General features: G+C 33.7%; 1 protein-coding gene across 1 annotated transcript; it reads right to left on the reverse strand.

Annotated features, from left to right (window-relative positions):
* Positions 1–11640: 11640 nt before the first annotated feature.
* LOC129221412 (peptidyl-prolyl cis-trans isomerase-like) lies at positions 11641–40082 on the reverse strand. The gene is made up of 5 exons (XM_054855895.1): positions 39869–40082; positions 37944–37974; positions 22999–23184; positions 17929–18004; positions 11641–12100 (listed from the first exon to the last, which is right to left on the reverse strand). The coding sequence occupies exons 1-5, from the start codon at positions 39935–39937 to the stop codon at positions 11968–11970; spliced, it is 495 nt and encodes a 164-aa protein (XP_054711870.1). The 5' UTR covers positions 39938–40082; the 3' UTR covers positions 11641–11967.
* Between the last annotated feature and the right edge of the window lie 32007 nt (positions 40083–72089).

Below are 72089 nucleotides of genomic sequence, written 5' to 3' on the forward strand. Positions count from 1 at the left end.
TTTTTCATCTAAAATTATCTTAGTAACGTAATCTGTAAATAGTTTCTTGTAATATACATACAACCCCCCGACATTCGACTGAAGTATACAGGCCCCCAGTGGCGCCAACTCCATAGGACCTGAGGGGGCCCGAGCCCCCTCAAAAATTTTTTTTAGGGGGTGGAGCCCCCCCAATAGTTTAGGAAAATTATTAAGTATTTAATGCTTTCTATTCTCACAAATTTGTCTTAATATATTTTATTTTTCTTGTTTGAAGATAGTTACCTTGTAAAATACATTCAGTAATGAGTTAAAACAAATAATTATTATGTTAAAAAACAGGTTAACTGAAAATGAGTGGTGTGAATAATGTTACGGTGCTGCTAGCACTTAGAATTTGTCCCAGGGTACGAACCTGCGAATAAAGTCTGTCTGATCAACAATGGGGCAGAAGCGAGTGAACAACTTGGCTGTTCTTCATAACCACCGAGATATTTTGGATGAATTGGATATTCGATTAGTCATTAACGACTTCAAATTCAATAATCTAATCAGGCAGTCGACATTTGCACCTTCCTAAAGACAGCCCTAATAATGGTATTTAAAGCAATTTTAAAAATATCTGTAAAATAGAGAATTAACTACATACAGAACGTTAGATTTAAAATTTCAAAATATTACGTAGTACTATTTTATTACCGTATTACTATCGTACTGTATTAGTTATTTTCAAATACTTTTATGTTTTTTAGGGTATAAGACCCTATAAAACCCAGCTATTTACATACTATGTTAACTTTATTAACTACTAGTGGTACCCACACGGCTTTGCCCGTTGTCGTAAATTAAAAGGTCGTTTCGTTCGCCTGTATATTTGCAAATAATGAATAATGAACTTCTCGCCATTTTGCTATGTCCATTTGCTCGCCTATGTTACGGTTCTTTGTTATGATAATTTCGTAATTTTCTATTGCAAGTTATGATAATTTATACAAATACAAATACAAATGTGACGACCAGCAACAGGCTCTGGGCCCAGCTAGGCTGGTCCTAGTCAATTAATTAGTCCCCAATGAAGATCAATGGCCCTCTTAAAGCTATCCACTCCCTTGCTCATTACCGCCTCTTCCGGTAAGCTATTCCAAGTGCCCACGACCCTGCTAAAGTAGTAGTTTTTCCTGATTTCCAAGTTAGCCTGAGATTTAAATAGCTTAAAACAATGACCCCTTGTCCTGCTTTCCCCGCAAAAATTTAATCCATTTACATCTTTCATTTTGATAAATTTAAATAACTGAATCATGTCCCCTCTGACTCTCCTTTGCTCTAGGCTATACATGTTAAGCCTATTAAGTCTGGTATCATAATCTAAATCTGAGAGTCCCCTTACTAATTTAGTTACCCTTCTTTGAACCCTTTCCAATACAAAAACATCTTTCTTCAGATAAGGCGACCAGAATTGCACAGCATACTCCAAATGAGGTCTTACTAAACTCCTATATAAAGGCAGAAGAACTTTCTTAGATTTGTTTGAAATAGATCTATTGATGAACCCAAGCATTTTGTTGGCTTTGTTACTAGCAATACTGCACTGTTGACTAAACTTGAAGTCCTGATTTATAAAGACACCCAGATCCATGACATTTTCTGCCTGATTTATGACTGAACCCTGTAAACGATATCTCATACGCTTATTTCCATGACCTAAGTGTAGCACTTGACATTTCCCTACATTAACTGCCATACCCCATTTATCTGCCCACTTAGTAATATGATCTAAATCCTCTTGCAGCTGTTTTACTTGTTCTTCATTTTCGACAATCCCCATAACTTTTACATCGTCAGCAAAACAATTCATGCTTCCAGAAATATTTTCATTGATGTCATTCATAAATATAATAAACAAAAGAGGCCCTAAAACTGATCCCTGAGGAACCCCACTTAAAACATCACTCCAATTAGAATGATTTCCTCTCACAACTACTCTTTGCTTCCTACCAGTAAGCCAATTTCTCACCCAAAGTAAAGTTTTTCCTCCTATTCCAATGTCAGCTAACTTGCTGAGAAGAGCAACATGCGGTACCTTGTCAAAAGCTTTTTGAAAATCAATATAAACAACATCCACACATTTTTTGTTATCTAAAGCTGAGGTAACCTTGTCGTAGAAATGCAATAAATTAGTAGTACAGGATTTACCTTTCCTGAAACCATACTGCAAACTAGTCAACAGACTATTAGTCTCTAAGAACATCATGATCTTAATTTTGATCAAAGTTTCAAAAATCTTACAAATCACCGAAGTCAAACTTACAGGTCTATAATTCCCAGCAATACCTTTAGACCCCTTCTTGAAGAGTGGCGTTATGTTAGCCAGCTTCCAGTCCTCTGGCACCGTCCCCGAGTTATAAGAAGCATTGAAAATATTCAAAATAACATCCACTAATTCCTCTGCACATTCTACTAAAATTTTTGGATAAATATTATCTGGTCCCGGAGCTTTAGTTGCTTTAATCTTTTTCAAATGAAATAAAACCTCCTCCCTGGAAAATACAAAATCCTCAAGCTGTATAATAGCTTGTGTCTTGTTAGTGTCAACTGTTGAGATACAGTTATCGTTAAACACACTGGAAAAAAAGTTATTTAGAACATTTGCAATATCCCTATCGTTTTGGATTAAATTTCCATACTCATCAACCAAAGGCCCAATTTGACTGTTTCGAGCTTTCCCAGAATTAGCGTAAGCAAAAAACCTCTTAGGATTCCCATCAATGTCATCTGCCAGCCTTTGCTCCAATTCCCTTTTCTGAATCCGTACCAAATACTTAAAATTACGCCTTGCCTTACTATACTGGAGTCTCTCTGCACTCTGACCAGTTTCTTTAAACTTACGAAAAGTGGCTTGCTTATAATTAAGAGCTTCTTTAGTCTCCCTGGAGAACCACATGGGCCAAATTTTGGTACTAACACCTTTTCTCCTAAATGGAACATAGTCCCCAACGGTTTTAGCAAGTTTATCCTTAAATTCCGTCCATTGCTGATCTACGTCGCTATTTTCCAACCCTGACGAAAAAACCTCTTTCAAGCTCTGCCTAAGTGCAACAAAATCAGTGTTTGCTGGATAAAATGTTCTTAAAATTGGAATAGAAAAAAAGCAACAGCGAATTTTCGAAAAATCGCTTCGAAGTGCACACACCCATGCTACAAACAAATTTTGTGTCAAATTTCATGAAAATCGGCCCAACGGTTTAGGCGCTGTGCCCGTCACAGAGATCCCAATATCCAGACAGAGAGACTTAGAGCTTTATTATTAGTAAAGACTAGGGAACCCGACAGACGTAGTTCTGTTCAAACTTTGTAAATTGATACGTTAAAAAAATTTCAATAAACTAGTAAGTGTTTGAACCTTTTTTTTTTTTTTGAAAAAAAATAAGTGAAAAGAAAATGATTTAAGCTGCTTATTGTCAGAATGCGTACATTTATTACAACAACTTGATTTATCTAATGCCCACTGATCAGTTGTTTTATTAACTATTTTTTCCTGCGTACTTGATGGTTTGTTTCTTCAGCCATACTCAAACGATAAAAAGCGTTATAAAATATTAAGTGTAAAAAACTAACTACCTATCTAGAACAAACGGGAAATCCCGCTGCAACATCCCCCACATGAAAAAGAATAAAACAATCGAAAGGATATCTTTAAAAAAAAATTATAAAGGTAAAAACAGTTCTCTGAATAAGCGAAAATCACTCATCCCTCCTGTTGTAAAATAAACATTTTCTTCAACTAAAATGACTAAAAACATTTTAAAAACGAAAAGCAGTTCTTTGCAATTTGAAATATTTCGCCAAATAAACCAAAAATACAGTAATGTACATTAACAGTAGCTTTAAAATGTAAACAAATGATCATGCAACTCTATTGTTTATAGCCAAAATTGCCAAGCCACCACGTTACTGTAATCCAGCCGATCAGTGATCGAAGCCAACTCCGATCGATTAGCAATCCGATCTTTTGAACGAAAACTTTTAAAATTTCATATATTGCCTAATTTGTTCTTTCCACCAGAGATAAAGATCTTCCGGGGATATTTCAATAATTAGGAATCTGGCGATCTTTTTTCACTGGCGTCAATTTTTGGCTCCAGCTCCTGGGCGAGAGGTATTTTTCGTTGCAAAGCTAAAGAAAGAGAACGGAAACATCTTATTACTGTCTGACCACGGATTGTATGGAAAGACAAACATCCGTTTTAAAGCCGAAACGAACTAATCTATTATTTTTTAGCGATGCCAGCTTTTGCAGAAGCAGAGTCTCATTCAAATGAGCGGAATACCGGTATCAAATTTTTACTTTTCCTCCTCATTCAGATGGATTTGTCTTATCTAGGTGTTTGAAAATTCCATACAATCTGTGGTTGAAACTCGACGTTAAATCCCGGTTATCACAAATTTGCCATTTCAACTGCGCTTGCGCGCGGACTTCAAATTTGGAGCGGAGCTGATTTCAAAACTCTTGTTAAATTAGTTACAAACATTTTAAATTTGGTAATAAATATGAGATGGCAAAAGATAAAAATTAGAAATCACAAAGTTTTTTCTGATTTAGTTTTTAGGCCTCGATAAAGATTGAATTTTGCGTCTTAATTATTAATGGATTCGGTGTCTGAATCGTCTGTCCTTTTTCAGGACCAAATTTTTAACCTCAGAAGAGCGTACTAGAATTTCAGCATCACTTCTAATACAAAGCTGAACCCTCAACCTAAATAAAAATATGTAATACTAAGTTGTTTACGCCTAACGTAAAATATCCGCAAAAGACGGATTTCTGTACTAATATTCCAATTATTTTTGAAGTACACAATGTGTTTTACATTTATGTTAAATAAATATTTCCAAACTAATAAATATTGAAGTGTCATTTTTCTCTTAAGATTATCAGTTATTCATATCCGTAGTTTCATATAATATATCTTGAAGTCGCTGTGAAAATATTCTAATTGCATTCATTAATTTGGTGGGACTCTCGCTCAGCTTAAATATAAACAAGCAACACGAAATCTTAAAACAGAAAGCCCAAAAAGCTAAGTCCGCGCGCAAGCGCAGTTGAAATGGCAAATTTGTGATAACCGGGATTTAACGTCAAGTGTGGTTGAACAGTACATAGGGCTACTATAAATCAGCAGGGTTGCCAAAATAAAGTTATTAACGCAAAAAATGAGACGAACGCGACAGATTCCCAATTATCGAAATATCCCCGATCTTCCACTGCACTGATCTTTTGTGTACAGAACTACCCTGTTATGATTTATCTGGACAAAAATAAAATTTGTTTCGTCTTCAAATTCCACCATCTTTTCCTTTAATAATGTACTGATTAGTTTGATAATCCTTTAAGTATTCTTGCCATCGGTGTCAAAACTCAGATGGATTTTGAGCCGAGAAACCTAAAATCGTTGCTTTTGAGAAATGTAGGCTTCACTCTCTCTTTTTACATTTTATCTATTATCAATTGACATAGCACAGTAGGAAATTTTTGCATTACAAAAAGCAGAGCTGGCTTTCCTACTGTCCTTTGGCACCGGGTTAAATATTTATTTCAATTCTCGCTCAACAATAGGTTAAAATAAATATTAATCATTTGGGAGATATAACCATCCAATGTTTAAATTAATTAATTAATTAACAAACATGTTTTCGATTCGATCCATCGCGACATCGAAACCATACTTGCCACAACTTAATTACACACAAAAAATTTAATCAAAATCGGTCCAGCCGTTTAAAAGCCTTATGGTGACAAACATCCGCACAGAAGATTTTTATATATTAAGATAAAGAAATTAAACAAATTAACTTTGGGATATTATTTTTATTTAATGAACTCTGAGCGTTATTCAAAGCAAGTTTAAATTAGCTATTTCACTTATTAATCAAAGTGCAACAGCAATACTTTATGCTTTATTTTTTTAATGATAGTTTAAGATTTGTTTAAATATAATTTCAATCTTTTTACAGATTCACTGTTCTCTAACAGTGTAAAAACAAAATTATTATACTATAGAATAAATTAACTTTTTACGAAAATACCGTACATGTTTTTTTCTTTTATTTTTTTTCGTTTTTCAAAGCCAAAACGTGTCGAGTTAGCAAGAGTAGAGTTTTTGGGGTTCTAATGTTGATAATATATTAATCTAAAATGCTTTGAAAACTATAAAACTTACTTTTCCCGTCTCCAATTTAAAAATTTTCCCGGGGTTAGACCCCTGGCATCAGGGGCGTAGCTAAGGGGGGGGGGGTTTGGGGACAACCCCCCCCCGAAAAGTTAGTCTCAAAAAAAAAGAGAAAAAGAAGAGAGAAGAAAAAGAAAGAAAAAAAAGAAGAAAAGGAAAAAATTCCAAGCGATTATATATATATATATATATATATACATACATACATACATACATACATATATATCTATATATATATATATAAAAGAAGTAACCCCCCCCCCCCCCGAAAGTCGGGTCTAGCTACGCCACTGCCTGGCATGCCCCCCCCCTCTCCCAATATTGTTTGTAGGTCGTAGCCACTGAGAGTGCCCTTTCATGCAAGTCAAGTGCCCTACCTTATATCAATGCCTAGCCACGGCTCTGCACGACTTTCCCCAAAATTGAACTGTAAAAATGTCTCTCACTGAAAGCAATTGACATGATCTAATTAAACCAGAAAATTTGTATACTAATTCTTAGATTGACTTTGAAAATGCCATACCACATAATGTTTGTTTGTATAAATCATAGGGGGCGGGGCAGGGGGGGGGGTTCCATGGGATTACATACCTCCTGGACCACCGGTGTCGTCCAGCCCCCCCCTCCCCCCAATAATTTTTGCAAGTCGGCACCCCTGCAGGCCCCCTATTTTTCATTGATAAGGTTCAAGAATGAATAAAAAGAAGATGTGAGAAATGTGTAGAACTTCGTAGGATTTTCTAGAGATTTCTTTGCTCGGTATAAAGTGCTTCTTAAAACCTTCCATTCAAATAAGGTTAACAGTTCTTAAATGAAATCAACATTCTCTTGAATCCCGGTCTCCAACAGATAGTGCCCGGTACTACGCCGGCTATGTAAATTGTTGCAGAACTTTTTGCCAGTGAAAGGAACGGAGATCACGCGACACATGGACTTTCTGAATAAATAAGGAGAAATGCGCCTAAAATTTGCAAAGGCAACAGTCCCAAAATGGAGCAAGCAGTCACTACAAATACTAATTTGAATATAAAGCCTAAAATGTCCCTTTAGAGCAAGAACATCAAATCTTTAAAATAACCATCAAAAGTAAGTCAACAGTTTCTAATAAAATAACATCAACGGTCCATTCAAAACGTCTAAAAGATCGGAGTTAAGATCCCGTTAAAATCGGAAAAAACACAGCAGTTTTTGAAAATTCCCATTTACATAAGGACAATAGTACATAAAACTTTACATGTGGAAAAGAAAAACATTCTCTAAAATCCCCATTAGAATAATGACATCAGCTTTTTCAAACAACAATGATCTCCCTTGAAAATTTCCATCAGGAACAGTTCCGGAAATCTTCACCAGAAAAGTTCGAATAGAATTTAAAAAAAAAATCACCCTTTAAAATATAAAGAGTTCCCCAGTGTTGCCATTAAAATAAAGACATTAGTCCCACAAAACTCTAATTAGCATCATTAATCCTCAAAACAGATGACCATTAAACGTTTCATAAAAATTGAAAGTAATTCAACAATTCGGCATCCGCCAAGTAATGTATATTCAAATTGAATTTTTTCATGTTATTTGAACATTTTGTTTTATTTATTTGGTGGATTATCTTAAACTTTAATATTGAATTTAATAATATTTTCACCTCAATTTATTTGGCGTTTTTTTTTTTACCATTTTAATGCAATTAAAAAGGCTTGGTCGCCCAGATTTTCGATTTTTTCGTCATGACCTTGTTATATCACCTTGTTACGTACTAAATTAATAAAAGCTATTTTTGGTCCATTTTCCATTTTTTCAATTAGATATCCTTTAAAGCTGTGCTAAAAAGCAAAATAGTCCTCCAAACCTACTGTTGTTTTCCAAAAGGACAACATTACCACACAGTCACCGGAAACTTGACAAGTTTATGATACTGTGTAAAATATTTGCATACTATGGTATAATTTTTTAAACAAATTGGATGTTCTGCTTCCACTTGGGTTCTTGGCGAGAAATAAAACTTTTCTTGACATAGCAGGGGGCGGGGTGGGGTACATTTAATGGCTTGCTTTACTTATTAACCAGTTTTTTTTTTTTTAACATTATATCGAAAATGTTAAGCTTGTCCTTTTTGGAACACATCAAAAGTTTTGAAAAATCTTTGCCATTTTCCAAGGTCTGTTTTTTGCAAGTCTGCGATTGTGTACTTTGGTTGATTGAGACTTTAGCTGGCAAATTTCGGAAAATGATCATTTTTTCACACATTAACAAACCCATGAAACAATTCTTTGGCGACAATTGGAAAAATTGTCCAAAGAACTTGTTTTTGAAATCTCCCCCTCAAGTTTCACAAAGTTCAGGGTTAGCCAAGTAATATGTAAAGGCCAAGAATCAAAAGATGTTGATATACCACTTTTTTTTAAAAAAAGTTTAATATAAGTTGAAGACCTTCCCTTCGTTAGAACGTTGAAACGGCAAGCCCGTTCCGGCCAATTAAAGAAATTCCAGTCAGTCATTATTGATCTGGAACAAAACAAACTTATGTATTTTTTTTTTTTTTTGGTGATTTATAGTTTTCAAAATGGTTGCGATTCAATACTAAATTGTATTACATCTAATGCACACAAGGTAACGAATTAGAGCCAAAATATAGCTTGTACCAGACTCTTGAATTTAATTCTAAAAGAAAGTAATTCATTTATTTAATTTAAGCAAAACATTTCATTTTGGCTTCAAAATGACTACCTGTCTTGGCCAAAATACGTTGCAATACAAAGAACTCAAAGTAAGCGTGGTTTTATACTTGAAATATGAAAATACTTCTTCCCGTCTTGGCGAAAACACTTCACACTATAAGTCCAAAAATAAAGATGAGCCTCGTTTAGGATTATGAAATCAACTTAAAATGACGAATTAGGGGATGTCCCAATTATCTCTCGAACTTTGGGTAAAGATCACCGCATACAGTTTATCAAAGGCTTTAAAATGATGCAAAAATCGAACAAATAGGACTTTTTTTTTATCACATATTTGCAAATTTATGATTTTCTTTAAGGAAGCTTTTCAAAGTGAAGTGGTTGCTTGGTGAGCAAAAACCTTCCCGCCAAACAAGATAAACAATTTAAAGGATCTATCCATATTTCCGAAGAGTTGAAGGTGGGAGGAGGTTCTAATGAAAGTAGGTGTGATGAAAGAGGAGAAGAGGAAGGATGATAGTTTGGCAGATACTTGGTGGGCAAACTAGATATCATAACTTTTTAAGGCTGAGGGTTTTTGGTTTTAGGATGAAGGCTTTTTTTTTTGTGTCGAAAAGTTAAAGGTTTTCTTTGCGAGGAAAGTTTTACAAAAGGGTTGTTTTTGATGAGATATCACATCCTTTTGCATTGATATTATTTACTTTGTCTGTATTTTTAGAATTGAGAACTTCAAGTCAGAAAACTTTCAACTGAAACAACGCTGCTTTGTGTTTTTAAGGAACAGTAATGGCAAGACTAATTTTACGTCAAGTTATTTTCTGACCATTAAGACTCTATGTTTGTTTTGCGAGAATTGGGCAGTTAAAATTTTATTGCAATCCTTGAATCCTCTTTGTTGCGAAGAAAATTTCTTGGATAATAAAATACTATATTTTAAAGTATATTGTTTTCGAGTATTTTACAACTTTGAAATAAATTTTATTAATTTCTTTATTTGACGGATTATTTAAAATTTTCATGAAGGTTTCTTTAAATGTTTTACAGGTTGCGGACTATTTTAATCTAGCTTTTCATTTTTTATTTAATGACTTTTTTTCTTAAATCGTGGATTATTTAAGTTTTATGGGATAATTTTAATTGTTTGGTGATTTATCTTTCTCTTGATGGAAGTCTTTGTCTTCGTGTTGTTTAAATGTTCATTAAAAAGACGAAATAACGCATGTTATCACCAAGCAAAAAAAAAAAAAAAACTAAGCCATCAAATATTTTAAATTTGAATGTGTCAGAAGATCTATACAACTGTACTCGACGTCAAATCGCGGACATCCCAAATTTACCACAGTGGCTGCGCATGATGCGCGCGGACTAAGTTCATTAAGTCTTGCTTAAATTAATTGCAAAAATTTTGTCTGCTAACAAACTACTGCAAAGCATGGATATCTACACACGTATATTATATATTTTCAATTCATTATGCGTTGTTTATGAATGAATTAATGTAGAAAACAAGTAAACCAATTAAAAAGTTTTTTTTCACTTTCAATTAAAACGTTATATGTGTCATATTCATATGCGTACAGTTTCATATAATATGTCACACAAAATATTCTAATGGTTTAACCCCAGTTTCGCGCCGACATTTAAAATTTCATCCCCCCTTAAATATATCAAAACTGAAAAACAGGGGAAGGAAATTTTGTGGCAAAAAACTTGGGGGGGGGGGGACAGCATTCTAATCTGGTTCATTAATTTGTTTCTCTGCTTAAATATAAACAAACAACATGGAATCTTAAGACAGAAAGCCCAATGAGCTAAGTCCGCACGCATGCCCAGTCCTTGTGGCAAATTTGTGATATCCGTGATTTAACGTGTAGTTGCAACAGTTGGACCTGTTTTAGTTATTATTGAATTTCATTTCCTAAGACAACTTTTAAATCTGTTCTAACCTTGCAATTGCAATCAGAGATTAACAAACCCTATGAGCTGAGAGTAAGTACATAAGAATTTAGGGGAAATTAGTGATTTTCAAACTTTAATTGCTCTAGCCCATGATGTCCCTGGGGGTTGAATTTTTGTATAAGTACTCAATGGCCCCCCAAGAATATGTACACAAAAAATTATTACCATAGCCCCCCTGGGGGGGGGGCTGTGAAAGAGCCCTGAGAAGGTACAATTTTGGAGGTTAAAACGAGGGGGAAGGGGGACAAATGGCACATCAGTAGGGCACAAGGAATGTGTGTGCGAAATTTCAGCTTGATTTCTCTTTTCATCTGGGCTGTAGCCCTGTCAAAGAAAGCCAAAACTTTTTTGAACAGCGATTTTCCAACTTAAATTCCTCCTTCCCCTGATGGCCCAGGGAATTGTATTTTGGTTTACATTGTCAGGGGCCACTAGAGATTGAGTATACCAAAAATCAACTCCGGGGGTGTTCATGGGGCTGAGATATAGAGGGGTGAAAAACCCAGAAAACCCCAACCTGTTCTGTCGTGTAAACTGTTCTTAGTTGCATTTATTTTCTTCCGTCTTTCTTGGTGGTGGATTTGCTTTTGTTGGCTGCTGACGTTTGGTTTCCTTGGCGATCAGAATGCTCCCGCATCCCGTGATTTTTATGAGTTAGCACATTGTTGGGTATTAATTTCAATTATGCTACTACCTCTATGCACAATTCGAGGATTTTTTTTTCTCAAATATTAGTGCTAAAAACTGTAATAGGTTAGTATGTTAAAAGTGTGGGAAGTATGTACTATCAAAGAAATCATCACTTCACACATATTATTTTTATTTCAGGTCACAAGTCACTAAACTATGGGAAATGGTACAGAAGTAGCCAATATGCATAAATTCATTTTAAATTTTACAAGCAGTTAAGGAAGTATACTAGAATATCTAGTATGGCAATTCCTCAAAGAATCAATTCTAACATGAACTTTTCTAATTAAAAAAATCCACATTTTAGTACAAATAAAGAAGAAGGAAATTGTAGCAAAAAATAATGCAAAAAGTTTCCAAAAGTCGTACTTGACCATTGAATTATTTTATGCTTTAAAAGAAGACATGGAATGAAGGTCGCATTTGGAGTGAATCGCGGCCTACAACTGACCAGAATCAGCAACAGTGATTGTCTTGGTAGTCTTTCCACTCTGACTGCCATAACTCTCAATTTTTTTTACAACATCCATTCCTTCTACTACTTGGCCAAAAACAACATGTTTGCCGTCCAGCCTAGAAAATTAAAGCAAAAGTTTTTGAACCAATCTGAAAATAGTTAATAAGGAAGTAAGATAATATATAAAGAAAGAAAAAACTTTCAGAAACATTAAAATCGGAAATAATTATTAAAATTTGAGGCATGTTCACACACATGGGTGCTGGGGAAGCAGGGGCAACTGTCCTCCCTTAGTGGAAAAAATAACACCCTCCACTCCTCCTTAATACAGTAAAATTTAGGTAACTTGACAGGCACATAAAAATTATCTTCAATTTTTGAAAAAAAAAAAAAAAAAAAATCAGGGAGTTAGTCCTAACCCTGTTTTCTTTAACTTTGCTAAAACTACCCATGTTCTTTTTATTTTTATTTAGGTTTTCTTTTTTTTTTTTCTCTCTCTCTTTTTAATTGTATACAAAACAATTTTTGTTATAAGCTACTTTTGTATTGTATAAAAGGTGCTGTTAGTCAATTTGCATATTTATTAATTTCTTACACATTGATGTGTTGGAGTAAATATTAGACTGTCCCAAAACTGTATGAGGGGGGGGGGAATGGAATTTAACTCACATACCATGGGTCATTGTGACATTTGATGTAAATAACTGTCTTGCAAAATTTTAAACCATTTGAAGAGCATTAATTGACAGCTCAACACCCTTAAAAGTTTTTAAAAACCTAATTTATTGAGAAATTTTTTGTTTTTCTAAGTTTTATAAAATTTACACAACACAAAAACATTTTTTCTTACACTTTTCTTTAAATAATGAGCAATAATCAAAATCTTAAGTATTCTTTTTGCTGAATTTACTTAAAAATTTTTTTTAACAAAAGTTCCACCAATTTTTAGTTTGATTTCCACCATTTGAAAAATGAGTTGATGCTGTTCTTCATCATTAGTAAGTTGCAAATTAAAATCTCTTGCTAATTTAACTGTTCTATTAGCGCAATCATCTTTAATGCCGATACTACTTCCTTAACTTGGGTGTAATCATTTCTTTTAGCTCAGGCATGAGCATCAGCTTGTAAAAAATTAGCATAAAATTTCATTACATTAAACAGATTCAGAGTCTGTTCTGTAACGAAATCCAACAATGGTTCACTCTGAAAAGATTTGATATCTTTGACTTCTAGTCTTCTAAAGCCCTTTCCAATTTTTGGTCGCTGTAAAGCTTTAACCATGGCAGCTTTTTCCTTTGGAGGCACGAAACATGAGAAAAAACCTAATTCAACTAAGTTCACTTAGATACCAAAAGTTCTGCACCTCAGAGCCAGAGTGACATAAGTCCAAAAATTGCGATTTTCCATTTATTAGTGCATTGTATGTAAAAGCCTACTCCACATCGAGCCATGTAAATGTAATTCTTTGAAAAAAAATCCTTTTCATTTTTTTTACCAGGGTTAAAAGGGTTACCAGGATCCTTTGCATGGGCCAGAAGAAAGCTTTTCCTCTCTACTATAAAATTATCATATTGTGACTTAAGTTGTTCTGGCTCTGAGGTACAGAGTTGTCCTTTGAAGTTTGCAAGTGCTATAAGAGTTACTTCATTATTAGTTTCTTTAAAATTCTGGCATTTGTAGATGATGTAAGTCATTATGTGGCTTATTACAGCTACTGGGGGCAATGAGCCAAATTTTTACATAGACTGTTGTTATGAGCAGACACATTATTTTTAATGCTTGGATCTCATACGATACTAGCTTGAACTCTTTATGATTTTAAAATTCACAAAATCTTCAAGCAGTAACTGCCTTTTGCTATCCATCTTGCCCTGTGATAAGCACCAGGTGAACTAAATGTACTACAAAGAATATGATCAGCCTCACTAAGAGCAATCAGTGATAGCTTTAAAAACTAAATAATCACGACAAATTTGGATTTCCTCTTTTAGTTGTTACCTAAGGAACTTTACAACACGATTTTGTTTATTCTGTAACCACTGCTTTTCATTTTCTGTTAAAACATAACCATGCAGAAAGAGTAAATTTATCAATTGATTCATAGTTTTCTTGGCTTATAAAAGAGCAAAAGTCTTTTAATCGAGCACGGATGGCAATTCGTAACCCTGATGATGGATAGAATAGTTCAAACACATTACTGGTAGTAGCCAGGATTTCTAGTAAGTGATGTCTATATCCCAAAAATAGGAGATGCTTTTGAAACTCATTCTGAAATTAAAAACTTAACTATAAGTTAAAATGAGACTTAACTATAAAAATTTAAAAACAATTAAAACTTAACCGAAAATAAAAAGAATGTAAGCTTTAGTTTGCGAGCAAAATGCTAACATGCAATTTTAACTTCAGAGCTACAGTGAGTCAGGAACAAAATGACAATGTTCCGCTACATATGACGGCGGATATTAAAAAATTAAGAGTTTCAGAGTTCCGAAAGTACTAAAGTTAACTACAACTGATTGCTTTTAATGTGAAAAGCATTGTTTTAAACTTTGTTATGCTTTAGATGTACAAACTAATTATTAACAACAAAAATATTTTTATGTTTAAAATTTATTGCATTATACACATTTTATGTCAGAAAAGGGGCAAACAAATTATTTTGGATGTTCATGATATATTTTTGTAATTCTGCTTTTTAGTTTGCCACCCGTTAAATTATTTACTTAAATACCAGACAAAATAGCTTAATTGGGGGGGGGGAAGCAAAAAGTCGTCTAGTTTTGCCTTGCCCCTCCCTAACATGAACTCTGCCTACCCTCATGTTCACATAGGCACTTCTTTTAATATTTTTACACCTTAGAGCAACAACAACCAATGTCGAATTTATACCAAATTTAAGGTAAATGCACCAGTAGTGGTCACATTTAGGCATATTTTCTGTCTTTTTTAAACTGTGGGTCTACGATAATAATTCTAATTTTAAAACTCAATGAGCATACTATAGCCCAACTCTTCTTTAATCCTCCCACTTTCTAAAAATGCCAAAATTTCATTTTTTTCAATTTTTTATAAATTTATTCCCTAACTTCTTATTTGATCCAATTGTAGCCACTCCAAAATCTGAAATTTTCAGATTTTGGAGCTTATTCTTTGTACGCTAATGTTAAGAAATAATGTAAAAGAAAATGTATGTTTTCTTATATAATTACACATATAAACTTTGGTAAGTATATATGTATAGTACTTGTATAAATATATTATATAAAAAATTATATTTTATATAAAATAGTAAGGTAAGAACACCATTCAATGTAATTCTAGAGCATTTTGTTTTCTACAACTTACAAAGGCGCATCAATGGATATAGGAAATTGCTAGCGTATATTTTCAGTACTACTAAATCAGGGTCTCTGCGCACCTGGAAAGTCATGGATTTCGGCTATGATTGAAAATGATCATGGAAAATCATGATTTTTTTAAAAAATGCTCAAAAATAAAAGAAATTGACAATTGGTCAGGGATTGTGAGTTCAAGAACATGCATATTTATTGAATTTCTCAGATTGGATACGCATCGTGGCCATTTTTTACGCTATTACGTGACAATCTCGATTTTTCACACATTTTTCGAAATCCGATTGCATCCGATTCTTTAATACTCCCTCGTTTTTCTTTTCTATGTGATTTTACCATGTGGACATTGAAAATTATGTATTTAATGTTATTTTTAATCCTCCTTATGTGTCTGATAGTGTAGTTGAGGACTTTTAGACTTTTAATTTTGCCGATCTCATTTAACATGACAATTTTAAGTCATCCTTGTTGATTCAAGAGACTCATAAAGATTGTCATTAATTCTCGGCTGTGTCTTAAGTTAATGAAGCTTTTAGAACATAAAATTGGTTTGAAGTGAAAATTACAAACGTTTTGAACCTCAATAAAATAGGAGATATCAGGGAATTTTTAAGGGTAAAGTTTTTAAAAAGTTCCAAAATTTAGAAATTACACAAATTCGGAAATTTTACAATATTTATAACCTATCTTAAAACTTTTGAGGGAAATATCTGGTATATCTGGTAATGTGTGGTAAATTAATTGTTAAGTACTTTTATTTAATATTTTATTTTTTTTTCTGATGATTTATTTTATTTATTGTAAAAATAATTTTAGTAACTATTAACTTATTGCTAGTTACAGATATTTTAGAAAACCACTAATAGTACAATGCTCGTATTTTGTTATTCGGTAAACTTTGAAGTTTTATTCAGTAAACTGATAATTTCCCCCTTCCCAAAAATTAAAACTTTGGGCACCCCTGACTGTTGACAGTCATAAATAAATATGAATCAATAGATTATTAATTGAAAAAAAAAACATACATTGTTTAAAGACTTCAAGAGAAAAATTGTTCTATAACCAAGTTTTAAAACTGAAAATTTTATAAATCACGGCTTTTACTAATTTTACTGTATGTGATTTACTTCTGATAGGTTTTTTTACCTTTAGAAAATCTGTATTTTCAAGAAATGATTGCTTGAATTCACGATACTGAAAATTATATGATTTGATCAGAAAAAGGATTACCTCGATCAAGCATTATGCTTTTCCCCTCCTTGGCAGTTTGCAATTGGTTCTATTTGAATTTTTTCCTCTATACACACACACACATATATATATATATAAACTATCGCACCAAATTAATGTTTTTTTTTTTTAAACAACAAACTATTTACAATTTGTTTTGCTCTGGGTGATATGCGCCCCTAGGCCAGGGCCTAAGATGGCCTAAGAAGGAATTTGGGCCAGTTCATATAAGAGGTAAATGCACTAGCAGTCGCCACAGTGAAGCATATTTTGTGGCTTTTTTAAACTGCGGGTCTACAATATTAATTACCACATTTGAAATTCAATGAGCGTATTATAGCTCTACTCTTCATTAATTGTACCATTTGTTAAAAATTCTAGAATGTCATTTTGTTAATTTTTTAACCAAACCTCAAATTTGTTCCATCAGTGGCCATTGTACATGAGTCAGTAGTGGGCATAATATTGTTTAAAAGTGGCCACAAGGTGGTCACTACTAGATCACACAATAATATTATACCAGAAATGAATACTACATATAACTGCTATGTTTGTGTTTAGCATTAAAAAAAGTTTGCTACAGTCAAGGGTGTCCACACACAAAATTGTAGGGGGGGGGGGGGCTCAGATATTTTCCCCATGGGTTAGAAGGGTATTTTCTCCATAGAAACTGAGGAAAAAGAGAATAGGTTAGGATAGGTTAGAATAGGTTAAATGTGTTTTCCCTTTTTAACAGATAATCGCCGAATTTTACGTAGGAAAATACGGTAACTTATTTATTAATGGCTGAAGAATAAATGTTTTTACATTTTTGCAAAGAAAAAAGTACCAAAAGCAAGGAAGTTCTAATTTCAAAGGGGGGAGGGGGTCGAGTCCCCCCTTGCCCCTCTATATGGGCGCCCTTGGTTACAGTACCGGATAATCTTTTTCATTAAAACTGTTACAGAAGTTGTTTTTGCAACATGGATCAATATACCCTGCGATTGGAGCACATTAGTCCACTTTACAGGCTTCTGTTAAAAAATTAACATAAAAAAAGTGAATGAATGGAACATTTCAAAAAAATCTGGAATGGTGTGAAATGTACAATGAACTTCATGGTGGAAAATTAAATTGCTCATTTCATTTTTTGATGAGATAAAAATGAAAAGCAGATCAACGTGCCACATCTCACCCTACATGCCGGACACTATAGTAACAAATTATGCATCTTTACCCACCTTCTCCTAGAAAAGTTTGAAATGACTGCTTTGGTTTGGATAAAATGCAAAAAAAATTAATTAAAATTAAATAAAATATATATTTAAATATACATAAGATAATTTGCTATAAAACGAACAAACAAACACATTTTTTCTTACCAACTGGTCTTAACTGTGGTAATGAAGAATTGGGATCCATTTGTGTTTGGTCCAGCATTTGCCATTGATAGCACACCTATAAAAAAAATTCAAGCTATAAAAAAATTATTCAAAAAATTTCACTTAAAAAATCATTATGATAAATTTTTATCTGACTTATGATTTGAAAAAAAAAAAAAAAACACATTAAAAGTAAATATCAGTTTTTAAAAAATGCATGAAAACTATTAGTATTTTTTTATGAAAACTAATATTTTCCCTAATTAATTTATTATTATTATTATTTTTTTATTTTTTTTTTTTTTTTTGTTTAAAAGGAAGCATTTCTTGAAACATAATTCAAATGTCCTACAGCACTTCTTTTTGTTTAAATATCTAAAGCATTTTATAGCTAAGTTAAGATCTTCAAATTTCTTTGTGTTGTTGAAATTGTACTGACTACATTCAGAGTACCTATTATATAAAGAGTTTTCAAACCATTACTTTCACTAGTTTTCCATGACTTCTGCTAGTAACTAACTCTCAATGACTATTGCACGGATGCAATCTTTTCAGTAAAAACAATACATTTATCTCAAAATTAGTCAAAATCAGTGTTTTGTAACGCTCTAATCTACCTTTCACACACATGTTTCTGAAAATTCGAACTACAATAAAATGTAAAGGCCAGAGCTAATATCTTTACTAATAATAAAATTCAAAGTCTCTCTGTCTGGATGTCTGTGACACGCATAGTGTCTAGACCTTTCGGCCAATTTTCATGAAATTTGGCAAAGTCAGTTTGTAGCAAGGGGGTGTGCACCTCGAAGCATTTTTTTGAAAATTCGATTTTGTTCTTTTTCTATTTCAATTTTAAGAACATGAAGGTGACATGAGGAAGACATATTAATTTTCCGGAGCAAAATTATCATAAGATGGAGGAGTAAATTACGAAATTATCATGACCTGGAATGGGAGAGCGAATGAACATAGCCAATTGGCGAGAAATTCGTCATCCATTATTTGTAAATATACAGGCGAACGAAATGACCTTTTACTTTCAACTACCGGCAAAGCCATGCAGGTACCAATAAAAAACAATTAATGCAACATATGATTTTCATATTAAATCGCAATCCTAAACTAGCTTTTTGGACTAAATTTACCTTCTTAAGTCTTCATAAATTTAAGATAAGAGTCTGGTGAAAATTAAGGATAAATTGGATGAGTGGTATAAGCTAAAATTAATGGCTGCAACAGGACAAAATTTTTGAAAAGGGTGTGGCAAAATGACAAGTGTTTAAGTCTTTAATTGTGGAATATAAAACACAAGAAGTGTTAAAAACAATGGTGAACACAAAATTACTAACGTCCACAAAGGTGAATCCTGTAATAAACAAAAACAAACAAGTTTTATAGAAGGAGATGCAGTCACATTTGGAAATGTATAAAAATCAGAACATGCATAAAAGCAGCTAAGACACTCAAATTAAAAAAAATTGGTACTTGGGTATGTTCTAGAAAAGGGTTTCTCAGTTGAGGCAATGCAACCCCTTCAGGAGCTACAGAACAAATCTAGAGGGCCACAGGAAAAAAAACTGAAAATAGCAAAGCCATGGGCCTTGGGGAAAAGGCCATGTTTATACTATTTCATTGGTAAATCAAGTTACTTTTACGCTAAAAATCTGTGCCTCAGAGTCAGACTAATGTAAGTCACATTATTGCTACTTTTCAGGAGAGCAAAAAAACTTTTGTCTGGTGCATATAAAGAATGGGGCTCATGCTTTTTTATGCTGGTAAATACAGGGTGCGGCAAAAAATGGCAACTTTCCGTTATGTTATAATTTTATCAAACAAAGAAATTTTAGCAAACTTAACAGTTAATAACAATAACATGGACCTCTGGTTATTAAGAGAAATTACTCTTAAGTGTGACTTTCCTTTCTATCATGAAGTGCATTAATCACACTCCTTCTCCATGAGAAATGGAAGTCTGCTTGCAGTCCAACCGCAATTTCAATTGAAAGAAATCTGCACCAATAACAATTATACATTGGTCTGGAGGAACATTCATTAAACTCTGTCTGCTCACAACTAATCTTAATTACTTGCATCTTATTTGCTGCTACTTTCAGTTTGATATCTCTTTTAATAAAGTAATGATTCCTCGTTCAGTTGAAAGTAACGACAGAAACCTTTCTCTTGTGTGAATTAGTGCTAAAGTTATGGTATCTGCCAAACACCAAGTGCGTCCATGGAATAATTAGTATGCATTGGCTTAATGTGGTTTTCTACAGCATCAATATAATCACTCACAATTGCTGGTGTTGCACAGTGATTTCTGGGTGACTCCTACCGCCCACCCATAATCTACTTTCAATTTTGACTTCAATGCAGATTTATTTGGATCTCTCTTATTTCCATTATCATCAAATCAAATAAAGCAATAGAATGAGGAGCCAGTTGATAGCAAACTAGTTTCTGTAAAGAGACTGTTTCCCCTGATGGAGCCATTAATTCATTAATTTTAGCATATATAAATCATATATCCAGCAAGTGATGTGAGTCACCAATTGTAGTCTTCTTTTAGTGAGTGTAGGCATTGTTTTAACCATTAGTTTCTGGTGGAGTCCTTGAGGTCAGTTTCTCATATGCATGCCACTGGGACTTGATAATTTTAAGAATTTTCTCCAGTTAAAATTGTATAATTTATAATTACCCGAGTAAATGTTAACAACTCCTTTAGCTGGGTGATGATCAGGGCTATTTAATGCATCAATGCAAGCAGAGAGTGTTTCACAAATTGTTTGTCTGTCATTTGAGTCTGAAGCATCACGAGTGTGATGCTCTTCGACATGACAAGTGCATTTTGTGCCTTACTGTTTTTTATTGATTCCAAATAATTTTTCAACCCAACAAATATTCCAAGTAATATTGCCCAAGTAGTAGTTGTTCTTTTATTTTGTCAATGTTTTGTAATAATACCTGGCGGCCCATGACTAATGTCTTATTTGATACGTTTTAAGCCTCCCTCCCCCCTTAAAGTTTATTGTCAAGCTAAATCAAAATTTTACGCTCCCTATGTGTCGCTGTTAATGTTTATCTTTAGTAAAACATTCTATTTTCATGCCGATTATAGTTTAAAAAATTATTAATACCTGAAAATCCAACCTTACAATTTTTTCAGCTGACATCTAGAATTTTACCATTAAAAAAAAAAAACGCTCAAGCTTCAGGTCTGGCACTTAAAGGATTCGAAATCAGCAAGTCAAAATCTTATAGAAACCATCCAAAAATCTTATATATGTGCAAAAAAGAGGTATCATCACATTTCAATGGACACTAGTCTGGACTATGGTTGTGCACTTGCTTGACGGTGAACTGCTTCTTGTCCGTGAAGAGCATACGCTCTCATCGTTGAGCAGCGGCCCAACGCTTGAGTTGGCGGCATCTTTAAAGCTGTATGCGTTTGTTGTTATCGGTGCGGCACTGATTTTTCTGGAGATCTTCTCTTTTGCCATTCGGCGGACTGATAGATCACTGATGCCGGTCTCACAAGCAATTTTTCTCATAGAGAGCCTCGGATTTTGCTACACAGGCTTCTTGATGATCTTGTGGTTGGCGGACATGTTGACGATCCGCTTTCTGCTCCTTCCTGGACAGCGGACATCCTAGGAAGGCTCCTGGTATCGTTTGATTGATTCGAACACAATGTCCTTTCCAACACCGAGCAAATGAACAATCTCACATTGATGTTTTTCTTTCCGAAACAGTTCCAAAATTGCAACACGTTTGTTAGACATTCAACAAAGAAAAGCATGTCAATTCATAGAAACATGACAAATGACTGGCACAGTAAAATACGTAGAATTTAATAGTAAAAAAATCATGTGTGGCTCCACTTAAACATGTTCGCGTAAAAACTCATTCAAAAATGTTGCCATTTTTTTGCTGCACCCTGTAATTATAAAGGAGTTTCTTTTATAGAATTACTTTGTGACGACTTGATGCAGAAGACAGTTCTACATAGAAAGCCGTAATAACCTGAAAATTGCCATTTCTGGACTTATGATAGTCTGGCTCTGAGGTACAGTAATATTATTTCAGTTTTGACCAAGCCTATATATTGTGCATATATAAATAACATAAAAATATCTTACATAAAAAAACCATAAAGAAAAAACTCAATGCGAAGTACTAACTGCATTAGTGTTTTTTTCTCAGGAAACAATTGTTTTTAACAGTGATGCAACCTGAAAATAGTTTTAGGGGGGCACTAATCCGCCTATAAATTTTTCCCCCACCTGGTGTGTGTGTGGGGGGGGGGTGTCGAGGAATCATAAATGGCACAAGAGTAGAAGTTGGTAAATTTAATATTTGGATTAATTTAAAGTGTTATATTTGATGTTTAAAAAATTTGTTTTCTAATTCTAATCACAAAACAGCATAAGTTAGTTACAAATATTGGATAATATTTTATCATTAAAATTGTAAAAAAAAAAAGTTGTTTTTGTAATGTCGCCCAACATACCTCACACCTGGGACACATTGGTCCCCTTCACAAAGTTCTCTTAAAAATTCATATAAAAAAAGTTAAAGAATTGAACTTTTTCAGAAAAGTCTGGGATGATAAGAAATATTTAATGAAACTCACAGTAGAGAAAATCAAACTTCTCATTTAGTTTTTTGATACAAGATAAAAAATAAAAAGTAGAAAAGCGGACCAATGTGCCCTGACTTCCCTTATATTTATTTTTGTTCTGACCCACAAGATTCATTTTATAAGAGGGAAAAAAAGGTTGGGCACCACTGATCTAAGCTTCAACTTTGTCCCTGTCATGTGGAATTCGTTCTAGTGAGTACAAAAATACATTTGTTTTATATAGATATGGGTACTATTCAGAAATAAATGTGTATTTAGTGTTCACATATTTTATGCCTCTTACAAAGTATTTAATCCACGCCAGGACAGCTTTATTGCCTCATGGAGTCATTCCTACTTGTGATGACGCAGGTAATGTCAATTGAATACTGTGAATGAAAAGCATAAATTAGAACATTTTTATTGAATAGTGTCATTGTTATTTTTACCTGGTCCCGTATGCTTGAGGCTAAAATTTTCATCCTCAAATCTGTCACCATATATAGATCGACCACCGGTACCATTGTGATGAGTGAAATCTCCAGCTTGGCACATGAAGTTGGGGATCACTCTGTGAAAAATGCTACCTTTGTAGCCAATACCCTTCTCTCCTGTACATAAAGCTCTGAAATTTTCTATAAGTAAATAATAAATTAGTTTACATAAAAATGTTAAAACAGGTTAAATAAAACGAACCAAAGATACAATTAAAGAAGCACAAATATCTTAATAAAAATTGCAAAAAGAAGTATACTAAGTAAACAGATAAGAAAAAACAAATGTGAATGCATGGATGATCTTTCATCCTAAGAAATTTTGTATCAAAATCTCTCAGATTTTGTATCGTAGGATCTCAGTCTTTACACTCTGCATCAACAAGTACAGCTTTTTTGGATCATAGATATTTAATGAGACCATTTACATTTAGAGAAGAATGACATTTTTATTGTTTAACGAAAAGTATTTTTTTTTTCATTCAAATTCCAGCCTTCCTTTGTTTTTCATAATTTTTAAGACACGGAGGAGGACCAGTGACTGTCACAGGAGAGGTTTTGGGGTTACCCCCCCCCCCCACACAGAACTCAAGTACATTCATTTCCCCAGTGAAAATCAATGGAGAAAAAAACAGCATTTGAATTTTCCCAAACACGAGATAGATTAAAAAAAAAATCTTATGCTTTAAATAATCAGAAAGCAGCCACAAATTACTTCTGAATTCTTAAACATACAAGTAATATTTCATTACTAGCCTGCGTGCCCGGCGTTGCACGGGCTACTTAAAAAATGAAACAGCTGTTCAATTGATGTTTTTGTATTATTCTGACATCAGTTTCTAAAGCGCTAAGGAGTAAATAATTACGCGTAATGCAAGGTTTGCAAAACACCAGTAGAGCATATTTTTGGCAAAAACCTCTTTAACGTTAATCATATCTATATATATAATTCTCTTACGTGCCGGCAAATGAAGGGGTGAATTTCTAAACCTCTGTTGGCAACACTTCGCCGATAAATCATGTAAACAAACTTCTACGTTGTTTTGAAATCTTGAATCACAGAATACTCAACGAACTTTTTTTTTTTTTGAGATGAGTTTGAGTCGGGCTGTGGCCCATTTCAACCTTAATCAGCAAAGAAAAGCTCAAAGAAGGCAGGAAACCGTTCTTGAATCCAATTTAAGACGAGCCATTTCCAGAGTTGTATTCTCTGATTCGCTGCCGATAATTTTTAGCGGCTGGGGAATTTTCAGTCAGCAGTTCCTTCAACAGATCAGGTGCGTCACACAATGCCGGTAACCGCACCTTTCCGTCATGGCAACATTTAGTATATTTATTTGCAGTATTACGCTCTTTCTGCCAATAAAGAGCACCACAAAATTCGCATTCTTCACACATTGCTCCACAATCATGTTCATCGGCAATGTTGTTTTGAACGCGTAGGCGCTTTGAGCGTCGTCTATTCTCTGCTTCAGTACGACAGTTCAGTTCAAAATGAATAACCGAGAAAGAATTTACTTTATTCCTTTTATTCTCAGCTGAAAGGTTTCGCCAAATTTGTTTAGGGTTATAGTAGTTTTAGTATTGTGCAAGCAAAGTAGCCTTGGCGAGTTTTCGCGTTTTTAGTTAAACCATTTTTTGTTCGTGACGTGGCAAGGATTCAGAATAACAACAAGAAGGACAAACGTTTGAGAAAATATGTTTGGTGCTCTCTGAGCCTGTTTTTAGTCATGGCCAGCTCTATGTGGCATTATCAAGAACAAGATCTTTTGAAGCAGTGTCAGTTGTGGCTCCCAAACGGGACATTTTTAATTGTGTATATGAGGAAGTTTTCTCAGATTAGAATATATAAGAGTGTAAATATGTAAATATATATAAGAGTGTAAATAATGTAAATACATCCCTCGGGGGAGCCTGTAACCCCTAGAGGGCGCGTCCCCAGGTGGCGGATAGGGGAATGCCTTCATTGGTTTTCCAATGGGTGGTAGAAGGGAAATAAAATACCTTCCGCGGACCAACAGGTAGAAGTGCAATCTCTCCAAAGCAATGACAGACACTTTTGTATCTATAATGGTAAAGTTGTGCACATTGCCAAGGCAGTCATCTTACATACAGCAAAGTTAAACTGTCGAAAATCTGGCTAAAGCAGACAAATTAACATTATGAACGTAATTTTCATATTGGTTAAATGGATGGTGACCTAAATGCAATTACCAACTTTAATTTTTACGGAAAATTTTAGCTAGGCTAATGTATTGGCATACAGCGAGCGAGCGAAGCGAGCATGGATCGCGAAGCGATCCACAGGGAACTGCGTAAGCAGTTCCGGGGGTTGGCGAGCGATAGCGAGCAGGGGGCGATAGCCCCCTAGTTTATCAATAATACAAGTTATGAGTATTTTCAATTAGCACAAAAGATGAAAATATATGCATTCTCAACTATAATATGTGCTCACTTAAAACTGAATTAAATCCGATAGAATATATCTGAAATATTTATGTACAATTACAATCAGCTTTTTACATAAAATGACACACACTTTTTTGTTGATTACGTGAAACTAAAGCACCAAGACTTATTAAATACCAATAAGCATTAATTTAATATCAAGCCATCAGATTCCAATTAAGCTTTAGTTAAAATCCTTAAAAACAATCTTTTTTGTTCAACTCTGTTTCACTTAAAGAAATCCAAACAATCTTAATTTAACGTGTTCTTTTAACGATACAAACTGTATTGCAAAAATCGAAACAGGAAGGAAAAAGAGATTTATTACAATTCGAAAACTCACCCATGTGACGGAAAAAAGTCCAACAAAATAAACATAATTAGTCGCACATCCTAAATGTAACCAAATATGAGGCCGGTGAATGATAAACTTACACTTCAATCAATAAACATTACTAAAGAAACATTTTTCACATGCTGAAAAGAGTTAAGAACGTTGTGTGTGACAAAATAAGAAAGGACAGACGATAAATGTCCGAATAGAGCAACCAATTTTAAACTAATTAAAAATGAAATTCTAGATGGAAACGTTGTTTTAAGATTTGGAAAGCAGCCAAAAAAATCTCTTTTGACACAATTATTAGAATTTTATTTGCTCAACCATATGCAAAATGGCAACAGGAAAGAAATTAAAATTCCTGAATAGCGTTATGTTAATTAACGTTTTAATTAATATCTCTGCTAATTAAAGTCGTACAATTATGAGATTGGTCCTATTGATTTCTTTGGAAAATTTCGAATTGATCGGTATCTCGTTTGACTCCCGATTCGCAGTGGTTCTCGAGAAGATCGATCTTCAGACAGACAGACAGACAGACGGACGTGAACAGATTTTAATATTATAGTGGATGAGCACCCTTACCGGTATGAGAAGGCTAAAATAGTTAGAATAAAGTGCAACTGGGCATCATGGTCACTCAACATACCCAGCACTCACTGCACAAATCCGTTTTGGGGAAAAATAGACAGAGGAACCAACCGTATTTTCTGAGGGTCCTCGCCAATTCTTGTCGAAAGATTGAAACCATTATTAGTTGGCATTAAACATTCATTAAGACATTTCTGTATTTGAAGAGGAGGTTTTAGATCAGTGGTAGACAACCTGTCGATCGCAATCGACCGGTCAATCTCAAGTCCATTTTGAGTCGATCCTGACAATATTTTGACCCTTGCTGTTTGTCTGAGTAGAATTACTAAACCTTAATTCAAGGAACAAAACTTGGTTTAACGTCTAAGTCGAAGGTTATTTGAAAAACTTCTAAACTTTTTACAGACATTAGAACTTTTCCAGTCCCTGTTTAATCATTTTTAAAGCAAACACTGTACTTGTGTCTGAAAATATTCTGATGATAGTTAACATAACATTATTTTTGCAAGATTAAGCGAGGACTTATCGAAGTATACTTTTTCTTTAATAGTAGAATTTGAAGCCAGCATAGTCTCAACTTAACCATGTATGCAAAACGTCCATTTAAGGCTACGGCCTATAAAGTATAAACCACGCCCCCCCCCCCTCCCCGCACACACATGTCGATCTTGTATTCCCACTAAATTTTGAAAGTTAAAGTTTAAAACTGAAAGATCTTCAGTCAATTCAGGTTGCCGACCGCTGTTTTAGATGATCTCGCACCCCCCCCCCATTAAAATGCACATAAGATTAAAGTAAAACTAATGAAAAATATACTGAGTTTTTCTCCACTTTCTTCATTTCGAAGTCATAGCGATATCAATATGAATCATTTTCAGGCGAGTGTTATAAATAATTACCAATCCATAGATTCTATTTGATAAAATATATTGAATAATTTGTATTATAAATGAATGCAATAGAAAGTACAGGCACGTAGCTAGAACTTTGTTAAGGGGGGGGTCCAAGGTTGCACGAACTTCAAAAGAGGAGGCATGCTAAAGCAGAATTAGTAGCTGATAGTTACACAAGATAAGATAAATCCAATTAAAACTGATTATTAAAATATGATAATTAACTAAAATTAATTAAATAATTGAAATTAATAGAGCCATTAGTTAAAATTAGTTAACAAAAATTTTATATTAAGTGGTAAATTAATTATTGAAAGTTTGTAAATTAACATTAAACTGAAAGCTACCACATACAAAGTTTCCAAGCATGGGTGAACCTCTGTCCTCCTGAAAATGAGTGATATATTTTCTATTAATAAAAAGGGCACATTAAAAGAAAAACGGAAAACGAAAACTGTTCTAGAAATTACTTGGAAAATGCATGCGATAATTTAATAAAATATTAAAGCTTTGTAATATATTTCAACAAAATATGTGCATTTGTACTTATGCCATTTTATTTGAAAACTAGAAAGTAGCCCATCAAGGTATGACGGGTGAAAATTGCTTCAACTCTTCTACATTTGAATGAAGCAATTGCCTGTTTGGTAATATTTTGATAGTTGAAATTTTAACTCTAACACCAGTGGATTAACCCTAAACTCCGGTAGATAGCGTACATTGTTTTCGTTTCTTCATTCCTCTGAGATGACACAGTCTTATCGGTAGAACTGTTAAGTTACCGGATCGAGTTCAGCCTTGTCACAATAAAGCCTTTCCCTGAATGTTAATCATTACCAAAACATATTATCAAATTACATATCATGCCGTGGCGCGAATTCATTGTTGAAACACGCGGGTTACTCGATCATCGGCATTATTTATATGAGGATAAATAAATCTATATCTATGGAGTCGAATGTATAACTATATGAATGTTATATAACGTAACCCTGTCCGATTTGAACAACATTTCAGGCAAAATCCTACAACTCTCACAACGAAAATATTAACAAGGTTTCATTTAAAAAGCTTGAATTAGTTTTTATTGATTTACATTTATAATATTCTTTTGATAATGCGAAATAGAATGATATTTCCAATCTTATCCGTTTTATAATTATCATTCCTTTTCATCAATTAAAAGCTTGAACAAACTATTAACTCTTTGAGAGACGGAGGCTTCCTTTGATGCAACCATTTTTTTATATATATAAATTGTTTTCTTCAGCCAACTGACACAATGATTCCAGTTAGCTGAAATAAAAAAAGAGAAGCAAGAAATAAATGGGGTTCTCAAGTGAAGTCACTATTCCTCAAAGGGTAAAAGCTGTTCGAAAAACTTTTAAATATTGGAAAAGGCGTATTGTCGTTTTTTATCATTTTTTTTCTAATGGGGCTGTGTTAGATGCTTTAGCCTTTTGCGGAACAAGTGAGAACCAACCATATGGCATCCAGTCATTCATATGCCACCATTAAGGCGCGGATGTGAATGTCAGAGAAAAATTTGATGCCCAGTTTCCACCAGATGGAGACACCTGAGGTCTTTTCGATGCGAAACTGCAAAAGGAATTTAATTTTGTCAAGAGTATTCACAGTCAAACGACCTAAGGAATCTTTTACATGCCGATTAATGGAATGTATACCTAATGAATTAAATTAAGCATCTGTGTAATTTTATTTTAACAACGTGTTGTTAATTTTAACAACAATACATATCATATTTTACAACGCAGGCAATGATTTTTTTTTCTTTAATACGATGTTAGCAAAACACTTTATTGCAAGAAATAGCAAATATCTTTAGCTTGAAGAAAATAAGAGTCGAAAAAATTAAAAAAAAAAAAGCGATATAGAAACGAAAAACTCAAAAAAATTTATCTCGTATTCACCTTTTTTGTTTCTTTGCTTGTAATGCAGTAAATAGCGGTAATTTTCACCTAGTAATTTATAGTTAAATGCATATGCCTGTTTTTTGTTACGTTTAATGCTACCTTCACAATTTACTAAAGATGGATGCATAGATGCTAATTAAATAACTTCTCAGTACAATTGGAATACAAATATGCTTTATGGGACAACATCGAATAAGAGATGAGAGAGAGAGATAATTTTTCTTCAATTAAAAAACTAACTGTTTTTCTTTTGGGATCATAGAATCACAATTCAGTAAGATTTAAGAGTATTAATTCGTAATAAATTACTTATTACATGCTTTAATATGGCCGAACTTGTAATTTCATAAACTGATCACAGAAAAATATTCAAGTAATTTTCAATTATTTTTCTATAAAATTTTGATTCCGCAAAAAATTCGTTACATCAACTTCAAGTTTTATTTATTCATTTATTTTATTTATTTTACCTTCAAACACGAATCCTTTTTGAGCATTTAATATGTTCAATGATCATGCTTAAATATTGGGGGAAAACATCAGAAAAAAAAATCTATGTAATTTGTTACTCAGAAAGGAGAGAAATGTTTAAAATAATCTAAAAGTTCAAATAAAATTGTTATCAAAATATAAAATGAATCTGAAATGAACCATGTCAAAAATATAAAGAGTTAAAATGAAAAAAAAAAAAAAAAAATCAATAATAATTTTTTCTCATCCTCAAGCACATGAAATGTGTAGAATTTCTTTTTTCGCTACTGGCTTAGAATCTAAAATTAGTTTTAAATGGAAAAACACATTAACACGTAAAATTGCTTGTATTTTTAAGAAAACTTTAAAAGGGAGCACTGGCTCTTACCTAGTTTGGGTAAACTTAATTTTCTTTTGCATATATGTTTCTTCAAGATATGTTTCCTATAAGTATGATGTAGATAAAAACTGCGTGTTAAAACAGAAAAAAATCGGAATTCAATTACTGATTCACCAGGACCGCACCTCACTCTGGCTGTCTTTCGTGCAACATGCGTCTATGAAATCCGCGAAAATCCAAAAAGAAAGACAGAAATAAAGAAAACCAGGCCAATGAGACTGGGATACAATGAGACTGGGGGGCAATAAATGCTTGTTTTTACTTTGCCGATGGCAATCTGATGGACCAAAGGAGAGGGGCTGAATTTCAAGGTCACACGACCTAGCTGGTTTGAAAGACGATACCGACATTTCCCGGTTTCCGACGTAGTGCGCGACAGTAAAAGGCAGACGAAAGTTTGGAACCTGCAGTTGGTGCACGAGGTTCTCGTGTTCTGAATTGACTCAAGGACTGAGAAATTTTCCGATTAATGGGAATATTTAAGGGGAAAATGCAGGGTTTTATAAAAAAATTCTCTTTCGGAAAAATTTTGTTGATGCGAGATGCAACAACTGAGAAAAAATGACAGGGGTCTTTCGGGAAGGGGGGGGGGTCCGGACCCCATGGACCCACCCCTTGGCTACGTCCTTGGAAAGTAGAGGTGTGTCGTTCATGAACAAACGGGTCAAAAAGAACTAATTCTTAAAATTTGAACAGATACGTTCGTTCACTTAAAAAATAAACGACCGTTCTTATGAACGGTGAGTAGTTTGGAACATTGTATTGATGCACTTGGGAGAAATTCGTATTTAAAATATATATATATATTTATATATATTAGGGTGGTCCTTATTTATATGGGAAATTTTTTTTTTGCGGAATTCAACAAGTGACGCCCCCTAGTTTGTGACACTATAATAAAAAGTAATCGGTGCAAAATTTGAACTTGATCGGTCAATAATAACACGTGCCCATAGGACGTTGAACTTTAACACTTTTGATAATTTTCTCACAAATCTTCGAGTTTTTACTTCAGACCCCGCACATCGTTTCTCCTATCCTTGCAAAATATTTTTACAGCATGGTAGCACTAAAATTAATCTTTTTAATTACTTTATATCGTCTAAAGATTTTATATTGAATAAGAATGAAATATTGCTTTAGAAATTTTTACCTTAATCGTACGCTTTTCTCAATGTATCTCAATCGTGTGCATTTTTTTTTCTGATAGCCTTGGAGTGTCTGTAAAATACTAAATTGCTTTTGTGACTCATATTTCTTAAATTGATTGTGAAATTCTTCGGTTAATTGTGCTCCTCGTTCAGTTGTTTCATTCACAACTTTCAGCATTTTAACGATATCTCTTCCCTTTAAATAGCTTCCTTCATTTTGCCATGAATCAGGATCAAATAGGAAAACATCTTTTAGTGTTTGTAACTTATCAAACAGTTTTATTGACTTGTAATTGATTCTATAAAGAGGAAGATCTTTACTAAGAAAGTATTCCAAATCATCTACTGTTATTTGAAATTTTTTATAGTCATCAGACACGTCTTATCTTCAAAAATAATTCCTTCATTCCATACAGACAAAGCTACTAGTTCATCCCCTAAGTACCATAAGTGATTTATGAATTTTTCAATCACTGCTTCTGCTGCATGTTTGTCGTCATTTTGTACGCTGCAGGTTTTTTAGACACTAGACTTTATATTAATTTAAAAGACCTAGAAAGGGTTGCTGCGAAAAACTATATCTTCATACAACATTTAACTGTAAAACAGCATTTACGGGCATTCTCTTCATGAAAGGTTAATTTAAATTGTTTCCTAAATATATAAATATTCAAACAATAAATTCCTTTTGCCACCCATCTGGCTCACAGATAAGCTCCAGGTTGCCAAAAACATATCCTTGTAGGAGCGAGGACTTCACCAAGAAATATTATTACAAGTTATGAGAATTCTCTGTAATATTTCTTAATTCCACTTTCTATGAACAATAATATGTCATTAAATTCTTCTTTTAGAATTTAAGTGGTATGTGTAATTTTTGAATTTTGAAGCGCTTAAATAATGGAATATCGAGTCTGGAACTAAGAAAGGCAAGAACTTCTTTAAAGACACTCTGCAGTACGATTTCAAGTGCATGATGATAGTAATACAAATGCAATATATCACCGTTCAGCTTTTGCTCTAAAAAATTACGTGCTCAATTTATACGGCCGGTATTATAAGCTGCTGTATAACACACTACAGCTTGAACAGTTAGCAATAAAGAGCAATCATCTAAGATATCATATACAACTGAAGAAATATCTCAGAAATTCTGAGTAGCTGAGTTCAACATTGGAACCTGAAAGCTATCATGGTAAGCCTATCGGGCGTTTTTTCCCAGTTACATCTGGATGTATAGCTTTGTATATCTCAGGGAATAAATAAAAAACCTAAATTTAAATTCATGAAATCAGATTTTACCTCTCAAAGATTTTCTCTTGCTCTCTTAAGGGATGTACGATTGATCAGAAGGTTATTTGGATTTAAATTTACTGCATTTACATAGGCTGTTAATAAATGAGCAGCATCTTTGTCACTGATATGGCATTTGTCTAACATTGATGAAATGCGAGCAGATCTCAATAGTTGTCAAGCTTTTTTGCGTTGTGGTAGATCAGATATAGAAAAAAAGGTTCAACAGGTTAGGATAGATACCCATTTTGGATTCTAAATCTTGTGAAATGCAAGAGGAATTTGATGATAATAAAGGACTATGTACTGAAATAGAAGACAGTTTAAAGTATAGATTTTTACATTATTCCGATCTGGAATTTTTTTAAATTTATATTTTAGATATGGAAAATAAAGTTTATTTTTATGGTAGGGTAATCGAGGATTTTTCAAAATTTAAATTATAAAAATGTATAAACATTTAAGTTTATAACTAAAGAACAGAGAATTAAAATATAATTGTCATTACTTACATTTATAGTATGGAAACCTAGTGACCCTATTTGCCACATCTATTACATACACAGAACATTTTCTAAATCAACACACCCAAAGCCTGGAGGAGGCAATTTGTTGTTGTCAAAAATCATTCATAAATGGCTTTTAGAATCCCTTGTGTCCATCTTGGTGGAAAGAAATGTTCCCCTGTTGCTTGGTTTGAAACGAGCGCGAATAGCGGTATGCCTGTCCCAAGGCCATTGGTGTACTTGTACCCTATGTAATATGTAAAATTTTACAGAATGAAAGTGAGAGAATGGTTGGTCTGGAAGTAGCAACATCTATTGATGTTCAAAATTACTTTAAATATGAAACCTAGGAATATTTTTACATAAAAATGAGAAAATCCGCAATTTTTTCTTCAAAACTCAAAAAAGGAGGCCCTAGGGGCACGTGTTAATATTCATGGATTGACTTAAAATTTTGCATGGATCATTTATTTGTATAATGGAACAAATTGAGGGGGCGTCGTGTAAAATATCTACAACTTCAAAAATAAGGACCACCCTAATATATATATTCATCTCAGTGCAGTATAATACATTCAGATTGAAACTTTATACTTTCTGTTTTTTATTCTTCATTTTTCTTTAACCGTTGCAGTTCATTTGCAATTTTCCAATGTATCCATTAGTAATGTTTTGTGTAACTTGTTTGGGCTACTAACATTGTACATTCCAATCCCTGTCCCACACAACTGCAAAAATCCTTCTCAATCTTTCTGTTGCCAAAATTATTTCTAAAAATACCTTTTACCATTTTCTGGTGATCTGGTTCTGAAATTCTGTAACATCCATATCATCTATATTGATTTGGCTTTATATTAAACTTGCTTGGCAACTTGCTTGCCAAGTCTCTTACTTTACATTCAACATCTAGAGATTTTAAACAGGATTATTGCTGCCTAATTTGTTTCCCATTTAAGGGGGAAACCAGTTTGGACTGATCAAAAAATCCATTTTTTTATGTCATAAAATGTTGGTAGTCAAGAATATGTTGCCAAAATTTCAAGTCAAAATTCCATTTAGTTCTAATGCTATGAGCACTTAAAAAGCTGTGAAGATTCGAAAATGTTTACAGCAGTTTTTTTTTTTTTTTTTTCTGATCACATTTTTCTCTAAACGATTTTTTTTTCAACTGGTGTGCATCCTAGCACAAAACTTTATAGGCCAATCATTTTGAATTTTTTTGTGAATATTCTTTATTCAATTACACTCGATATGTGAACCTAATTCCGAGATCATATTATTAAAAATATTCTCTTAATGTGAAAAAAGTGAACAAAAATGATAGAAAAACATGAATTTTTTGATCTAACATGTCAAAAGCATGAAATGTTTATTTTTTAAACCAGAATTAGGTTCCTATTCAGAGTAAATATGTTGTTAATGATATTAAAAAAAATGTAATGATTACAGATAAAAATTGTGACTCTTCAGGAATGCACACCAGCCTCAAACTCTGATGAGGACCATACATTTACATCAGCTTCTAACTCCTCTATTTCTGGCTGACTTGAAAAAATTACTAAGTGTGCTTCAAAATATGAATACAATATCCTTCAAGTTTGAAGAAATTCTGGTTATTCCTTCCCTGTTGTAAGAATTCATGAAAAACACTAAAATTTTTGCCTCCTAAACTGGTTTCCCCCCTTAAAAAAGATGTTGCAGGTTTTTTTCTGTTCTCATCGGTACTGTGAATTAATTTTAAAGTTCCCTAGTATTTAGGCGAGTCCTTTTTTTAAATAGATTAAACAGTTCTCCGGCTAAGCTACCGATGTATTTGTTGTTTCTATTTTCGTTATACATGGTCTATTGGTAATGCTATACGTATACATACAGTGCTGTACAGTTGAGTCCCGACTTAAGCGAGGGATGCGTTCCAAGACCCCTCGCGTAAGTTGAAATTTCGCGTTGTGGAAAAGGGTATGCGTAAAAACTTTTATAAACGGACCCATATAATTAACTAACTAAACAGTACTGTTTCTCACATAAAAAAACTGAATTTTTATTTGTATTACATCTTTCTTGTTAAAGAAAGACTTAAAAAAAAACGCTACGGTAAGTATATTATGTAGTAAGTAAAACAAATGCACTATAGATGTGCTGTACAGTAGATCCAGTAATGATATTTGTAACTTAAAAAAGTGCAGATGGTGGTGATTTATGCTGCGGTGATCAACCCGTTATTCTTATATAATTTTAAATACACATAATACAGTTGCTTCACTAGTTCTTTTATAACGTTTCCATGTATATGGCAACACACCTCTTCCTGGTTTTTTAAATTCACAATACAAGAGCAGCTTCTATTTTCATAATTTTTACATTTTTCTTGGAAACTACTCTGTGAACTTTTACGGATTTTGTTTTCTGGCTTTTTTAGATGTAGAAAATGCACTCATGCCTAATTGTCGTGCAACCTTCGACGCATTTTATAGTTGTTCAATCACATAATCTTTAGCTTTTCTTTAATTGTCAGAAACTTTCTCTTTTTCATTCTATCTTCACAAACTTTAAATGAAACTGCTCTCTTAGGGGTCATTATATTTCATGAGCTTTCCCATATAGAATGAAAAAAATAAATGGAAAATGAGGAGTAGTTATTTGTATAAAGCAATTTTCAGACTAGTACGGTGTGGGAACTTCCACTCTCAGTGATGCTAAACGGATGAAGGTCCATTCATGGAAAAAAAATTTTAGTATCCAATAACAAAGCCGATAATTACACACCGCGATTCCCTTCGGAAAATTTTTGTGTTGCAGGTGAAGAATTCACGTTAGGTCTAAAAATTTTTACCGGGGGAAAAATCGCGCTATAGCCATTTCGCGTAAGTCGGTTCGTGTTGTAGCGAGTCAACTGTAGCTCGAAAAATTTAATAACTAAATTTTTTGACATACTGAAATGGAACCCGAGATTTTTGGAATGGAAAATATACCTTACCATTCGGCAACTGAGAAATATCTTACAAAATGAACTATAATTGCTTTATGTATTTAAACCTGAATGAAGTTTTTTTGATTCATTTTCATGTGCATATTTTCTTACCTTTAGATAATTTTAGTAATCATTCCTACAAAGAATGTTACTGATCGAATGTACGTGAGTATTTGTATATTGAAATGTTCCGTTTTCCGAAGAGACAGAAAAGATAGAATGGAGCACTGAATGCTAAACCAAAAGGCATTGGGTGGAGCTGTTTTGAATTTTTATGCCAATAAATTGAATCATTCATAATTATTCAATATATTTTATATTTCAATGGGCCAACTGCAGTTTTAGACAGGGTAATTTTGTTTATGGCCTTTTTGTGAAGAAGGAAAAAAACAGAGTTATAAATCAGTAAAAGTAATGTTAATTTTAATTTAATTGAATTAAATTCTGCCAAAAATTTTACTCTTATTTAAAGACAGCAGCAAATGTACTCAAATTTGTACAATAAGATATCATACTAATTATTTGCTTTTAAATTTTCATGTCTGTTTTTGCCTGTCATGAACCAAAAAAGGGCCAATTTTGAAAAAAATATTTGCAGGTACAGATGCCTAACATTAATTAGTGTCAGTTTTGAGGGGGGAAAAAAGTCACCTTTTAGTCATGCTGGGAAAAGAGATAACAATCTAAATGAAAGACAACTATTTCAGTGGCGCCATCTATAAAAAAGCAAACTAACTAGAAAATTGAAAATTTCCCTCCTTTTTTTACTTTAAAATGTCCCAATTCATTATTCTACAATTATAAGAGTAAATGACTTTTTGAGATTTTTATTTTGTGTCAGACCTTACCTGCTTTGCACATTTTATGCCCGACACCATTAAAAAAAAATATTTTGCTATTTACTCCAAAACTAATTTGGTGAAAAAGGAAAAGTATTTATACTTCAGCTTTGCTCTTTCACATTCAAATGATCAAAAAAGTTGATAACAGTTCATTGAGCTGAATCTTAGGTTTTTTTCAATGAAAGTACATTTTCATTCCCTCTTTCATATCAAGTCTGACGCCACGACATTTTTCATTCATTTGAACTTTTTTCAGCAATTTTGTATGTTTTTAACATTGTTTCTACATGAAAGTATTGGGGGAAAAATGATTTTGTTTAACTATTTTAACATTAAAAATGATGAACTTTTATCGGTAAATTTTGTGTTAATTCTACATCTGACACCATGGAATTGCCCATAGATTTTTTTTCCCCCTTGGACGAGGGAGTTTTGATGGACAGTTGTGGTTTTTATATTGAGAGTTATTATTACTTCATAGAATATGTTTGGAGTATAGGTAACATTATGTATGCACATTTTAAATAACAAAATAGAAACTTTTTATTTTGGAGTGGAATTGGAAATATGCATACTTTTACAGAGCGTTTTTTTTTTAAACCTTAAAACCAAGCATAACGGTACATATGTAGCTAATTTGTGTACAAATACAAAGCACATATTTTAATTTAAAGAACAAATAATTTTAAGTTTATGATAAAAAGGGGTGAAAATTAAATAATTAAAGCAAAACAACAACAATAATAGCATTAACATAAATTGTGAAAGAAACTCTTCAGTTATGCTTCAGCTATTATTCTACATTCATTGAAAGCATTTATAATGAATTAATGATTGAAGGATTAAAAATTCATTAAACCTGACAAAGCTTTTGCTAGCATGTTAATGGATAATGCCAAATTTGTATTCAAATTCAGGTTTATTATCCTTAGAAAAGAGATTCGTCAGTTGAGGAATACTTTTGAAAAAAGTTTTTTATTAAAATGAAATTTGTAAAAAAAAACCTTAAAAAATCGCAGTAAACTCATAAAATCGCATGAATATATAGAAAAAAAAATTAACTCACCAGCAGTCTTCGGAACTACATCAGACCGCAGCTAAGGAGAAAAAGAGATACCTAATTAACATTTGGTAAAAATAAATTCAAAAAAAACTTTTTACTTTATATTTTATAAGAAGCAATTGAATGGGTGGTGGGAAAAACGTTGTATGTTGAAAATTTGTCACTACACAGCCAAAAAACAAATCTGCTCAGTGCAATATATATGATTGAACTACATGTAAAAGCTTAAATATAATCCAATACAGTGAAATTCCGTTACAACGAATACCGGTACAACGAAATTTCTGTTTCAACCAACTACATTTTCAGTCCCTATGTAATTGTCACTACATTATTTGAATTCCATTACAACTAAATTCCCGTTACAACGAACAAAATTAGTGGTCCCTTGAAGTTCGTTATAACGGGATTTCACTGTACCTCAAAAATGTCTGAAAATTTGAATGGGCTTCACCAAACCCAAATCAACATCAGGTATGCACTTTTTTTGGGTTGTATAGAAGATGTAAACATTTTGTTTTCATGAAATAAAACCAAGCAAAATGATGCAAACAAGTATTGCCCAGTTCTTCAAATTACACTAAAATTATTGATCCAAAACATGTTTGTATTGATTGCTATCTCAGCTCTTTATTTTCTTTTAAATTTTCAATTTGTTGGCAAGCAGAGAAAAGTTTAAAATTTGTGTTGGCAGTAATAAAAAAGGTAGAGCTTTTAAAAATGTCTTTTCATTCCTCAAGTTGAATGCAATTTACTTTCATTATGTTTCACTTCTTATACTATGGGCAATACATCTTCAATTTGATAAATTCAAATTTTAAATAAGTTTTACTTTTTCGACTTCTCTTTGCGTCTGTTTACCTAAATATTTTTTTTTGTCTCTGTTCTGCAATTGTAATTGCTTTGAAACTCCAGCACATTCACTTTCCATGTTCTTTAAATACAAACATTCATTTCAATTTAAAAAAAAATCAGGTAAATTTTTTAACATGGATGGATCTTTCAAAGCAATATTTTAACAAAAAATATTAATTGAATTTAAATGCGAGTGAGAGTGGACAGCATAATCCAGTTTAAAATTTGTATCAAATCACCTATCTTATTACTCAGAGCACAATAACAGAGTAATTACATCGACATTTCCTTTAACTGGTACTGTTCAACCACGGATTGTATGGAATTTTCAAACGTCCAGATAAGACAAATCTATCTGAATGAAGGGAAAAAGTAAAAATTTGATGCCGGTATTCGCCTCATTTGAATGAGACTCTGCTTCTGCAAAAGCTGGCATCGCTAAAAAAATAAAAGATTTGTCCATTTCTGGCTGTAAAACGGATGTTTGTTTTTCCATACAATCCGTGGTCAGACAGTACTTAATATCATTAGGGTCATTTCATGGTTTTTTTGACATTTATGTAGAGTCCATAACGTGAACTTTTTTTGCCATAACTTTTTAATTTACAGCTTGATTTGCAAATTTTTTAAATTTGAGTTGGCGTGTTGGTAGGAAAAACTCAAAATAAAATAATATGCTAATCAAACAGTAAATTAAAATGTTATGGCAAAAAAATGTCACGATACTCTACATTACCGTGAAATGACTCATTAAGATTTTTGATCAAAATGATTTAACCTGTAACTACTCCAACTCATTTTCAATTTTTGTACTCTTTAAAAGACCGATCGAAAACATACAAATTTCTTATTCTTTTTAACATGATCGTTATAAATACCGGTATACCGGCTTTGCGATACTAACACAATGACCATAAATTATCATTCAAATGAAGGATCCGATTGATTTACACACATTAAATGTTCGATTAGAAATCTTGAAAATGCATTTTATAGTGTAAGATTGATTGAAAAAAGTTGTTTATTTAATAGAGTGGATATTGATTGGAATATGACAGCACCAAATTACTTACTTCAAATACGATTCGACCAAGTGGTTCACCGTCAGCGCTCATGTCGAAGTAGGTCCTAGGAAGAGCCATATTTTTTTTTGTGTAGTAATGAATGAGAAAAAAAAAATGAGACTCAAAATTTAACTGAAATACAATTTAGCCGCAACACTACCGCAGCGTCGAGGTAGAACAGAAAAACTGGGTAGCGCATGCGTCTGGAAATTTTCGGCATCGAAAGAAAAACAAAAATAGAATGAAACGATTTCTGGAAAATTCAACGTTGCCACCTTTTAGAAAATATGGTGATTTAAGGAAACAGAGCTTTTCTCGTGTCCGTTTATGACAACGTTAGGGACGCCAGGCTTTACTAAGCTTAAGAATTTTGTTTCCTAAAATATAGTAGCAGAAAAACAGGGGAAAAGAAGGTTTGCTTCAGTAGAGTTTATGAAGACAATCATTCAATAATAGGACCGTCGCTGAATCAAAAAAGTGAGGGGCAAGGACAGGTGTATGAGTTTGGTGTCTCCTCATTGTATCTTCAAACATAATTTGTGTGCAATTGAAAGAGATGATGAAGAGAAGTAGGGGGCTCGAAGGTTCTTCCCCGGAAAATGTTCAAAAATATAGCTAAAATCCAATTTTAGGCGATCTTTGGGGATACCATAAGGAGGCAGCTCTCTTCCGGCAAATCTTCTAATAACTGATGCACAGACAGACCCGGATTACCCTATAGGCCACCCTAGGTCCTAGGGGTGCGCCCCCAGTATATATGAAAAGCAAAGTTCAACTAGAATAGATTGCAACCCGCCCGTTAGGCAGAAAAAAAAAAAGCAATTTGAGGATAGGGGGAAGGGGTGTAATGATTGAGTCGAGTTCCTTTTTTGGTCAAAGCAGATAATTTTAAATATCTTTGATTTGAACAATAATTTCGTAAAAATATAGCTTTGCGCAGGGGCAGACTAGATGCTCCAAGAGGGCATCAATCTTGACCCCAGAAGAGCGCACAGGTTCAAGAAAAAAAAAGATGATGTAAGTTATCTGGGTCTGCTTCCAACATATTATTTTTATGAATATTTTTATTCAAAACTTCACCACGAAAATCGCAACAAAGTGGATGAAAATACACGGAATGTCTCGAAATATGTTTTAAATAGAAGAAAAATTAAAACATAGATGATACAAAGAGAGTGATTCAGAACATTGTAAGGTAGAGACACCGGCAGTTCTAAATTTTTGTAAGGTAAAAAAAATGAATGGACAACAAAAGTGCATCAAGAAAATCAAGAGCCCGGATAGTTAAATTTAAATAAAAAGGAAAAAAATTCATAAGATATCACTTCTAAATGACACCTCAGACCAAAGCGTCAATTTTTTTTTTTTTTTTTTTTTTTTCGGGGGCTAAAAGCGTTCGGTTTTCAAACAGAAATTTTTTTGAAAATTCCATTATGGAAAAGCTGAAACAATTAAATGTTTTTGAAAATGAAAAAGTGGGTCAAAGTGGTTCAAAAATACATGTAAAAAAAAAAGTTTTTCCTAGATAACAGGACACCCTTCAATATTTTTAGACTTGTGGATCGTTTTGTACTGGAAGAATTTTAGCTTCTTATTTCAACTGAAAGACAGTGCTCAACCCCCTCCCTCAAACTTTGTAAGTATGCGGAGGGCTGTTAAAAATACATTGAACTGAAAAAACAATGCTACATATTATAATATACACGAGTATGCATTATTTGCAATAAAATAATTATTTACAAAAAAAAAAAAACAGCTAGGGAAATTGTTTCTAAATTTGTGACATTTTCTATGCTATAGCTAATGTTAAAATGAGGGGTCCTTGAGCACCATCTTAAAATGTGTGCAAGAAGCTAAACCTTTTACAGCATAATACTATTAGTAAGTCTGTTTAAAAAAAAAGGGGGGGGGGGGTCCTGGACTCTAGCTGCAAAAAAGCTTTTTTTTGAACCACCCTAGTCTGGGTGTTTTACAACATATTAAAAAAAAAAAAAATTATGAACAAAGCAAAATAAGGGAGGGAGGGAGGAGTTTTCTAAGTCTATCCCATCTTTTCAGGGCACCAAATGTAGCCTAAATTTGCATTTTTATTACATTAATAGAAAAATTTTAGAGGAGATTCCATGAACCCGCTTTCACTATCATCTTCAAAGATTATCTGAACTTGTTTTTTTATGGAACATCAATTTCAAAATGTTTCCGAATGAGACTCGTTGAATCACATCCCTACTCACAACGTTATCAAAGACAACTGCGCATTTAGGACTTAAATATCCAAAATGTATGGTGGGAAACACTAATTTTCTCTCCAACAGCATCGAAGAAAGCAAACAATTTCGTTTATAGAACCTCAACTCTATACATTTGCGCAGGAGTGCCCTCAACCCCCCCCCCCCTCACTCCCCGTTCCGTTCCTAACATTTTGATGGGGGTCTGAAATTTCAAACATTTTCCGGAGGAGATTCTTCACACCCTATCCAGTACCTCAGCATTATAGGTCCTACAAATGCATATTTAGGGTTTTCATTTCAAATTTGTTTTAGGGGAAAGATCTCTAAAACGGGGCCCCACCTGCAAATCGTATCAGATAGTCTAAAATTTTGTTTTTAGGTCCTTAAATTCGAAAATTATCCTGGAGACTGACCCTGATTTCAGCCCTCCTCTTACCTTATTGAAAATCGTCCAAGATTTTGTTTTTAGGACCTCAATTCTGAAATTCTTTTCTGAGAGCGCCCCCGATTGCAGCCCTTGTCCAACATTATTAAAATCTTCCAAAATTTTGTTTTTACGACTTCAATTTCGAAACAACAACGGTAGAGAGTTACCGAACCCTATTCCTTCTCGTAATGTCATCAGAGATGGTTTCCAATTGCTTAATTTCGAAACCTTTCTAGGGGAGAGCGGTTAAACCCCATCAATGCCCGGAAGTCATAAAAAATGTCCGACAATTTTTTGGTTTCCCGTTTCGAAAAGTTTCCTCGCTAGAGTTACCAATCGCCCTGCATCAAAAAAAAAAAAAAAAGTTAAAAATTGCGCTGTAGGTATTCAAATTCAAAAAAATTTCAGGAGGGCTCTCCCGACTCCTACCGTTCTCCTGCATCATTAGTAAAAGATCGTCGAAAATTTCGTTTTAAAAACTAATTTCTACGGGGGAAGGGAGGGAGAATACCCGAGCTCGTCCCTCTCTTTAACATCATCAAAGATAACACACAATTACGTATGTAGGACTCCAGTTACGAAAACTTTCCTGGGCGAATTCTGAATGTCATTACTTCCCGTTAAATAGCCCTAGATGGCTTAAAATTGCATTTCTAAGGCGTCCAATTTCAAAACATTCCCGGGGAGAGCACTCTCAACCCCCTCCTTTTTTGAACATCACCGAAGGAAAACAAAGAACGAAACCCATCCTTCATTTTATCAAACAGAGGGGAAGCACGAAATCTTCAACCTTCACTGGACGCTACTACGCCCCTGGTAATGGCTGGGGGGGGGGGAGGGGGGGGAGGGATACCATGATATGATTTCGACAGAGTTCGGATGTGTGAGGTGCGACGTAATATCTGAGTTCGGCCTAGGGCGTAAATAGATGTTAATCCGGCCCTGTGCACAGAGCGTGCGCTAGTCGCTTAGCCGCCCTCAGTGGATGCTCAAAAAAGTGCACTTCGTCTAGAATTTGAAGTTAAAATTTCAAAAAGGGATCAAGGATTGCAAAAATTGGCGTTCAAAACATAATTTTTATTCTAAGTTTCAGTTCTGACTAGACGAAAATGTTTGAAATTTTAATTCTATTGAAATTTCGAACTAAATTTCTAGCGACCAAGGCGGTTGCCAAGGCTTGACTAACCGTCAGGTGCAGCTTAAATTGTTGGCAAAAGAACAACTACTTCTGAGTTTTCGGAGTGTGTGAAAAATCGGTTTGAATCGATGCTTTAATTTATACTTCCGCCATGGGCGTAGCCAGAGGGGGGCAGGGAGGTCAACTGCCCCTCCCTAGAAGAGAACCTCAGATTCCTACCTTCTTTCAAAATGTCACCAAAGATAATTTGAATTGCAACTTTGGGACATCAATTTCGAAATACTTTCGGGGAAGAGCTACATAACCGCCCTTTCTGCTTTCATCTGATCAAAAATCCCATAAAATGCTTTTTTAGGGGGAAAGAAAGACTTTTACTTTAAGCACTTTCCGAGGTTCGTACTGGGGAGGGGGGGAAGCAAGTAAAAGCCACTATCTTTTTGTGCCTATGTTTGCCTTTCTCAAACGGGAACAGTAGCGGATCCACAGGATGCGATACCCCTCCCCCCCCAAAGGTTTGCAAAATCAAAAAATTTCCGGGAAAAGGTCACCAAACTCTCCTCCCCCCCCCCCAACACATCACAAAAAATCGCCTACAACTGTCTTGTTACTAATTTAATTCCAAAAATTTTCAAGGGGAGAGTCTCTCAACTCCTTCTCAGCAATGTCATTGTATCATCGAAGATAGTAGAACCAGTGGTTGGAAGTAGCGCGCTACAAGTAGCGACGCTACTGTAGTAGCTACATTTTTTAGTAGTTTGTAGTGTAGTGCACTACTTTTTTAAAAAAGTAGAGTAGCGAGTAGTTAGCTACAAAAAAAAGTGGTTTGTAGCGATTTCTGGAAACTACTTTTGAATCAAGTTTAAAAAAAAAAAAAACGCATTTTCAAACGAATCTGACTGGTGCAAGTCTTACGTGAGTAAAAATTGCACCAATCAGATTCGTAAGACTGAAAAATTCCAGCTGACCTCTAACATATAATTTTGACGTCATGTGTTGTATCTGTTTGACGCCATTACTTTGTTTGGCATAGAAACTTTCACATTTTCCCAATATTCGCCTTGAATAGAGCATGGCTTAAAAAGAAAGAAACGATTATTTTTTCCCGTTTCCTGCAAACTTTGCCCGTTAAGCAAAAAGCTTTCGGTATTAATGCCATTTGCACATGCAGTCGAACTAATATTTAGTACTCAAGAAAGAAGGTGATATAAGCCCTGCGCTTCCGTTAAGAAAATTTTCGTGTAGCGGGTGAGGAATTCGTGTCAGCTTCAAAATTCGTTCCTCGACCTATATAGACATTTCGCGTTAGTCGAATTGTGTTGTAGCCCTAGTCCACTGTTGTTAAAAATTGCACATTGAAGTAAAGTAATCATTTTTAGTTATGTTTCATGTTTCGGATAATTAGTAGTACCGATTGGGATATTTTTCATTTTTCTTTATTTTGTCTTTTTTACTGATTGAGTGTTGATATATTAACATATTAAAAGTCAATTATTAAATGTTGTGAGTTTTTGAGGTTATTGGCAAAATAGAAAAATGCTGTTATTTCATTTTACCAGGAGCGTAAGAAAAGAGATGGTGTAAAGGTCTGGAACCCTAGCTTGAAGCTCAAAAGCAATCAATTCCTATGAAATAACTAATGTTATCCTATGAATCCCTAACTATGAAATATAAGTTCCTTTAAAATTAACTCATATAATGAAAATTTAAGTTTTTCTCTTTTGTTGATGCACTTCATCATCTAAATCAATTTTATGTATATTTATGTCTAGTCTATGTAAAATTTAAATTAAATTACGATTGGATTTATCTCAATTTCAAGTAGCCGAGTTGCTCTTCTTGAATGAAATACTATTTACTGTCAGGAAAGGATTAAAAATTTGAAGGTTGAACTCCTTCCACTTTTAAATCCTTTCTTGCAGGGAATATTCGTGCAATTGGTAAAAAATGTTTCGATTGACGAATCGTTTCAGTAAAGGAAGAAAGAATAAATAATTTATAGCAATATTCCATGTTCAAATGAGCCAATATATCTATCTGAAAATTTTGTTAATTTTTCCTTCAATCTCAAACGGTGTGTATGTGTATGTTATTTATTTATTTAATTTTTAAAAAGTAGCGAAGTAGCGACTACATTTCAAAAGTAGTTTGTAGTTGCAACATTTTGAAAAAAGTAGTTGTAGTTGTAGTTAACTACATTTGTGCTAAAGTAGTTGTAGTTGTAGTTCGCTACAAAAAAAATGTAGTTTTTCCAACCACTGAGTAGAACATTTTGAATTTTTGGAGCTTCAACTTCGAAACTGACTCATACTGACAGACGCGGAGAGAAATTAACAGTATAAATTAAAATTAACAAATTTTTAACCACGCGCTTAGAAATTAATAGTATAAATTAAAACCAAAAATAATAATAATAATAATAATAATGTATATATATATGGCATTTATTTATATTATAGCGTTTTGTGCAAAAAAAAAAATAATTTTATAAAAGTTATATTTTATTTGTTTACTAGCCGCCTGCGGCGACCAGCTGGTTCACCTTCTTACGTCATTTGCCTTTCTATGCAAGCAGCCACCTGCGGCAGCTGTTCGCCTAACTTGTCATTTACCTTTTTGCCGCCTTCGGCGTCTGTTTAAATAAATTTGGCAGCTGTATTAATCAATCCATCTCTATCTTTTTTGTGCCATTCACATTTTTACGCCAAGATTGCCGCCTTCGGCGGCTATCTACCTTTACGATCTATCTCTAAATTTCCTTATCCATTTCTATTTACTTTACCTCCCCGCCCATTTCCTGATAAAATCAAAGATCACTCAAAAAACCGCTTTTTTAATTTAAGTACTGTAAAAAAAAGTTATCTCCAAAATTCCCTGTAGTGTGCAAAGGGTAGCGTTTGACAAAAAAAAAAAAAAAAAAAAAATTACCCATCAAGTTGTTAGTTATTTTCATGTTTTACTTCGTATTCTAATAAATATTCATAGTTTTACTTAATGAAAAGCATAATTTCAATTTGTGGTAGAAATGTTTTTATTTGTACAAATGGTCAAAAACTGTTATCAGAAGAATCTACATTTCAATGTACGATTTATTATTTTTTCTGAACAAAAAACTATCCCATTGTAGTCTGAAATCTTAAAACTGATACTTATATTTTTGCTTACATTATGCTTTAGTTTTCTGACTGGGGCTAAAGCTTTAAAAACAAACAAAGGAAAAAAAGAAAATTAATTTGAATTCTAAATTAAAATTATGTTTTTCGTAATCACGAACTGAGACAGGACCCTACTCATTGGAGTTATTGTTTCTAGAAACGGCACCTGTCCCCCCCCCCCCCCAAGTCTGCCTCTCCTCCTGGGCGGTTACGTGTGCATAGTTGTGTGTGTGCGTAGACCTGTGTAAGCACGTAAGCGTGTGTGAGTGTATGTGTGTATGTGTGTGAACGTGACTGTGTGTAGGACATGGACGCCTCCGACCAGGAGAAGCGGGTAGCTCAAAACCGGAACAGCCGCGCCGTCAGCAGAGGACGGTGGGCGGTGGTGCTGCAAAGGCTTCTGGTCCAAGTTGAAAAAGGCACGGACACCAAAAACGGTCAAATGAGAACAATAAGCAATCGTAATTGCTCAAAAAAAAAAAAAAAAAAAATCTCGCTGTTTTTATTGAATTAAATGCACTCAACTATGAAATGTCACGTAATATAGATACAGCAAAACGTCCAGCTTGGGGGGCGGGATGGAAAAAGAAATAAATACAATCCCCCCCCCCCAAAAAAAAAAAAAAAGGAAAGAAAAAAAAAAGCAAGCGCTGCCGGAAAAACATGTGGTTATCACGTCATAAAATGTAGAAGTAAGCTATATAGTAAAAAAAAAATTAACATTGTTTGCGATTAAGATTCCATCGTAAATATCGAATCGAAATCCTAGTAGTGCCGTCAGAGGCATAAAAGATTGAAGAACGCATTTTTCGACCGATGCGTATAAAGACATAATGTGTTCAGCATTAAAAAAATTGTATAAAAAAAAACTATTGCGTATTTTTAAGAACTTTTTTCTTTTGAAGAGGGCGAAAGGTTTTTACTATTACCAAATTAAATTTTAGAAATAAGGCTTTGATTCTTCTCGCAGGATGATATTAGAAAAAAATAAAGCGCAGGAAAAAATGCAAATTAAAGGTTTTTTCAAAAATTCATAAAAAATATAAAAATTGCTCTATCTTCACAATTTTTTAATTCATCATATTTAAAATTAAATTTCCTACACTATAGTACAAAAAATATTTGTGTAGTGCAATTGGTTCGGCGTCTGTGAGGTAGAAAGTACTAAAAAGTGCAAAAAAACACATAAAACATTAAATAACTTTTTTTCAAATTAAAATATCAAAAATCGAAGCCCGAGGTGCACATCTTCGGCAAAAACAGCACCTGTATATCAAATTTCATCTTTCTAGGCCTTACCGTTTTCCCGGGAAGCGCGCCACACACACACACACACACACACACACACAAACATCTTATTTTATTATATGTATAGAAGATAGATATTAAACTTATATCAAGTGGATGTACGTTATTTACTTTTATTTTGTGCAATAAATTGCAATGTTATTTTATATTACGTTGTTACGTATTATTTAATTCGTTTGTATTAAATTCACATCAAGTGTTTTCATGGTGTTTAATTATGTTTTTAAATAAAATTATTATATTTAATAGTATACTCTTCAGTTACTGCTAACTATCAGACAATAATGTATGACAATTGCTAGTGAGAAAGGAAGATAAACAGTAGTATCTACTTTTACCTCTCAAACGCAATTGGAAAATCAAAATGAAACCTACTAACCAAACAATATTTCGATATAAACGTATAGAATCGCCTAAATTCGAATATCAATATTTTATTGATGTTTGTGGAGAATTAAAAACTCGTTTCTTCAAATATCTTAAAAACTCATTTATGTAGATACTGTCGTTTACCTGCCCAGGGCAGTACCGAAAATTCCATATAATGCAGCCTGTAGATTCAGTATTGAAAATCACGACAAATCTTTTTCTTCTACAAAACTGAAAAGTACGAAGTAAAAAATTACTCCTAAATATTCTTAAGCAAAGAAGATAACAGAGATAAATGCTCTTAATGTAGTGGATAAGTGAACTTTACATATGAGACTTGGCTTTAAATCAGATTGATATGGAAGTACTTAAAAGTGTGTAAATATAGCGATACATAGATGTGTCTTATTTATATACATGAGATAACGAGGAGGATATCTACGACACAGATGTTCCAGTACCGTCTTTGATAAAATGAGCTATCTTAATAAATGAAGCTGAAGGTTACATCCTGTCTAGTCACTGCAGGGTAAGAACCACAAAACGGGGACAAACATTTTTTAAGGCGTGGACGTTGTTTAATGGAATAGCTGTACTTCCTTGGAGCAAAAGGCGGGAAACGTTTTAGAATAGACTCTACAGCTGCGTTGCACGTCTATCTCGAAAATAAAAGTTGTGCGAAAGAAAAAATAATAGTGTAAAATTTCCCGTCAACTCGTAGAAATGAGCAATTTTTTTGACTCAAAATTTAAATTTAGCCCTGTTTAGATTTTTTCTAATTCCAAAAATTAGGTCATTTTTATTAATAGGCGTAAACGTTCTGTTTCAGATTTTCTGGAGAATATACAGTGGCTCCCAAAAGTGTTCGTACACCTACGACTTTCAATGAAATAGGCCCTTATCAATTGATTAGAATTAATATTTCGGAATAGGTATTTTATTATAAGATCTATGATCTGTTTTTAACAAAACTGCATGAAATGTTTTAATAAAACATTAAAACTTAATTTTTAAAAAATCAAAAACCAAAAAGTGCTGGAAAATTTATCTCACAAAAGTCTTCGTACACTTTGAAAAAATGTCAAAAAATTAGTAAATAATCTAACTTTTTATTAAGTTATTATTTAGTAGGATATCATTTAGTAACAACAACAGCCTTTAAACGTCTGGGAATAGATTTCATTGTTTTTTCTTTCTTTTTTTGTGCAATTTCTGAGTAAGTGTTCAGCCGCGCTACGAGTCTTACCGTTTCTAGTTCGCTTTTTGTTTCAATGGTGTATTTTGGCAATCTAGCCACCAGATATCTCCAAATATGTTCCATTAAGTTTAAATCTAGCGATTGAGGAGATATTTCTAAGCTTAAGGACAAATTTTGAGGCGCCAAACGCGAATCGATGATTCTTATCGTTATCTTGATAAAAAACAAAGTTGTTTCCGATTACCAAATTTTGGGGTAATAGTTTCAAATTGCTTCTTAAAATATTTAAATGAACAGCATAATTCATTATTTCATCAAAAAATTCCTAATTTCTGATTCCTGATGCTGAGATGCACCCTCACACAAGAACACCTTCACCGTCCTGATTAACCGATCCAACTAAGTTCTTAAGATTAAATTCCTCATTTTTTTCTTTCATTTACAATTATACAACAATTTAACCCAAAATGTTGAATTTATTTTCGTCTATGAGTAAGACGTTGTTCCAAAACGTTTTGACCTTATTTATCATTGATTTTACGACGAAAGTGTAAGCTTACTGTTTTTCGTACGAACAAGAAAATTTCGGCGGGAAGCGGTCCTATTTAATCTAGCTAATCAGAGAACTTAGCGAACAATTTTAGGTAAAAATTAAACGTAAAATGTTTCTTTCAATTCTGCAGAAACTTTTTCAGTTCTGAAATGTGTATTTTTCATATTTTTTTTAACTGTAAACCTCCGATCACTCTTTGTTAACTTTGCCAGTTGACCTTTTCTTACCTTGTTTTCGATCCGATTCTTGACTTTAAAGCATTTTATCAAGCCCTTCACCATAGAATGGTATAAATTAACCAATTTAGAGACATTTCAAACCAATTTACGGCTTCTGTGAGGGAAAAAATCAAATTTCGAATCGTGTTTGTTGTTTTTTATGCATACCTGCCATTTTAAAATATTAAGCAAAATATTAGGGAATGAATACACAAAAAATTAAAGGCAAATGACTTTACAGTATCATTACAATGCAAAAATAATAAAAAAAAACCACATATGATAATTCTAATTATGAATTTATTCGAAACTATTTCAGTGTACGATGACTTTTGTGGCGTATTTTTTCTCTGACTCTTCGTTTTTTGACAAATTTCAAGAATAAAATCTGGCAATATTCTAAAAAAACTACTGGGTTTTGTTCAGAATGACATAGGAATGGTGTGAAAAAAAATTGGACTTTATATTCGAATTCAGTTTTGAGTTATTTTGGTTTTACTACAAAATTTCAAGGTGTACGAACTTTTAGGAGCTACTGTATAGTCAGTGGCGGATGGGGCCGGCGGGCAGCCGGGCAAATGCCCGGTGGGCCGCCTCTGTTTGGGCCGCAGCCGCATTGATTGAGCAGTACAAAATTTTCAATTGAACAGTACAAAAAAAAAAAAAAAAAAAAAAAAAAAAAAAAAAACCTGACTTTTTTTTTCTTGCTTAAAAAAAAGACATTTAAATATCTCTGAAAATAGTATATTAATCTGGTGTATTTCTAAACGACTTATAAGAAAATCGCTGCAAGAAAAGTAATGGTTGCAAAATTTAAAGAAAAAAAAAAGAACTCTGCAAACTTATATGCTGTGAGTAATAAGATGTTTTTACTGTGTGGTTATAAATTCATCGGACGGCCGATAAGATAACTTCGTTGCACAACTATCTAGGATTTTCTAAGGCCCTAACAGCTGCCTGTAATAATAGTCTGTAGGGGATAATGAACACGTAAAGGTAGGGCTGTTGTCAGGGAAGGCGTAGAACCGAGGTTGTCAATTTTAATTTAGGAATGAACAAAGCAAAACAAAAAAAAAAAAAAAAAGAAAGAAAGAAAACGTTCTCATTATTAAAAAATAAATAAATAAATAAATAGTAGTAACAAAATACCAAGTGGAATTCCAGTGACAGTTTAGGAACATCCACGGTTCTTTATTATAATTTACCTAACTAAAGGCAGCTGAAATTTTTCGAGACATTCTGACAAATTACGAAAAAAATTTTCAACGAAAAAAACTGTTCAGTAAATAGTACAAACCTATGACAAGTTTCAATTTAATGCAATAAATGAATAAATAAATAATTATGGCGGTTTCATAGGGGCTGCAGAAGCATGTTTTAAATAGAAAAAAAAAGTTAAAATGCAGTAAGGGGGATTTAAAATATTGTAATGAATACTAAGTGTTTGAATGTATAAAACGAAAGTAAAATAAAACTTTATCAAGATATTCTAGCTGGAGGATATTTAAAGTAAAATAAACTTGGGAAAAGACCTACGGTGTCACTGAAAAGTACCACATCAGTCCAAAATGTTAAAAGATTATTTTAACCAATCCCAAACACTTTAATTAAAATAAATTTAAATATCAGGTTGGAAATTGAAAATTTCACGATGAAAAAACCAAGAACTAAAATGGTCTTTCAAAAGAAATACTGGGGGGAAGGTGGGGGGGGGGGGGTCCATAATATTTACATCAATAATTTAATAAAATTTTGAAGGAATGCAGGAGAAGTTTCTAAATCGGAACCCAGTCTCCCATCTCCTATCGCCTATCGTTATCAAAGATGGCCTACAATTCGTATTTAGGACTTCAAATTTAAAAAGCTTCCAGGAAAGTGATCACCCAAAGCCTGCAGAAGCGCCTCCATCCCATCTTTAAGGATCATTTAAAATTTCGGTTTTAAAACTACAATTTAGAAAACTTTCAGAGATCATCGAATCTCTCCTTCCTTTACCCCTTGTATCACCAAAGATGGTTTGAAATATTTTCGGGCTTCAATCCCGAAAGGATTTCTAAGAAGAGCCCCCGAACCCTTGATAACATCAGCAAATATCATCTACAACTGGGTTTCAGAATTCCAATTTCGAAAAATTACCGAAGGAAGGTCCCCGAACAGCTTTACCCACTAACATTACCAAAGATCGTCAAAAACTGCGTTTTAAAAGCTAACTCCGAAATTTTTCGTGCCCAACACGCTTGCCATCATCACTAAAGGTCGTCTTAAATTTCGTTTTATGGGCTTCAATTCCAAATTATCTCCCGAAAACTTCCCCCCGTCATTGAAAGTCGACAAAAATAACGTTTTTTAAGCTTCAATTTGCAAGAATTGTTGGTCCCCTTTATGCTATAAAGAAGACGTACAATCCCTTTCTTGAGTTTTTAATTACGAAAAAAATTCCTGGAGAGCACCCTCGAGCCTCTTCTCACCCTAACATTACTGATTTCAAATCTAGCCAAAAACGGGTTTTTGAACAAATAGTGCCGAGAAATTACCAGAGGATAGCCGCCAAATCCCCTACCGTCACCAAAGACGGCCTAAATTTGCGTTTTAAACTTCGAAATCTTTCGGTGGGAGACGATTGAATCTCCTTTCCTCTTGCAACGTCAACAAAGGTAACCCAAAATTGCGGTTTTAAAATTTCAGTTTCGGAGATTTTTCGGGAAGAACGCCGATCCTTTCTAAAGCTACGATCTTAAAAAATAGCTTCAAATTGATTTCAATTTTGAAAGAATTTTAGGAAAGAACTGCAACATTACTTTCACCTAAAGTCTCGAAAACGTTCCTAAAATTGCGATATTTGACATCAAAATTTCTCCCTGCACCTTGAATATACTTAACTCTTTTGTCCTTGCAACCAAACACAACTAAAGATTAACTAAAAATATTTTTCATACGCCAATTTCGATAATTTTCTTGGAGCAATCCTCTTCCCCAGAAACCCTGACACCTCCCCCCACTCTTCCCCTTCCTCCGTCCCTTCTCTGATGTCACCGAAGAAAGACTATAAAATGCGAAAAGCAACAACGTACAAAAAGCACAAATTCTGCGAATTTGTGCTTTTTATACGTTGTTACTTTTCGTTTCTTTACAACAGCACGAAGGTACTTATTTATCTTAATTTAAAATGAGTTTTTACGACTAGAAAAATTTGGTATCTATTACTTTCTTAAAAAATATGAATTGTACCTAAGAAGTTTTTTAATATAAAAAATTTCTTCCTTTTTATAAGATCATTTTTCTGTCCCCTCCCCCTTTTTTTAAATTCGAACTTGGCATAGAAATTTAAAAGAAAGATTTATATAGATGTTAAAGATAAGTCAAAACATGCAAATTACTGTTGAGGGGCGGCATATTAGGTCTTTGCACACGGGCGGCCGACACCCTAGGATCGGCCCTGGCAGTAAGGACTACTGCAAAGAACCTTCTTATGGATGAATCATATGGCCTGTGGCTTCAGTCCGAGTCTCAAAGACAGGTCGAGACTCTGAACCAGCAGCCTCCTTGGCTCAGGTCCAAGGAACTGCTTAACTTGAGCAGGAATGGTATCAAGAAGTCTATTGGGTTACTAACTGGACACTGCTCTCTTAATAGGCACCTTAATCAGATGGGTGTTACCGACAACCCTTTGTGTAGAGGATGTCATATGGCTGATGAAAGCTCAATTCATGTGCTATGTGAGTGTGACTTCTACTCTGCACAAAGATTCGAGCACTTGGGATACCACTATGTAGATCCCTGGGAACTGCCTAGAATTTTGGTTAGGCAACTGCTGAGATTTATTTCTGTTACTGGGCTCCTTTAGTAATCTAAGCGGGGATAGTACACTAGACCTGTGGTCTCGGTGCTCGCGCTGGTTTCAAGCGCCCCCCTTTTCACTTCATACTTCATATCTCTTCCTAGGAATAGTAAAATCAATGGCTTTGTGGCTTTGACCCCTAAAGTATTCCATTGCTGGACTATAACCATAAAACAGAAATGAATTATTTGGTACAAGGGGTGTTTTCATGCCACTGTGAGAAATGATTTTTAAAAGTTCTTTGAAACCCCTCTCTTTGTGAAATCCTGGAAACTTGCCTGAGTGGGATAGTAATTTATGGCAACATACGAATAAATCGATTTTTAATAAATTTACAAGTGGAGGAACAAGGGGCAAAGTGAAATGGTGATATATTTAATCTGCTTTTAGCCCCACCTACCTGGTATTATTTTAACTATGTAGTACCATATGTAGTCTATTCCAGTCAGGAAAAAAATGCCGCCGAAGGTTAAAGTTAAAGCATTTGGTAATACAGGCAATTAAAAAAAAATGCTACTCATATTGTAATATTTTGTTGTAAGTCAAAAATTATTTTTGTTACTATAAAATGATAAAGTTCTTGTTATTATCATTTGAAAAATTGAGATCTCTTAATATTTAATGCAGCATAAATTTAATTTATTGAGCTCATTTGTATTTTAAATAAATTCGGCAATTAGTCAAGTACATACGGGGCAAAGTGGATGGGGCAAAGTGAAATAGTTTGTTTCATTTGCTCATTCAATCATTTAATATAAATCTCTTACGTTTTGATTTATTAATTAATTCACTTACATTTATTCATTAAGTAATTCACTTATTCATTCATTCACTTATTTTCTTATTCATTCATTCTTTTACTCGCTGATTTATTTTTCTTCATATATTAATTAATTTATTCATTTAATTATTCGTTTATTGTTTCATTATCTTTTCATTTATTCATTCAACCTTTTATTTACTCATTCTTTTGATCAAACATATGTTTTATAATCAAACAGAAAATATTGCATTGGAAAAATGTTTTAATTTTCACTTTGCCCTGTGGAAAAAAAGTGAACATTTTCCACTTCTTTTTGAAGACTCAAATTTACTGCTAAAAATAAAATATACTGTTTCAACGCAAGTTTCATTATAAAATACAACGGTCTTTCTTTATGTACTGTAATTTTCAAAACACATTTCCGATTTGTTCATTTTGAAAAACCTCAGTCATCTTAACAATTTTACTTTGCTCTACTTTCCCCTACAACTGCATTACATTCCTTCTGTGTTATCACCAGAATTGATTAAAACCCTTTGTGAAACGTCAGGAAGACGTTGGAGACCACTGGCAAAACGTCGGTGGCTGATGTCAGCAACGGAGCGCGGGACGCATAATGAGTGAGATCACTCTGTAAAGATAATGGCCGGTCTGACCATCAACGGTGTATGGAAAGGAGACCGCTCAGGATCTCAATCTGATCTTCAAGAATGAAACCGACCTGTGCGTTACAAATCCGAAGTATCATTTCGACCCAAGCGAAACGCTTTATGCAACCGTCCTATACCCCTATACGGTAATGTATTTCCAGCACAGGCTTCCAGCATTCCTTGATACCATTATTGTTTTTTTTTTGTCACGAATATACTCGAATTTGAACCACTACCGCTGCTCAAGAGACATGCTTCAGTAGGATGAAATTGAACCTCTTGACTTTAATGTCACACAACAACTACCCTTCTTTCTAGACCGACTGTTTTTTGCATCATGCGCATCCACAGCAGCCCCACTTCACCACTCTCAAACCCTATTTGCGCATGCCCGCTCTTCGGCGAGTTTCCAGGTAAAGTTACCACTATTTAATTTACACAAATGATCGACTTAAATTAGAAAATCAAAGAAACCCCGATTGAGTCGCAAATGTAGAATCTAGAGGGAAAATTGAAAATCCTTTCGAAAGCCTTATGCTATTAAAAGTCAATTACAAGTATTTTATTTGTTAACAAATGCAAACTGGCAATAGATAAAATTTTAAATGATAGCTTTTAATTTCCTTGTCGGCCAACATAGAGAGGCCACGTTATAAGAAATTGAAGCGGGAAGTTGCACCGCTTTATCCCAAGATCCTTAGCTTCTTGCTAACTATCTTATCTTATACATATAAAATCTGAGTATCTATCTATCTATCTATCTATGTCCAAGCTTCTTCTCCCGAACGACAGTGAACTGACCATCGAACCAGGTATCGATGGATTCGTCATCTTCCCGTCTTCATGTTTGGCTATTTAGCATAATCCTCCGATAATAATTAGCGGAGATATCAATTAAAAACTATTAATTATGACTCTTAGATTTCAAAATCAAATCCCTATTTTTCGAAGGCTTTCCTCCATTCAAATTATTATTCAGTGCTTCATCTCAACTTTCCATAACAATGCTTTTATTAAAATGTATAGCGGGTGAAGAAAATCATTGAGATGAAAGATCTGTTGCCATTTTTTTTCTCGAATATAAACAGGTAAAATTCTTGTTTTTATTTTGAGGCTTTTCCTGTAATCAGGGGATTTAAAATGTTTACTTTTTGGGGTTTTCCGCAATCTGCCGCAAAATTTCAGTGACTTTTTTTTTTTTTTTTTGGTTCAAGCCTGAGTGTTGAACTCGCGTCACTTGATATAACTTTCATTTTTTAGGTAGCCCGTGCAACGCCGGGCACGCAGCTAGTCTTGAGATAAATTTTGATTCAAAACATTCCATTACTGAATCTCAATTGGTTGTTTATTTAAACTTAGATGTTCTTGTAAGTTTATTAAGCACGTTTTTAAAATTGCATTAAAACATGAATTAAAATGCAAACCAATCCGCTAGCTACTTTATTCGGTCTCTTTGCGAGATTGGTGAAAACTATTCTCGAGAAGTGATCATATTATCATAACCCCGCTCATCATTGCACCGCTGTATCCCATAATTCCGGCTTCAGTTTCATCTCCTTTTTACCATAGACGAGGCCTCTCTATGTATATTTCTTTACTCTATAGTCAACAATGAATTCGGTAACCAATCGCTTGAATAAAGGCTTAGCTGTATTTAAAATCTGCTTTAAAAATGCGTTATGATTCGAATTCTACTTAGCATACACTGTTAAAACTACAGGTTGCATTCGGCACCTTTCAGGGGTGAAACGCTTGTTCACCAGCGGCACCCATTACGGAGCCGAAATTGCACCTCTAACTAGGGTGAAAAACAGGCACCTTTCAAAAAGTAGGCAGCCGGGGTGAAAAGAATGAACCTACGGAGAGAGTAATGGCACCCTTACTGTAGATCCTCCTCCCCCCTCCCCAGTATTGTGTGCTTTTTTGAATATAATTGTGTGTGTTTTTTTTTTTTTAATAGTTTTGTTTTGATTCATGACAGTCTACGTTTTGCACACTTTTCACATTGCATGAATTCAGTACTGGAAATGATTAAAACTTGTAATTACAGCATTTGATCATATTTCAGAGTTTTCAACATAGTTAAGGAGTGCTCATTGCTTTAATTCATCTGATCATTCTCTACATCAGTGTTTCTCAACCTCTTTTGACCCACGGGTCGGTAAAAGCAAATGAAAAACATTGCGGATCTGTGAAATTTTTATCCTTTTCTTAAAAATAAATAATAATAATTATAATAACTCTCGGGGCGGTAAAAAAACTTGTGAAAAAACTCTGCGTACTGGTAAGTTTTTTTTTTTTTACAAAGTAATATTAAAAATGAATAAAACAATAAATATCTACAGACTTTATTTGGTATCAAAGAGTGGTCACAAATATATTTAAAGTTAAAGACGAGTAATTATTTCAATATCATAGTTAAGTTAATGATTATTTGTGAGAAATAACAGCACCGAAAGTAAAATGTAGATGTACTTATGAATTATTTACATGAAGAGCCAAAAATATTCTGGGATATTAAAGTTACGGAAAAACAAAATCCTTTCTCGAACGTTAAAAATTTCAATCAAGAGTAACAATAAAATAAAATGCATATGAAATTTTTCGACAGTTGAAAAACGTAAAGAAATAAAAAATTCCTAACGCTAACGAAACATTAAACGCTAGCAGGAAATGATTCAAACACTTGAACGAAAAAGAAAAAAAAAAAAAAAAGCTAGACGGAGAGAGATTTCCTTTTTATTTTTTTGCACTCGCTGTTGTGTAGTAATCTACGAAGCACAAGAATCATTTTTATTTAGGTTCTCACTTGTTGATTAGTGATAAATTGCGGTTATTATTTTGGTGATTAAATGTTGCTTATCGAGTACTCAAGAAAATAATGATAGATATATTTAGTAGCGTTTTGAATGATGGAAATTTCACGACAGTAACGGTCAACTGAAAATCAACAACTAACGGTACTACGGTATCGTAACGAACTACCGGTAACTGAAAAGCATTAAACGTACTTTTAACTATGTTTGAAAGCCCTAAAACCTACAAAGTGATCAAAAGCTGTACTTACTTGTTATTTTAAAGAATTATCCTAGAAAAGTTGAGATTTAATCCAATAGTGTACTTCATTCAATGTGAAAGACATTGAAGCCACGCTTAGATGCAACCTATCATTCATCCGCCATATTGAAGTGGTTGAATGGTGAATGTATGCCGGAAGCGCATGCGCTAGCAAGTCATTTTGCGATTGCTTGCTGTTTTGGCACCCCTGTCTACGATTGTCTGCTGTTTTGGCACCCCTGCTCTACTTCCTGGCTAGTATTGCACCCTTGGTCCCCATGCTTTCACCTTAGGGGGAACATATTCACTCGTCTGGAACCTCTGGTTGTAACAGTGTAGCAGAACACATTCTATCAGACGCAGAAAAAAATGCTCTTTATTTTGGTACTAAATTAAAAAATATTTAAATATGTTTTCACCGCAGAAATCGCGAAAAACCTTTTACATGTTTTTAATTAATAACTTCGTTAATTAATGTCATCTGAAAACGCAACCTAGCTAAGAACACTCTCGATCAACTCTCCCTTTGAACATTTTTTTTCTTCCAAAATCGGTCCATCCGTTTAAGAGCCACTGTCTGTAATAATCAGGCAGTTTACGGCAATTGTGATTGTTGACATTTTTAATTTTTCTTATTTTCACATATGTTGTTCCTTATTATGAATGTAATGTTTTCGCAAATTATGATCTTTGTCTACCTTGCCGTTTTTGGGAAATTAAATTTTTAAATTTAGGGGGAGTGGCACATTTTTGCGTGTTTTTCAAATTTGTAGATTTTAAAGTTCTTGTTGCTTTAAGGACATAGATTTTTAAATTCTATACTATTATATTGTCTTCTTAGATACTATTACGGCTGTCAAATCGGTGTCACTTCGAGATCGACGGCCACAAACTCCGTTTAAAAATGACCGAAAATGAATTTTTTTACTACATTCAATGCCAATTTTCTCAAAGCGCCTTCATGATGACACCAACGTTTTTACATAAATTCCTAGTTACACTTGCATACATCAAAAATATGTAATAAAATTGGTGTCACTATAAGGGCGCCAGAAGATATTGGAACTTTTATGTGATAAATTTCACAAAAATGCATATGTTTATAAAATCTAACTACTACTCTCGCCCTCATAGCAGAGATATGAAAGTAATTAAGTTTGATAACCAACATGTTCTAAAAAAATCGGTGTCACTCCTATTACTTTCGGAAATATGATCATTCGAAATTAGTATGTTATGGAGTTATTTAAAAATAGACTTTTCTAATTCGAATGACTTTTTGTACGGTTTGTTTTAAACTTTAATATAAAACTACAGTAGTGACATGTAAAATAATATGTTTCTAATGCTTTTTATAAAAAAAGCATTATAAAAAGCATTAGAAACACAGTAAATCGATTTAGGTACAGATGGACGTATTGTTTAATGTGCATTATAGGCTAAAATAGTCGTACTAATATTCATATTTTTTCAACCATACTAATTTTTTATGTTATTTATATTAAAAATGCAACTATTTATAACATAATTTCTTAAATAGTTATGAGCATAATGTATTATGTAGCGAGCATTCAGAATCTGAAACATAATTTGAGGATGACGTAAACTAAAACAAAGAAAAAATAAAAAATCAAGTCACCCAGTTTCAGAAAGACGGTAATCTCTTCAAGGGCGGATCCAGACAGAATTCTCGGAGTGGGACACTTGGAAAAATACGATGCTTTGGAAAATTTTTGAATTTTGCAAATATCGATAACTAGAGCATTTTTAAGGAATTTTCACTAGGCGACGCAAGTTCAACATAAAGACTCTATCCTTCTCAATAATTTCTCTCTTTTCTTAACAAGCATGTGCATATACGTCGCCTCAAAGTGGTATTCCTGAAATCAGTACTGTGTTCTGAGACGATTGTATAGGACTTCTGATTAAAGAGGAAGCCGATATGAACCAATCGTAACTATAATACTAACTCCGAAGTAAAGGGGGCCCGGGGGTTTCTTCGCCGGAAAAATTTAGAATTTGTAGTCTTAAAAACGCATTTTAGATCATCTTTGGTAATGTTAGGGGAGAAGAGGTTCGGTGGCGCTCTTCTGTCTATTTTTCAAAATAGCAGCTCTAAGAATGTCGTTTTAGATGATCTTTGATGATTTTAGAGAGAGGAGAGATTTGAGAGCCCATCTGAGGAAATATTTCTGATTTGTAATCTTAGAAATGCATTTTAACTGTCCTTCGTAATACTAAGGGTTCGGGTGCGAATCCCCCCCCCCCCGCCCATTTTTCGAAATTGAAATCTTAAAAACGCAAACATTATCCGCAATAATGTTAAGAAGAGGAAGGTTCGGGGTTTCTCGGGTGGATTTTTTTTTTCTTTTCTTGCCATTGTAGAGCCAAAAACGCAGTTTAATACGATCTTTTTGAGATGATGCGTGGAGGAAAAATTCGAAGACTCACACCAAGATTTTTTTTTTCTAATTTGGAGTCTTTAAGATGCCTTCTAATTATCTTTGATTATTGTATGGGAGAAGAGGTTTGGAGCGCAACCCCCGAAATTGTAGGTTGTTTTAGACGAATTTTGGTGATGTTAAGGGAAGGAGAGATTAAAAGGCCCATTCCAGGAAATTTTACTAATTTATAGACCTAAAAACGCATTCTAGAATATCATTGGTAAGGTTAAGGGTTAAAGAGATTCTGAGTTCCTATTCCCAAAATTCTTTCAAAATTAAATTCTATAAATGTGCAAATGTACAGGCAATCCATAATTCATGAGTAAGTTTTAGAGAACCAGCAATTTTTCGAAATTGAAGCTCCAGAAACGTAGTTCTTGAAGATTTTCAATGATGTTAAGGAGGGAGGAGTTCTCCTCCGGAAATATTTTGAAACTTAAGCGCTTAAAACAAAATTCAGGCCGATCTTGAACGATGTTGGCGAAAAGGAGAGGTGGGGGACCTTCCCCTGGAAACTTTTACAAGTTATTTTTTGAAACATGGTTTGTGGACGATCTTTGGTAATATTAAAAAGAGGACAGGAGTGGTTTGGAGGACCCCATATTAAAAAGGGAAAGAAGAGTAATTATATAGCACTGCATAAAGCCAAGTTAAAACTTAAATCTAACTTTAACTTAATGCGCAATCGTTAAATGTATAACTTTTTATCGGACACTTAGTAACACATATCCCTTCCCCCGTCCCCGGGGAAATAAACACATCTAACAAGACGAGTCTATTATGCTAAATGAACCCAAACATTTGGTATACACTTGATATTTTTTAAATTTTCACGGGGTGGCCACGCCCCCTCTCTCTGGCATTGTTTCCGTTCATGACTTCACATGAATTACATTGAAGTTTTTTTTTTTTTTTTTTCAATTTAAGCCAGGAAAGAGGGTTTAAAAACTATTCTTGAAACTTCCTCAGTAAGCTTTTATGGCTCCCTGGTGTTGTTTTTATACTCTTGTACTTCTTTGACTTCCAGGAATAATAAGGGTTTTTTTTATTTTTAGCTCTAAACAAGGTTTTTAACTATTTTTGAAACTTTTTCAGTGTGGCCATGGTCCCCCTTTCATTGTTTTTCTTATTGTTAGACTTTGTATGTATTTATAAGGGAAATTTTTTGCATTTTTGCTCAAAAAAGGGGGGATTTTAACTATTCTTGAAATTTTCTCGGTGGTGGCCATGGCCCTTATGGCCCCCTCCCTGGATCCGCATATGCATCTCTTATTGATATCTGATAATTTTGTAGCACTAAAGCTTGGGAAAACATGGTATCCCGGAGAAATAGTAGAAGTTGACCATTTGCAAGTAAAGGTCAAATGCATTGCAAGAAGTATTAGAATAAATAAATTCATTTGACCGAAAAAAAGGCGAGTATTGGTATGATAATCTAAACATATTATGCACAATAGATCCACCTGCCCTATATCAAAACGAGCATTTTCTATTCAAGATAAAGACACTCTTACTACCCAAAGCTGTTTATATTACACGTTGCTTCTTTGTAATAAATTAAAAATAAATATGATCAAAAACACTATCTGGGTGTGATAAGATTAAATTAACAAAATACATAAACAAATGAAATAAATTAATAAAATAATAATAAATGAAAAAAATGCACCAAAACATACTAACTTCGAATGATTATATTTCCAAAAGTAGTAGGAGTGACACTAATTTTATTAGTTCAAATGTTAGACAAACGTGTTGGTTATCAAGCTCAATTAGTTTCAGATCTCTGCTATGAGGGGGCTAGTTGTATTCAGATTAGCAAATGCTCAACTTCTACTATTTCTCCGGGATACCATGTTTTCCCAAGCTTTAGTGCTACAAAATTACCAGATATCAATACGAGATGACCGTCTTACTGAAATTGGATGATTTGATTTTTTATTTTTTCTTTGTTTTAGTCTACGTCGTCCTCAAATTATGTTTCAGATTCTGAATGCTCGCTACATAATACATTATGTTCATAACTATTTAAGAAATTATGTTATAAATAGTTGCATTTTTAATATAAATAACATAAAAAATTAGTATGGTTGAAAAAATATGAATATTAGTACGACTATTTTAGCCTATAATGCACATTAAACAATACGTCCATCTGTACCTAAATCGATTTACTGTGTTTCTAATGATTTTTATAAAGCTTTTTTTTTATAAAAAGCATTAGAAACATATTATTTTTGGTGTCACTACTGTGATTTTATGTTAAAGTTTAAAACAAACCGTGCCAAAAAGCCATTCGAATTAGAAAGGTCTATTTTTAAATAACTCCATAACATACTAATTTCGAATGATCATATTTCCGAAAGTAATAGGAGTGACACCGATTATTTTAGTTCATATGTTAGACGAACATGTTGGTTATCAAACTTAATTAGTTTCAGGTCTCTGCTATGAGCGCGAGAGTAGTAGTTAGATTTTAAACATTTGCATTTTTGTGAAATTTATCACATAAAAGTTCTAATATCTTCTGGCGCCCTTATAGTAACACCAATTTTATTGCATATTTTTGATGTATGCAAGTGTTGCTAGGAATTTATGTAAAAACGTTGGTGTCATCATGAAGGCGCTTTGAGAAAATTGGCATTGAATGTAGTAAAAAAATTCATTTTCGGTCATTTTTAAACGGAGTTTGTGGCCGTCGCCCTCGTAGTGACACCGATTTGACAGCCGTAATAGTATCTAAGAAGACAATATAATAGTATAGAATATAAAAGTCCATGTCCTTAAAGCAACAAGAACTTTAAAATCTACAAATTTGAAAAACACGCAAAATGTGCCACGCCCCCTAAATTTAAGAATTTAATTTCCCAAAAACGGCAGGGCAGACAAAGCTCATATTTTGCATAAACATTACATTCATGATAAGGAACAACATTTGCAAAAATAAAGAAAATAAATGTCAACAATCACAACCTGCCTGATCCTTACAGACAATGGCTCTTAAGCGCTAGAGTGTCCCAGACAGACACGCATATACACATACACGTCAAACTTATAACCCCCTTCCTTTTTGTGTCGAGGGTTAAAAATGCTCGTATAATCTCTTCCGATCTTTCGAAGTAATTTTTTCCTGTTTTTTCCGATGGTGTTTATCTGCATAATTTTACTTCTCGCAGCACTTGAGTGCAAATCAGAATTAGTGAACCAAACCCAAGTAATATTTAGCTTATGTTGATTTTCGATTCACTTTCGCTTTCAGCGAAATTTTAAAGAGATATTTATCCTTCTTTGATCCTTTTTCGAAAACATTTAAGAGAAAGTAAGCTTAAAAGTAATGTTGTATATTACACTAAGAAATCCAAACACATCAAGAGTAATACACATCTTTAACACTTATATATTTTTACATTATCTACAATATCGAAAGTCACAGTTCATTGTCTGCCACCAAAGACGAATTGCTTTCCAAACGCTCTCCAGATATACATTGGGAGGATTTGCTGATGTAGGCTGATCCAGCATCAGCACTATAGTATGGGTAATGCCAATTGCCCGACAAGTTAGGGTAAAGAAAGGACGGAACCATGGGTAGGAACCGGCAATGGGGATCCGGCTGTACCGGACTCAAGTAGGCGGACATCTTGCTCGTCCAGAGATTTATAGGGGGCTGAATCTTCAGAGAATTAGACGGTTGCGGAGAATCCTCAGATAAATCTTCAGAATAAGTGTCCGACCGTCGTCTTGGGGCACAAGGTTCTAGGAAAAAAGATAAAGCTATTAAATTCTCTTCGTGTTTAGTATGTACTATTACTAAGTGTTTGAAACACTAGAATGATAGTTATTAAGTACAGCATTAGAAAAGAAAAAACAAAAATTGTGTCTCACATGCAATTCAAATTAAAAAAGCTCAAATCTTCAATTAAAAAGTAAAATTAAAGCTCAGTATCGTATACATTGCAGTAGAAAGAAATGAAATATAAATTGGTTTCTCAACTGAGCCGTTTTAACAAAACAAATTAAACAAGATTGAAATCCATTAAAATGTTAAATAATTCTCCAAGTACATAAAATTACATCACTGGAATGTTAAAATTTTCATCAATCCCATTCCAATAATCAGTCAAGTAAATAAGTCTAGTTATTAAACAACATTATAAGTCTCATTAAAATGTAAGATTAAAGCAAATTTGATATCAACGTAAACGTTATTTCTCCACTTCAGCCAAGGCAGACAGTAAATAAAGTACTTAGGGCCAAAGTATCATTATTCTATACTATTACCCAAGTAACCGAAATTCTGCTCAGCCACTTTTGCCCAGCCAGTCCTCCTGAAGAAAACTCTCTTTCATGAAGCTCCAAAATCTGTGTGTGTGGTGAAGAGGAGGGGGAGGGGACATCGTTTAATAAACTTGTTCTGGCACAATGTATCGAACCTCTTATAAGACAAGGAAACAAAAAAACAATCAAATTCTGTAAACGAATCTAGTTTTTGTATTGTTGCTTATAGCTAAATCTCGAACATAAAACCTTTTTTTTTTTTTTTTTTCAGGTTACTTGTTAAATCCTTATTGCTTGTTGCTTTAAATGCAAAAAAAAGAAAAAAAATGTTCAAATAATAAAACTCTTTGTTGGAGGGATATTAAAATATCATCCATCTAATTAGAAAACATAATTTCAGAACTGAGCGATGGTTGTATGTGAGCACTGATAGTTGAGACTTTTAAAGTACAGGATAATCCAAAAGTCACGAAACCGTTATAAAATATGTATTTTATTCTAAACTAGTGGTACCTGCACAGCTTTGCCCGTAATAGAAAAATTAAAAGGTCTTGTTCGCCTGTATATTTACAAATAATGTATGGAGAATTTTTCTCGCCAATTGGCTTGTACCCATGTTACGGTTCCACGTCATGATATTTTCGTATCTCGCCAATTGGCTTGTGCCCATGTTACGGTTCCACGTTATGATAATTTCGTAATTTACTCGTCCATCTTATGATAGTTATGTTCTTAAAATTGGAATAGAAAAAGAACCACATCGAATTTTCGAAAAATCGCTTCGAGGTGCACACCCCCATGCTACAAACTAACTTGTGCCAGATTTCATAAAAATCGGCCGAACGGTCTAGGCGCTATGCGCGTCACAGCGATCCAGACATCCTACAGACATCCTCCGGACATCCGGACAGAGAGACTTTCAGCTTTATTATTAGTAAAGAAATGATTATTTATTTTAAACACAAATTATTTGACTGGTTAACTGGTTGGCAACACTATATTTAGACATCATTTTTATTTCCACTTTTCATGCGCACTGATGACGTACAATGAAAGTAAATATCTTTCTACTAGGAACTAGATGGCGCCATTAGTTTATTTACTTTATTTGTCTCTAGTGATTTAATTATTGGACATTAGTATGTACTGTTTAATTGCTATAAGATTGTTATCAATTGCAATTGCAGCAATAAAATTCCGAGTATTTTCACTTATTCATTAGGGTCTGGTGGAGGAAAGTGGTTAAAGGGGGTAAAGTGGTCATTCAACAAAAATAAATGGCTTTAGTTTGGAAATAAATGTTCGAATGAATGTAAAAATTTTATTTTAGAGTAGGGCAGTTAGAAACTACATTTTGAACACAAAATTTTACAAGTTGCTAAACTTTATTTGGTAAGAAAAAATATTATGTGTGAATTTGAAAAATTAAAAAATTTAAACACCTTTTTTAACTTGCTTGGGAAATTTTGTTTGCTGGAGTTATGAACAGATTAACAGCACAGGTTGCTTCCTACATGTCGCAAGAACTCTTACTCATTAGAAGTTATCTGAATCCATTTTAGATAATTTTTTAGAACATATTAAGTAAGACGGGGAAAGTGGTCATAATATTAGGCTTAAACGAATATTGTTCTTCTAATGTCATTTAATCTTTAAGTATAAGGCAGATATAAATTAATCATTAATTTCACTTAATGTGTATTGTTTTTACAGTAAACGAGGTTAAATATACGAGTATATGCGTATGCATACGTATATATATTCGTGCAGGCACGTATATAAACGTATTCATATAAATGCACCAATAAATACGTATAAGGTAGAGACGTACCGAGTAGCACTTTGGCCGAGTAGCCGAGTACCGAGTACTCGGCCTTTTATTACTCGGCCGAGTACCGAGTTACCGAGTACTCGGCCTTTCGCTACTCGGCCGAGTTCCAAGTACCAATTATGTTTTAAGAAGAACCACTGACACACATGTGATGAATTTTGAACTTATTGGAATAGTAGTATAAACCTCCTTGTCCATATATTAGTTTTTAAAACTAAATTCCTGCTGAAATTTAATTACGCATTATATATATACAATTTTGTTTGTGTCAAAAATTTTACAAAAAAATAATTTTTTAAATTAAAAATAAATAAATAAAAGGTATGATTAATCAAGTTGGAATTAAAACAAATTACAGTAAAATCCCTCTAATGCGGACACTAACAGGACAAATTTTTTTTCTGCAATATAGAGGTGTCCGCAGGACAGGGGTTTAATAATGTTATTTGCATTGGAACTGGGGAATTAAAAATTGTCCGCATAAGAGGGGTGTCCGTTAGGAAGGGTTTCACTGTATATCAATCAATTATAGTTCTAATCTGCCAAACATAAATAATTTTTAAAAGCAGATAAAACAAATGTGCAGGAACACTCCAGACGCGTGTTTCTGCCCCCCCCCCCCCCCGTTACAAGGAACGTCTTTTTCAGTGCATAACATGTGAGCTAAAGAATGTAAAGACATTCAACAAAAAAATACGACTTTTGTCGGATGCCTTTAAATCTACGAGCCCCCATTTTGTGCATTGAAAAAGGAATTCCTTGTAATGCCAAAACACGTGTCTGCAGAGTTCCTGCACTGTACTTTTAAGGTTGTTTTATTTTTTAAGCAAAGGTATTTTTACATTTTTTATAACTAATTTTTGTTTGCAGCAAAAATCCATTTTTAATATAAAAATTCAATATTTTCTATACTTACATTTCTTGCGTAATTTTTAATAAATAAGTTTTATTAACTTTGGGGACATTAAAATAAAGATTTATTCCATTGAAGCATTACAAACTTCATTATTCTCAAAATTTAAATTTGACTTATAAATTTTAATTGTAAATGATTGCAGAATATAATGCTTGCTCTTTTTTTTTATAAATTTTAGTATCTGTCTTGGACAATATTCAATTTTTTGCAACTACTCGGTATTGGTCGAGTATCTGATCAGAATTTGGCCGAGTACCGAGTACTCGGCAAATTGACCGAGTAGGCCGAGTACCGAGTAGTTACCGAGTACTCGGTACGTCTCTAGTATAAGGGCATAAGCAAGTATTTTTATCTATACATACATACATTCTATACATATATACACGTATATCCTCGCTTGCACTCGTATAGATACGAACACTTATATACTCAAGTGGATAGGATACGTATATACGCGTACGTACCCGAGTAGACACTTACATACAAGCATATGATATAAAAATATATAGGGTGAGTTTACATTCTTAAGCAAATTATTAAAAGGTGTTAGAGGGGAGGATAAGAAGTAAGAACCATAAGGAACATATGGTCACAAACACAATGCTGACGCGCTACATGCACGCAAAGCCAGGAACTGATAGATGCAAAATAGGTCAGAAATTTATTACACTAAGACACTTTTACACAACATTTGAGGTCTTAAGAAAGTTTTAAAGCGATTGATGAAAATTTGCGGCTTCCAGCTGTTTTTTACATCCGTCGCGATCACAAATCACTCTCTGTTGCAATAACAAGACTTATGAAAAACTTTCATCAGTCGCTGCGTCTTTGTTACGATGCTTGTATTAGAGCTACTACAGACCGTAACTTTTAAGAACTGCTCTAAATATTTCTTAAAAACTAAAACTTTGGGTAAAATCATCTTTGAGCAACAAATTCGTGACTTATTTTGCATCCATCAGTTTTTGGCTTTGTGTGCATGTAGTGCGTCAGCGACCATAAGTTCCTAATGATTCTTTACTTTTTATCCTTCCCTCTCACACCCCTTAGATTTTTGCCCAAGAGCTTGGATGCACTCTGTAGTCATACATGTATGTAAGGGTATTTACTCGTGTATACATATATGTACTTGTGTATGCGCGTAAAAGCACGTATATGCTTCTATACAGGTATGTAATCGTGTTTACGCGTATACATAAGTATGTACTCGTGCTTCCATATATATATATGCGTGAGTAGACACGTACAAAGACGCAGTGGATGTATCCACGAATTAACTCGTGTATACTTGTTTATGTATGCATGTATACTTATATTTGCGTATATACGTCTACTATATACGTATATACTAAGGTATGCACGTATATATTCGAGAGACAAGCGCATACGCGCATATGACGTTCGTTTATGCGTATATACTCGTATATACACGTGACACGTATACACTACTGTAGGTAATCACGTATGCATGCTTATATACTCGTGTATACACGTATATACTTGAGTAGGCACGTGCATACATGTATCTTATACATGTATCCCCTCATATATGAATGTGTTTACTCATGTTTACACGACACGTATATTCTCGTGTATACACACATATACTTGTACATATACTTGCAACTATAAAAGTAACCAAAATATACAAATATTAAGGTTATTTATAATGGTTTTGCATCCATTTTTAACTATGACCACTTTACCCCATGCTATGACCACTTTCCTCCACCCCATGGAGTACATTGGTTATAAATACATAAGGATATAAAAGTGTTATTAAACTACTTAAATCAATATTTTTTTCCCCTGAAATTCAATGTACCGTGTTCTTTAACAATGCAATGTAAAATAACAACAAAAAAAGTTGAAGTGTTCAAAGAATTAATTGTATTTATTATCTACCTAAGTTGAAAACCTACGATTTTATGACCACTTCACCCTACAGACCCTACAGTTTGCTTTTATTTTTTTCATTCCTGTGTTTGTTAACTAATAAATAAAATAATTTAAAAAAAAATCTCGGACACTACGAGTATTTTTCATACCGTCAAATGTTTACACATGACAGTCCGTTTTCATTTACTCTTCTCTTTTCGTTTATTAACTGACTTATTTTTACTGGTATACCAGTAAAAAGGACTTGTATTTCTACAGCCTACAGCAACTTTCGAAAAATATATATCAACAAATGTAGTTTTTTCAAAGAAATGTTTTTTCTCCTTATAGTTTACATGATTATTGTTTCTTACTCTTCTGATTCTTTAATTTAATCAATAAGAAATTTATCACATCATGAAGATATGATAAAAAAAGAAAAGCCCTCCCCCCCCCTCTTTTTTTAAATTTCATGAGCATAATTTTCATTTTAAAGTGTTAAAATAGTGAACATTCTCCGTTTGCTGAGTTCACATTTCATATGATTACCTCCCTTCCCATTTTTTTTTTTTGTAAAGTTCGATGCCATGTTATGATTTTATGCTTCAAATTAGATTTTAACTCTTTGTGACTATTTAATGCTTTAATTTATTCCTCTTTATCCAAAATTTCAATTTGATCCCACTGCCTGCATTTTTAACGGCACTGTCAAACCTAAGATCAAATTATTTAGAGTCAATTATAGTATAAAAGACAGAAAAAATGAGAAAAATTCTCAACTAAAAGAAACTTTCCTTTTCCTTCCAATTTTGTTGAAATTTTGGAGCTCTTAGGTTTGAACTTTAGCTGAGCAAATTTAAATGTGAGTTAATGTCACCAATTCCAAAGTTGTCCCTTGTCTTACATAAGTGGTTAAATTATAAAAAACACTTTTTTTTTTCTAAATTTAATATATTTGGATTAAACCTTCTCAAATGCAAGTTACTTTACCATGTTGTCAGTGTCGGTGAATGTTAACAAGGAACTCCGAGAGTCAAGGAGAACCTCTTGTCAGTTTGTTCCCCCCCCCCCAACAAAACTTATAAAAACTACTTTACTCCGAATCCCCTTGCCTCTAAGGGTAGGGTCCTAGATTCCGACTAGGCCAGGGGGGGGGGCTAAGGGCAAGGGCGCACCTCCCCCCACTTAATATCGCCAGGGACCCCCTCAAAAAATGAAAAAATACCCCTCAAAACTCCTCCCCCTAAAAGTTTTATTGGCGCAATCTGCGCCGTGAACCTCCTGAGTGGGTACCTCTGGACTAGGCTGACATGGTCTCTCGTCGGTCCTGAATGTTGATGTGTCAAACGTTAGAGTCAGAGTAAGGGTATGGTTCAATAAAACTAATTTCTGAGTTTAACTGCGCAATATAAATTTCAATTCGTTTTTTAGACACAAATTAAGTTCAGTTATGGAACTTTTGAGGCTCTGAGGTAAAAGCTGTCTCATTACGGGAGGTGGTGGGTTTGATTCCCACACGTGCCCTAGGTGCTATTTCCTCTCTTTGTGCTACAAAATTCTCGTATTGTCTTGTATATGAAATACATATAAAAGTCCAAACTCTCGAGGCAGTAGCATTATAGGTATGTGCATAGGGGCCGTCAACCCCATAGTGGTACCCTATTAGCAAATAATGCAAAATTGACAAACATTTCATGTTTTTATGTTTATTATTTTCATACTTCGTACACTTTAAAAATTCCTTTTTACTCAATTTTTTTTAAATTTTCCTATTGCAAGAAAGTGTCATTTCATGCGGAAGATTTCGAAAATTGGATAATTGGTGGTTTTTATCCATTGGCGTGAAATTTTTTGTTTCCAATGCCAGCGCGAAAAAATGTTTTTCCTTTGCATACGTAAACAAAGAGTAGGGAAATATCTGTTTGTTTAGGGTTAGCTCAAAGCAACATGGTATCCAACATAAAATTGTTCAAGCCAAGAA

The sequence above is a fragment of the Uloborus diversus genome, chromosome 4, assembly GCF_026930045.1.
Source record: "Uloborus diversus isolate 005 chromosome 4, Udiv.v.3.1, whole genome shotgun sequence".
Lineage (NCBI taxonomy): Eukaryota > Metazoa > Arthropoda > Arachnida > Araneae > Uloboridae > Uloborus > Uloborus diversus.

Excerpts from the sequence above, each read along its gene's own strand:
- LOC129221412 (XM_054855895.1), bottom strand. The coding sequence starts at position 39,937 with ATGGCTCTTCCTAGGACCTACTTCGACATGAGCGCTGACGGTGAACCA. Across the intron at positions 37,975-39,868 it reads TTGGTCGAATCGTATTTGAA|CTGCGGTCTGATGTAGTTCC; the intron begins GTAAGTAATTTG and ends TTTTCTCCTTAG. Across the intron at positions 12,101-17,928 it reads ACCACAGTTAAGACCAGTTG|GCTGGACGGCAAACATGTTG; the intron begins GTAAGAAAAAAT and ends TTAATTTTCTAG.